Source organism: Eufriesea mexicana, unplaced genomic scaffold (assembly GCF_001483705.2).
Source record: "Eufriesea mexicana isolate 0111107269 unplaced genomic scaffold, ASM148370v2 scaffold294, whole genome shotgun sequence".
NCBI lineage: Eukaryota > Metazoa > Arthropoda > Insecta > Hymenoptera > Apidae > Eufriesea > Eufriesea mexicana.
Genome location: NW_016908489.1, coordinates 587311 through 659399, shown reverse-complemented (window position 1 = coordinate 659399; position 72089 = coordinate 587311). Strand labels below are relative to the sequence as shown.

At 52.6% G+C, this 72089-nt stretch overlaps 1 protein-coding gene across 1 annotated transcript; it reads left to right on the top strand.

The window, feature by feature from the left end:
- Positions 1-13021: 13021 nt before the first annotated feature.
- Lmpt (four and a half LIM domains protein limpet) lies at positions 13022-65320 on the top strand. The gene is given in 11 exon segments (XM_017911966.1): positions 13022-15470; positions 15473-15612; positions 18229-18314; positions 41453-41627; positions 42070-42303; positions 42378-42587; positions 54597-54797; positions 55738-55912; positions 62938-63107; positions 63221-63407; positions 63552-65320. Coding segments are annotated over 11 exon segments (4170 nt in total). The 5' UTR covers positions 13022-13036; the 3' UTR covers positions 63710-65320.
- Positions 65321-72089: the final 6769 nt, after the last annotated feature.

The following is a 72089-nucleotide window of genomic DNA, read 5'->3' as shown; positions in this document are numbered from 1 at the left end:
GAACAATTGCGAATTGCACCGCTAAATGCTTAACGGTACTGCTGTTAAATCCAATTAGAGGATTTAACTGTCTCCCCTCGATCGATCGTTGCATCTCTGAGATACGGGGGCTACTCCATTACTCGAGTGGAAGAAATTTCGAAGGGAATTTGGAGTATAGTTTACGGAGTATCGCTGCTTAAGGAAGGTGTCAAGTGCACACTCGCGTGGTAGGTCGATGCGGATCGAATGTGGGTTCCGTTTCGTCTATGGTGCAATGGGGTCTAGGCTAGTCGATGGACGATTGGCGTAGGATAAAGGAGCGCTCGAATCGGTCGCGTTTACGCGCATCGATAAACACGCGTGCGGGGTCGATTGCAAATCGCGTCCATCGACGGATCGGCCTGGTATTCGCGCATTCATTAATCAACCGGAGAACATGTGAACGACGCCTTAAAATCACCGGTGCTCGCGATACACCGCCCTTGAATCCGACAAGTATGTGGGCATCGCGTGCGTTACGACGCTAACCGATGCCCGCATCTATTCCCGGATTAAGCTCCTTTTTATGCCTGTCCGGACAGAGACACGGCCGAGCGCGGTTTTACGCTTCGCGTACGATCTTCTATTTTTATCGGCCGTCCTCGTAAAATTTCTATAATCCCTGACGCGAAGGATCCGATCCGCGAAAGCCCGGCGAAGACGATCCTCCAGCGGCGTTTAGGTTCGATTCCTACGGTATATCGTGTTCTATGGACTTTTTCGGAGCAGAAGTCGTGGAACAGAATTGTTGAGACAGTTTTCGATTCGATTAGATCGAGGAAATATTCGTAGGTGATTAAAACACGGGGTTTTAACGCCACGCAGCCATTACTCGCTTCTCTAGCCTCGACAGTGCCGTAGCTTCGCGAATCCGCGTCGCAAGTGTAACGAAGCTAACATATAACATCATTTCCAAGAATTTCTTGGATGTGGAGTAGCAAAATTGCTTGAAAATTTCTCGCAGAGATTGCACAATTATTGTTCAAAGAACGACCTCCTTTCGTGTTATATTATCTTGATACAAAATCCCAAAATTGACCAAAAATTTCTCGCAGAAGCTGCAAAGGTATTGTCCACAAAACGACCTCCTTTCGTGTTATATTTTCCTGATACAAAGTCGCAAAATTGGCCAAAAATTTCTCGCCGAGGCTGCAAAAGTGTTGTCCAAAGGACGACCTCCTCTCATGTCATGTATTCCTGATACAAAATCGCAAAAATGGCCAAAAATTTTTTGGAAACACTGGAAAAGTATTGTTCAAGGAACGACCTCCTTTCGTGTTATATTATCCTAATACAAAATCGCAAAATTTACCAAAAATTTTTCGTAGAGACTGCAAAGGCATTGTCCAAAGAACGACCGCCTTTCGTGTTATGTTATCCTGATAAAAAATCGCAAAATTGGCAGAAAGTTTCACGTCAATTCTGCGAAAATTTTCAGGCCGAGAATTCTTGGAATCTTATCAGCGTGAGAGCTCCTATAATGTTATATTCGCCTAATACGAGATCATTAATTAACACTTCAAATTGTAACTTCAAAATGTACCTGGTGTGCGAATAAAGTCTTTGATTAATTATGATAATTATAACAAAACATGGCATAAAAAAATGTATTTTATATTTTATGTATATACGTATTTATTCAATAGAATTTCTTATTCCTATTTTAAATTATATTTTCAAAACGTACAACAATAGAATAAGTTAATTGTATAGAAATTGTCTACTGCGTTGTTCAAGATGGTTGCATTCAGCACATAAATTTTTCTGTACAAGAAATAAATTAAGAAAAAAAGAAGATAACTTCTATTTCTTTATTCCTTCCTCCAATCATAACAAAGGTCAGAGTTACACCGCCATAACGATATATTCTTCTTCAGCCTTTTCATCTAAAATATCTTTTTCTATCATCGGTAACATAGCATTATATAAATAAAAGTAGGATTACTCTGTTCAAACAGCAAATCCAATATACCCTTAATACAATTCGTTATACCAGTTATATCGTGCTAATACCGCCAATAAGATGGACAAGGATAGAAGTAGAAGCGATATTCGATCGGCGCCATTTATGATTTTGAACCAAAAGCTCAAGAAAGTAACAGAAACATAGAATGTGCAAGGAGGTCGTCGAACACCTGGTCACGAGATAGACAAGGACGTTAAGCGGTTAGAGAAGGATAGAAACGACGCGGCAGTGAAAAATCACAAATTGCCAAGTTTCTACGATTATTTTATGAACTTTTATAGCTGCATAGTAAAGCTGGAACTTTGGCCAACATTCTCATGCAACTTTCGATAATAATTTTTGCCTAATTAGGTTATTATTAATAATTATTTGACGGCGTACGTGATTTGATAATAACAACCGGCACGATATCAGTTAAAATATTTAATTATGAACAAAACTAGAAGAAAAATATGTACAAAAATTATATGGGAATATTGCTAAGAATATTGTTTTTATAATGCGTGAATGTTATACATAAATTTGTTGCAAAAAAGATAGTTATTAATGACAAGCTAAAAGGAATTTCGACAAGAGTTTGAACACTTCGTGGAATAATTACTAATAATTAATTAATTAAGGCGAAATTTATATCTAAAATAATATTGGAAAGTTCTGTAAGGATGCCTCTTTACGATGCAATTATAAAAGTTTACAAATTAATCGCAAAAATTGAGTAATTTGATAGTTCTTCCTTCAAATCGGCCATGATGGTGACGCGTTACTCTCTATCCTTCTCTAAGGGCGGTACGACGCGTTGATTGGCGCTAAAGCAGCCAATCAGATAGAATTGCGATCAGCGTCATCTCTGACTTTTGACTCGAAGCTCGATTAAGTAACAAAAGCGTAAAATGCACAAAGCGGTCGCCAAAAGGTTCGCGTCTAAACTTATTTACGTAGCGCTATGTAACTCCAGATAGAAAAGAAATTTAAGATAAAAAGGGTGAAGAGGGATAAATCGTTTATTGAGTATTTATGACAAAAGTTAAATTAATGGCAAAAATTGAGTAATTTGATGATTTTCCTTTCAAGTCAATCGTATTGGTTAATCGTTATTCTCCATCCTCCTCTGAGGGTAGTGCGACGCGTTGATTGGCGTTAAGATAACCAATCAGATAGACCTGCGATCAGCGCCATCTGTGGTTTTTGACTTGAATCTTTTGACGACTTTCTTGCGCATTCTGATACTTGACCAAGCTTCCAATCAAAAGTCACAGATGGCGCTGATCGCAGGTTTATCTGATTGGCTATCTTAACGCCAATCAACGCGTCGCACTACCCTTAGAGGAGGATGGAGAATAACGATTAACCAATAGGATCGACTTGAAAGAAAAATCATCTAATTACTTAATTTTTGCCATAAATACTCAATGGACGATTTATCCCTCCTCACCTTTTTATCTTAAATTTCTTTTCTATCTGGAGTTACATAGCGCTGCGTAAATAAGTTTAGACGCGAACCTTTTGGCGACCTCTTTGTGCAATTTGCCCTTTTGTTATTTAATCAAGCTTCGAGTCAAAAGTCACAGATGGCGTTGATAGCGAGTCTATCTTATCGGCGCAGTATGCCCAAGAAGGTAGTTAAAAGGTTCGAGACAAAAATCAGAGATGACGCTGTTCGCAATTCTGTCTGATTGGCTGCTTTAGCGCCAATCAACGCGTCGTACCGCCCTTAGAGAAGGATAGAGTAACGCGTCACCATCATGGCCGATTTGAAGGAAGAACTATCAAATTACTCAATTTTTGCGATTAATTTGTAAACTTTTATAATTTCATCGTAAAGAGGCATCCTTACAGAACTTTCCAATATTATTTTAGATATAAATTTCTCCTTATTTAATTAATTATTAGTAATTATTCCACGAAGTGTTCGAACTCTTGTCGAAATTCCTTTTAGCTTGTCATTAATAACTATCTTTTTTGCAACAAATTTATGTATAACATTCACGCATTATAAAAACAATATTCTTAGCAATATTCCCATATAATTTTTGTACATATTTTTCTTCTAGTTTTGTTCATAATTAAATATTTTAACTGCTAATCGTGCCGGTCGTTGTTATCAAATCACGTACGCCGTCAAATAATTATTAATAACAACCTAATTAGGCACAAATTATTATCGAAAATTGCATGAGTATGTTGGCCAAAGTTCCAGCTTTACGATGCAGCTATAAAAGTTCATCAAATAATCGTAGAAACTTGGTAATTTGTGATTTTTCACTGCAGCGTCATTTTTATCCTTTTCTAACCGCAGGCTGTCCTTTTTTATCGCATGACCAGGTTCCGATGATCTCCTATGTGAGAGCTTACAGTGTACCCTACGTATTCCTATGGTTATCGTGAGGTTTCGATCTTGCGAGATTGTTGACTGATTTTTAGTCAGAAGATTCTAGTCTGGGAGTGAGTGGCGAAAGGTGACATTTTTTAATGATGGCCGAATCGATTGCGGGTTAAATCAGTCTGATCCTCAGGTGCATACGTGTCATGTGTGTAAATTGCGTGGGCGTAAGTCACGTGGTTCGAATTTTACAGCGTTTCGAAGACAGTCATAATTTCCATGAATTCCCTGGTCAAAATTTTTGCGAGAAATCTTTGATCAATTTCACGATTTTGTATCAGGAGAACATAACATGACAGGAGGTCTATCGCGGATCCTGTTCCAAGAAATGACATCATTTCCAAGAATTCTCCGGGCAATACTTTTGGAGCCTCTGCGAGAAATTTGTGGCGAATTTCACGATTTTGTATCAGGAGAACATAACATAACAGGAGGTCTATCACCGCGCCAGTTCCAAGAAATTACGTCATTTCCAAGAATTCTCGGACAATAACTTTTGCAGGCTTGCTGCAAACATCTGGCCGATTATGCGATTTTGTATTAGGAGAACATAACATGGCAGGAGCTCTAGTTCCAAGAAGTGACGTCATTTCTAAGAATTCTCGGTCAATACTTTTGCAACCTACACGGACAATACTTTTGCCGTTTTTGGTCAATACTTTTGCCACTTCGATGGACAATACTTTTGCCGTTTTTGGTCAATACTTTTGCCGTTTTTGGTCAATACTTTTGCCGCCTCGATGGACAATACTTTTGCCGTTTTTGGTCAATACTTTTGCCGCCTTTGGACAATACTTTCGCTGCTTTGGGGGACAATACTTTTGCGGTCTCGAAGAAAAATTTTTGGCTGATTTCGCGACTTTGTATCAGGAGAACATAATATGATAGGAGGTCGCTCGTCGAGACAGTTCCAAGAAATAGCGTCATTTCCAAGAATTCTCAGATAATACTTTTGTCGTCTCGAAGAAAAGTTTCTGGCCGATTTCACGACTTTGTATCAGGAGAACATAATATGATAGGAGGTCGCTCATCGAGACAGTTCCAAGAAATGGCGTCATTTCCAAGAATTCTCAGACAATACTTTTGTCGTCTCGAAGAAAAGTTTCTGGCCGATTTCACGATTTTGTATCAGGAGAACATAACATGATAGGAGGTTGTTCGCCGACCGATTCCAAGAAATGACGTCACTTTCTAAGAATTCTATAGAGACAAATTTCGTATCGTTCGTGTGAATATGTATACTATACACAGACTACTCATTGCAGGAGAGCTTAATGACTTTTGTTACTATACTTACCCTACTTACCTTACGTTGCCTACCTTACCTTACTTGCCTTATCTCATCAGAATTTACATACTACTGCAACAGATACTAATTATTAAAATATTTTATTCTTATTATTAACTGATATGTAAACTATAATTCACTTATATCTAATTAATGACTACTTTATAATTAATTTGTGACTAAGTTGAAATATTAGTTTTAAGCTAGCGATAAGTTATAACTAATTTATTGCTAGCTTAAAACTAATATTTCAACTTTACTTACCTTACTTACCTTACCTTACCTACCTTATTTCATCAGAATTCACATATTACTGCAACAGATACTAATTACTAATATATTTTAAACTTATATCTAATTAATGACTACTTTATAATTAATTTATGACTAAATTACAACTAACTTATCGCAAGCTTGTAACTAATATTTCAACTATCGTGCATAGCTCTTAGCTTGGTATCGTTTCCAAAATTAATTTTTTGGAAAACGATACCAATTACCAGGTCTCACCACGTGGAGGTGGCTACGCATCGAGACCCGGACATGCGCCCTAGTAGCGCAGCCTGCTGGCGATATCCGTACCAAAGGTAGCCTAATCTAACTTGGAGCGAACTAAATTAAAGTGACTCTACTGACACTTTATTTTATTTCGTGTCTTACAAAGGAAATTTCGATTCGGTATACTAAAATTCTACTGTCGCAACGCTAAGATATTTTCAAGTTCCCATAAAAGTAGGGAATAAACTATCAAACACCCGAGCAAATAGAAAATCGCGACGCGCCCGAACGAGTTCGCGATCATTCGAAAGACCGACTAGCCTACGAGACGTACTCTCGTGTACGAGACAACTTCGTGCCTCGGCACCCTCCCGACCGAACTTAGCCCACCCAGCCACCACAGACCCTGCCATGACTTACTCGTGAACGAGAGCGATCGACGAACCAGCGAAACACCCGAAATCAAGCCGAGGGTCCCTAGCGAGGCCCTGTAGCCGGTCACGCAGGCCCCTGCCACATGGGGGAGAAATTAATCATCCCATGGGGTCTGACCGTAGGCCCATATGCAGTGTCACAGCTACAGGGCCCATACCCCGGTCGTGCACGCGCTGGTGCCCAGGACGACTAGGGCCGACAGACCCTCGAATTGACCCAGGTGAGTGCCAGCCCGCCGACCACCCTAGAACCGACGCGTGACAAGGGTGGCAGTGGCGAGGGTGAGTGTCGGAACGAATCGTTTGGATGACTTACGAAACACGCAGTTATCAAGTATACGAGAGTACGTCGCGCAGGCTAGTCGGTACTTAAGAAAAATTGCGATTATCGCGAGAACAATTATGTTCTATTAGGTAAACGAGAGGGACAAGAGGAGTATAGAGAATTGATATATTTCGCTCCAAGTTAGGTGGCTTACCTTTGTACGGATAGCGCGCACATGATACTTAGTCTAGGCATCTATCTTATGGTTACTTATAATTACTTAGGTCTAAAGGCACGCATCCCGCGTCGTCTAACGTTGTCCTCCAAATGAAATCTGGAAAAACTTGAAAACCTAAAAAGAAAGTATATAAAACTGAAAAGAAAATATATAAACCTGAAATGAAACGGATTAGTAAAATTAAAGTACAATAAATGAAACCGAAAAGAGTATAAACCACAAAGAACAATCAAATGGAGTGAAGAACCCATCGATGAGACATAAACGACCCAACGATGAGACATAAGCAACCCAACGATGAGATAAAAGAATCAATGACAAAAGATTTGAATATCACACGAGATATTCGAAATTCCGAATAAAAATGAATAGTAACGAAAAGAAAATCTGAAAAGAAAAGAATAATTAAATTCTGAAAATAAAAAAAAATTAGAAGCTGAAAATAAAAATTGTTAGTAAATTATTTAAGGGGGTGGGAGTGAGTGGGGTAGCCATCCCCACTCACTTCGGACCCAACCCCATTCTCGTAAAATGAATAGTAACGAAAAGAAAATCTGAAAAGAAAAGAATAATTAAATTCTGAAAATAAAAATTGTTAGTAAATTATTTAAGGGGGTGGGAGTGAGTAGGGTAGCCATCCCCACTCACTTCGGACCCACCCCACTCCCGCACACGGAAAAATTTAGATGTTACACTCCCGATGCCAAACTGGCAAATGACTGCAGCAGCGGAGCGGCGTCCCTTATATAGCCGCCGATCGCCCGAGTCCCCCACCCCAATCGAAAATTTTCGAACTTTACGGATTGGATTAATTTTTATTTTTTCGCTGTAATAACCAATAATTTATTAGTTTTTTCACTTTTACTATAAATATACGTTGTGGACAATTTGTTATTAACAATATTACTTATTGTTATTAACAATCACTAATAATTTATAAGTTTTTTGCAAATTATTAGTACATTTTAACACAAATATGTTATAAATACAAGTAATAATTAATGATTTATTAATTTTTTTCGCTTTTATTATAAATTTACGTTGCGAACAATTTATTTTTAATAATAATTTTGATAGTTTATACATTTTTTTTTGTAAACTATAACTGCATTTTTGACTAAACTGAAGTATCACGCGAAAAGTAAAAGCGTTAAAAAATTCATTCTCACCTCAAAGGCTAGGTGAGAGTTTATTGTTTAACAACTTTATATCGAAAAGTCATTGGTACATATATATAAAAAAATCAAACTGCAAATTACAAGTGATTTGCAGAAATTTCTTGTAATTTTGCAATAAATATATTAAAGTACATGAAAACATATACATGTTGTGCATATAAGAAAATGAGACTCACTGGACGATGATTTTGGCGTGGATTACGCGCGACTACGGCCCTGATGGAGCTAGGCGCGCGAACAATGGCTGCGCGGCGAGAAAGTCCCGCTTGCGGGTTGCCGGTATATGTTTTACCTTCCTGTAAACATTGAAGATCATTCTAATATCGTTCCTCCATAGTTTCTTCCTCAAAAAAGCGTACATAACTCGCCATTGCGTAGCAAATTCGTGTCAGATAAAGAGGTTCTTCTAAAACCGCAAGAATATGCGTGGAAAGTGCGCTCGGAGGCTTACTTTTAAACTTTGACGACCAATTATAACCATTCAGAAGTACAATTAATCATAATAATGGACATTCGTATACTCGGAATACTCTCGTCTAACTTGTAACGCAACAACGAATCTTTTAACGTTCTTACCTTCCACGTAATACTTCCTTTTTGCCAAAAATCGCGCGTTGCTAGAAACCTAACCTAAAAGTTTCGCAAACGGAGGGTGATAGGGGAATTTCGATTACGGCTTCGGGTTCGGGGAAGGAAACTCTGCGAGAATGATTCAAGGGATATTACAGATTAGGGAAAAACCTGAGATTCGTTGGACGGCGTAATGGAAGAGCGAGCCGTCGATTCGACGGATACCCTCGGTCTCGCCATTTCGGGCGAAAAGGTCGATACGCGCGCGCGTAAGGCCCCGTTCACCGAGCGGTTAGACCTCTGCGTGCAAAACGGCGGGGGCGTCGTGACAGGACCTTGTCGCGGCCCACACGCAGGGCTGTAGCGGCTGTAGTTCCACGAAAACTCCTCGTCACGACAGATTTCCATTCGTCAGAGGAAACATCTAAACATCCTTCGATTCGTCTTCGGTCATCCTCTCTTTTCGGCGTCACGGTGCGTCGTTTCCTCGAACGCGAGTCAGCCGTGGCTGCACCTGGGCCTGTTCTCGAGCCTGCGCTCCTGCTCGCTCTCGTAGAGGCAAGGATGCTTAATTATCGATCTTCGACCGACTTTTTCAAAGGATCCTAGCGTGTAGGAGGAAGCAGGAGGCGTGGGTATACAGCCGTTTCCGTCGACCATCGAAGAAGATGCATAAAGAGGCGGCCTTGATTTCTCGTTCATGCGTACGGAAAGATCGTTCGTGAAATCGATCGCGCGCATAGCCTTTAGCCTAGATAACCAACTGCGATATGCTCCTCCTCTCTTGGTATCGAGCTTCTTTCCCTCGCTCTCTCTTCCTCTTGCTCTCTTTTTACCTGGCCTCGCGGTGCCGTCCGCACTTTTACCTCGGCTCGTCACGGTGAAACGGAACGACTCATGGAAATCGGTTCAACCAGATTTCTGGCGGCGATGGAAAAAAACGGAGCTGTATTCCGCGAACCTGGCGAAACTCGTCGGCTCAATTACAAGCGGACGTAGCTGCTGCAAAATGCAATTAATTACACGTGGCACGTGGAACTGCGTTAAACGATCCTCGCGTATTACCTAGAATCACCTCGGGCTTCTAAAAATCCTAAAAATCCTAAAAATCGCCCATGTCTTTTGTCCCCGGCCAGTGTAGGAAACAGGGCGCGACCTTCCGTTCGACCACCTGGCCCTCCGCGTTCGAGTAGGGTCCTGGAATTTTTCGAAACGAGACCCTGCTGTCAGCCGGTTTCGCAGCGACAGTTGCCGAAGCGGAGGAAGCGGAAACGAAATGGTTGTTCCGCTCCCTTTGTCGAAACACGACTACTATACTTACCTGGAAGTTGCCAATGCGTGAAATTTTAGCAAATCGGAATGGATGAGTATCTTCGACGGCTATCACGATCTGTCATAATTTACGCCACGACGCAATCACTATCGTACACTCTGCGATTACAAAGCCGAAAGAACGCGAAGAGACGAACGTTAATCCTGTTCCCGAAGCATGAGTGATTTCGCAGACTTTTCTCTCCGAAGGTCTACGTTCGAGTGCCTGCTCCTCGGCTCGACCGATCGTCAGGTCATCGATAGATATTAAAATTTCAGACATAAACACTCGGAGACTGTGCCTCTGTCGCCCGACTGTTTACATCTATTCGAAAGATCGCTCGAGGCCCAATAGGCTCGGGTGACAGCGCGTAGAGTCCCTGGCTGGGAGAATTTTCATCGATGCACGATCGAAGAACGATCTCGTGGCGCATGTAACTGTCCAGTTAGTCATAACCAGTAAGTCATAACCTAAAGGAGAGGAACGCGATCCGCTCGCCACGGGCGATTGTCGAGCGGCGTGGCGTAACAGTGACAGCCCACTTGGGGCAGCCGATACGCGATTAACGAGATATACGAAAGCTGTTTGCGCTTGCGCTGCAACCCGGTCGAAAATTATCTGTCTGTGTCAATTTACAACCGATCAGCCGCCCACGCGCGATAAATCCGGCCCCGTTGTGAATTATATCGCGGCCACGGTAATCGGCGGAGAATATGCCGCGATATCTCACCCCTCCGCGACTGGGCCTGGCATTGTCTCGAGCCTAACGAGACGGTTGCCTCGTTTAAGCGGAATTATCCTGTCTCATTAAGCAAGGATCGACGTATTTTTCGCTCGGGAGAGCACGGAACGAGCAGTCCCTGGAGCCGGCCGATGCGTTGCCACGAACAGACCAGTCCGTCAGCCCGTGGTTCGCGATAAACCCCGGCTCCACACCCGCGGGATCCCGCGTCCGAGAACTTATTAGACGCGCACGGACGATTTTATCGCGCGACCAGACTTATCCGCCACGCGGGAAGGCTCTGTCCGCTCGGACGATTCGTCGCTTTCGTTTCGTAACGACTGGCTGGGAAAAAACGTCGGTTCTTATCGTTTTTTTTTACCGGTTCTGTGCCATGAATCACACTGGTCAGGTTCGTTCCCCTGGTCCCGGCCGCGTGACAAAAGCGTCCGAGAGATTTCCAAAGAAGGACCCCGAGTCTTTTTCCCACTTTTTTCGCCACGGCATCCGCTCATCCTTGGTTTTCCTCCTGTTTCGACCACTCCGTCGCGTCGCGTATTTCTAAGGACTCGATGAGTCAAGTCCAGGTACACGTAACTCGTTTCGCGAGCCGCTTCGAGGACACTCGGCGACCAGCACTTTCAGCCGTTCCCAAAGGAAGCAGATAAGAGAAGACAGTGGCGCCTCGCCGGAGTCTCGTCGAATAGTTTTGCGATCGACGACGACGTTCTTCGTCGAACAGGACTCGAGGAGGACCTCGCGAGAGGGGCGTCTGTCATGGGAAATCGAACAGGCCGATTAGGAGCATCGATATTCCAAGGCAAATGATCGTAATCGGACAGACTCACCGAACGGAAGAGGAATCGGTCCGCTCGAGTGTCCGATAGAGGATAATCGTAGCGCTGGCACATTGTATAGCCGCTGTCATCGTTTCGCTGTAATTTGCCGCTTCCGATCGCAGCGCGTGGCGAAAGAAACCGGTGAAACTACGAAACGGCCTTGATCGATTCTCGGCTGCCTGCCGATCTCGAAGGGGACTCGTGCCCGGGCGGAAAAGACGCGGAGAGAAGGGTTCAAATGGGTGAAACGAAAAGGAAAAGCTGGAACCGTTGGCTCCGCAGACGATGGACGACGGCGAGTGCCAGAATCCCGGTGAACTCGAGCGAGGTCGAGCTCACGTGGTCGTATCGCGGCAGACGCAGAGGTGGAGGACGCAAAGAGGAGCCGGATTAACGGGAGAATCGAGTGGTCCGCCTCACCTCGAGCAGGACCGCAGGACGGAGGACAGCGAAGAAGAAGAAGAAGAAGAAGAAGAAGAAGAAGAAGAAGAAGGAGGAGGAGGAGGAGGAGGAGATGGTGGTGGTGGCGGCGGCGGCGGTGGTGGTGGTGGCGATGCAAAGGAGCGGACGCAGAGAGGAGAGGAGAGGGCAAGTGGTGGATGGCGAGCTCGAGGAAGGGGCAGGGGAAGGTGGTGGACAGGACGGGAAGGAGGCGACGAGGTGAGGGGAGGGAGAGAGGAGGAACACGCTCTCCTCCGGTGCACACTCTCGTGGTGACTCCGACCGGCAAAGTGCTCGCGTTCGTGAAAGTCCACAGACGACTTTCAGGGTCGTCTGCTCCGCTCGTTCGGCCGAAGCCGGCTTCGTCTCTCGCGAAGAAAAGAAGCCACCGAAAGGGATCCAAAGATACAGCGGTTGCCGCGAGGTGGAGGTGGCCGAAGGAGAAGAGTGCTCGGGATCCTCTCTCGATCATCGACGCGCGACGTTATCGTCGGATCGATGAGACAACGAGTCCGCGACGCGCGTTTTTCACTGCTCCTCGTCGTTTTCGCGCTGTGGAACGATCGAAAGAGTCGCATCGAGTTCCTTGACCGACTCCGCCGATGTCACTCGCTGCTGGATCCACGGTAGTCGTCGCACTGGGACCATCTCGCTCCGCGGACTGCGCCGTTGATATGTGATCGAGCTGTGATCTCTCCTCGCCGGACTGCTGGACGATATTCGCGATACGGATCGAAAGGATCCCGGGATTAAGTCATCGGACGGGAATAACGCGTGGCGAACTGGACTCGCGGAGAACCGTAACGGAACCTTGAAAAGTTTCCAACGCGACGCGAACCTGATCGGTGCTAGTGGATACATACGGTGGGATACGGTGCCGCGACGATGTCTCGTCTCCGTGGTTCGTCGTCGACGAAGGAAGGTTCGAAGGTAACCTCGTCGTACCCCAAGGAGCGCAGCCACGAGGAGCAAGAGGATCATTCGTCCAAGTCGTACAAGAACAGCTCGAACCGATACCATTTTGGCATGACGAGGCAACAGAACGACGAGGTGAGCAAGAACGGACGGGACTATAAGGAGCACGCGAACGTGGACGCGGACTTGTTGTATAAAAAGAGCAAGGAGCACTTTGGCGCCTGGGACATCAAGGACATCGTGCCGAGCGGCGGCAGTGTCGGATTAAGGAAACAGACGGATCGATTCGAGGGCCCTCGATTGACGAACGGCCGATCATCGAGGAACGATTCCGGCAGGCAAGATCGCTACGACGATCACGAGGACGCGTCGTCGCGGGACGATCGCGGCAGGACGGGATCCATCGATCGGGAACAGGCTGGAACGAATCGATCGAGGAAGAAGGAGAGCTGGGAAAGCCCGGACGGCTGGAAAGCAGCGTCCAAGTTGGGTCGAACCAAGAGCGACGGTAAGGACGAGGCTCAGAGAGGCGACGAGCGGGATCAGTTGCTGAAAGAGATCGAGAACCTGGCGATCGTCGATGGCAGATCCCCCGATCGAAGGATCAAAGCGATGATAGAACGATTCAAATCTCGGGAAGAGGATAAATCAAAGTCGAGGAAGGAACGCGTCTCGCTCAGCCCCGAGAAGGAGGAGTACAGGTCGAAAAGCGGAGGTCGAGGCGAAGTTCGAACGGATCATATCGCGGAAGCTAACGATCGGGACAGAGGCAGAGCCCAGAAGGACGATCGGGAAGACGAGCGGAGGTCTGCCAGGTCTAAGCTGCGAGAAGCCGAGAAATACGAGCAGGAAGAGACGAGCCGAAGTCGCTCCGTAGATCGGAGGACGGAGAAATCCAACGACGCTTTTACGGAGAAGAGAAACGACGCGTACGTTTCCGAGAGGAATCACAGACGACCCAGAGATGTGGAGGACGATGTTCCTCGACGGAAAGATAGCCCGAAGAGAAGGAGCTACGTCTACGACGGTAACCCGGAGGATTTCGACGTGCGAATACAGAGATACGAGCGGGCTCTTCTGGAGCCGAGAAGAGATGCCGAGTGCGTGAAACGAGTCCCGTTGAAAGATTCGGACGTGGACCACGATCGGCAGGTGACGAGGAAGAGTTCGTTCAAGTCGAGCGACGGGAAAAAGAGCCACTCCCGCGACAGAGAGTCCAGCCTGAGCAGAAAGACGTCGTTCAAGGAGCTAGAGAACGACTCGTACAGAAAGAATTGCTCGAAAAGTCAGGACGTCGAGAAAAGATACTTTGGCAGGGACCCGGAACACGTTCCGAGGAAGAGTTCGTCGTCGAAGGAGCAAAGCCTGGACGTAGGAAGGAAGAATTCCTTCAAGGAGCAGAGCTCGGATTACGGGAGAATTTCGTCCAAGACTCGCGAGGACGAGGAGGAGAGGAAACGTTCGTTCAAAGGACATACCGACGGAGTCAGTAGAATCACTTTCAAAGAACACGACGCCGATTCCGGCAGAATCCATTTGTACAAGGATCCAGAGCCGGACGTCGGCAGAGTGAGCTTCAAAGATCACTCGACCGACGTGGGACGTAAAAATTCGTTGAAAGAGAAAAGCGTGGAATTCGGCGGGATCTCGTACAAGGATCACGACGAAGCTTACAAACCCGGAGACAGCGAGCCGACCAAAGTGTCCTTTCGAAGCTTCGACGAGCCGAAAAGCAGACACTCGCCTAACGGGCGGTACGTGGAATTCGGCAGCGTGTGTTTCCAGAGCCAAGACGAGTCGGCTCGCGCGAGTCCCGCGAACGATCAGGACTACGATCCTCAGGAGAGGAGAAGCTCGTTGAAGGGACGAGACTCGTCGAAGAGGCGGACCTCTCCTCGGAGCAAGAATCACGAGGCTGCCGATAAAAGATCGGACAGACATTCCAGACCGTTGACACCGCCGAAACGAGACGAGCCGGAGTGTCGGGAGGATGGCAAGGACCGCGAGGAATTCGATAGCAAGTCCTGGCACGAGAGCAACCGGATTTTCGCGGCCAAGTATTTCCGAGAGAACAGCGCGTACCGCGCGAATCCCGAGGGCCGTTCGGAGATCGATCGCGATCCCTCGCCGGAAATGGGAATGCAGGAATTCCGCGATGGGAAAGAGCCGAGTGCGGGCGAGGGCAGCGAGATCGAGGACGCGAAAGCGAGCAGCGCGAAATCGGAAACGCACGGGTTCGGGAACGGTGACCAACATCCTCGGGCAGATCTAGAGAGCAGATACGCGTCGACTCGCGAGAGAAACGGGGCGACGATCATCAGGATTCGCACGAGTCCGGAGATGCCTGTCGAGAGGAGACGTCGACGTCTCAGGCCTGCACAGGACTCGTACGCGGGAAGACGGAGGTGGAGGAGGAGGAGGAGGAAGAGGATGAGGAGGAGGTGGTGGAGGATGATCATCGACGGAGAGGGTCTCGCGGAGACGGCTGTATACCAGGAAGAGGCGTTTCTACACCTTCGAGAAGAGTCTGGAATTACCGCGAAGGGGTATGGCATTTTCATGAGTCAATTGCGTTCGATCGGTCCTTTATGGTTCAGAAGCGAGAAGCGATATTCATAAATCGATGGAGAAGATGAAAGCGCGATTCTCGTAACGGTTCCGAGGATCCAGGCAAATCGGAGTGTGCTGCGTGTTCGTAATCGGCCCGCTCGGGCGAGGAATTTTGTTTTTCCGATTTTCACCGGGCGACACGCCGCTCTGCGTTGGATGGCCAATCGGTATATATATATATACACGTGTCGAGTGTGTGCCGATGCTGGATCGTTGGAAGGTGCGAACGTTTTCTTGCCGCGTTTCACGCCATTTGCTCGCCGCCGATCGGTCGTTAGTTGCGGTTTGCTCCTGCCACGCTTTTGTATCGCCATGTCGTTCGCGCCGATAACTACACGGTTACTATACACGCTATCCGCCTTATTCTCTAGCTGGTTGTACGTCAGTTATGTTTTTCGTCATGTCCTCTATACACGTACAGTTATACCGGAGCTGCTTGAATACGAGAAACGGACTCGGCGAACATGTATAAAATAAGCGAAAGTAATTACGAGAGCAATTACCGATTTGTCTTTATACGATTATCAGATACATATACGTATATACACACACACACATATATATATATATATACACATATAAATATGAGAGAGTAAATGTAGAAAGTTTTGATTAAATTTCTAGTTGACCAGTGAAACTTTTTGATTCCAATCCAACCCTAATGCGACTCGTTCTTCGTCCACGCGAGGCCGTTTCCGACTCGCGTAACTCTGCGTAGAGCGTTTGGGCCAGACGAGGTCGGCCGGGGTCCATCCTTTGGTTCGTCCGTCAGTGCACGCTAATCCTTTAATTAATCCACTCGTTACTCGGCCGGTTTGGTCTTTCTTCGAGCGCGGACACGGCTTGCCACGGGCTAAAGCGGCAACTTTCTCGAGCGGGGAACGTCTCGTTTTCCCCCGCGCGAATGGAAGTTGGTCAGAGCCGGAGTGGTCGAGCGGAATATTGGCCCGAGCGAAAATTACATCTGGGCGATTTTTTCGCGAGCGCGCCAGCGAGTTATCCGTCCAGCCAGTTAACCAGAGGGTTAACGGTCTGTCATTCAGTCGGCTTAACGCAAGTTTTCAATGTCCTTACGTAATTCCACCGTCTATTGGCTAACGCGTCATGGAAATGTCAGCGAACCGCCCACAAGCGGAATGGTCGCGCGGCGTGTAGGACACGTACGCGAGCCGCGCGGATCACATCTTTCCCCGTTCGCCACTGCCGCGTGAAAAATCCCGGGGCCTTTGTCCGTGTAATCGGCGATCGTCAATCATCGTCGTTAACGATGCGAGTCGATATAATCGCGGCGACCGGCGAGGACTCGCGTACCAAGCTGTTAACCGCGCTATAAACGGACGCGAGGAGTCAACGACTCGCGCGAAATAGCGACCACGAAGAATTTACGCGGTGACCGGGAATCTCGTTTCGCGCATTCCGCCAATCGCACTCGTCCAACCTTCCCGTGCGTAATTTGCCGCGCGAAAAACGCGTCGAAAACGCTCGTGACATCTGGATCCTCGAGCAAACCGAGTGCCCCCGAACCGTTCGCGTGGAATGAAATCGAACGGAATCGAATCTCGATCGAAATCGAAATGTCCGACAAGGCGCGCGCGCGAAAGAGAGAGAGAGAGAGAGAGAGAGAGAGAGAGAGAGACGGTTGCATAAATCAGAGGCGAGAAGGTGCGCGCAGTTTCCAGGTGATTTCCAGCTGGTAGCGCGAGCACGGAGTAAAAAACAGGTACCAGGTCCTTTCACTCGTGAGTCAGGACGAAAAATATGTTAATTAGACGACGCGCGTTCGCTCGGGGATCGTTATTCAAGATTGCTATATATAGACAGCTAGAGACACATCGGCTTACATATTTTCCGCGCCGCGTTTGCTCGTCTACTCGATATTTGGCGATGCCAGAGCCGCGACCTGTTTCGCGTGGGCAGACCGACCATATATGCCGGCCGGAAGGTTCTTGAACGCATCCAACGCGCCTCGAGCTTTCCATCCTCGCCGCTTCCCTTTATCTCCGCTTCGTAAACGCTCGCGACGACGCGTTTCGAAGCCGCTCCGCGCGTCCAAATGTCACCGAATGACTGTTCGAAGCCGCGCACACGTGGGAGAGCCCGATCGGCGTCGCTTAAAAGGCAAGCGTCTTCGATTTAGCGGGGTTTCAGGGTGGAAGGACGGATGGACGGAGCGCGTAGTTGAAAACTTTTCCCCGATTAACAGGTAGACACGCGGATTCGACCTTGTCCCGCTTCGCACGCAATTACGAGCGCGTCACGATCGCGCGAAACGATGACGCACTTTTGTTCGATGGCTCTTTCCTCCGCTTTTCGATGCACGATCGAGGGAACGTGGAGCGTGTTGGTCGGATCGAGGCGCCGATTCGCGAACGGCGGACTCATCGAACGGGGCCCTAGGCGATTGACATTTGCGAGGATCGTCCGAACCTTTCACCGTTTTGCAATTAACGCGACCCGATCCGCCGCGATGGCCACTCTTAGCCAGCTTTCGGCTCGCGCGTACAACGCAGAACGGTGGACTGAAAAATGCATTTTTCTCTGTTTGATCGCAGGGTGTCCTGATCACGGACGTCGAGGAGGGCCAGCCCTGTTTGCAGTGCGGGGACGCGTGTTTGGGATTCTCGCCGCACACGTGGAGGTAAGCGTCCGCAATGTTTCTAACGCGGCGAGAATATCTCTCTCGCGATTCCGAGCAAAGGCGATAATCGCGGTCTCCGCGGAAACGAGAAGACGAGGAGGAAACGAGCTTCCGCGAACCTCGATGGCATTTAAGCGAATCGGTCTCCTCTCCATCCGGCGGCGTACTCGTGACGCTGACACACTTCGGTGTCAAAGTCTTGGCTTTTCCCGCGTCTGTTGACGCTCGTCCGCGATCCGCTCGAATGATCGATGAATCCCGTCGCCTTTCAATTAGCCGCGCACCGTCTAATGCATTCCATCGATCGTCGAGTTCCTCTAATCGGGATATCGGGTTGCTTGTCCGGAATAATTATCCCGTTCCATTAGCCGGAGGACGCGAAACGCGTAACTCTCGCGCTCTCCGATTATCATCGATCCAGGGGAAAGTCGCTGGAAGTCGGTTTAAAGATGGAAAATCGAACTGGCCGAGCGATTAACGAGTCGTCGGATCGACAGGAAGCAGACGAGAAATCCGCGTGATCGATCGGCCAGACGGAACGGTGCCAGAGTCGTTGGCCAAAAGGCTCCGCGACGTATCCATTATCCCGAGCGTAACTGAGCAGCGGTGAAATTACCGGTTGGTAATTATCCCTGGTGATTTACGGGCCAGCAATGCGGTAATAACGAATTAATTGGCCGGCAGCAGGGCAGAGAACCGATGCTCCTGGCAGCATCGCGGTGCCCCGGAGAGAGAAAGGTGTAGGACACGGCGTCGTGCTCGACTGCGTTTAGAACCGCGCAGATGGATTCACAGTTATACCACCTATAGTCGCCCGAATCCGTCCATAACGGTCAGAGATTGCCTGGATTTATCGCCACCGGCTCTCCCCATTACCATTTCGTTCCCCTTCGCCTGGGATGCTCGCGGTGGTCCGCAGGGCCCGTGGCACGGGAGCAAAATCTCGCGCGGATGTAAGAGGAACGAGGAAGCGGACCGACGTGTCCCTGGTTTCTTTTCTCCCCTCGAGAAGGCGAATTTCTGCTCGTTAGCCGGGGAAAACAAGGCCGGACGTTCGCTAGGAACGCGGTTACGATTATTCCGGCACCAGTCATAGCTCGTTTCAAAAATAAATCGTTGACACGCGCGAACGAAGACGCTCGTCGTCGCGTCCGATTCGGCCGCGATAAATTTAGATAATTAATTCGCCTCCCTTCGAGCGTGTCGTTGCTCGATCTCTCGCGGTCTCGCCTCGTCTACGATTTCCATTCGCGAACGGAGAAACGTTGCGAAACGGATTTCTGTGCCGGACGACGCAGTTTCGACCTACATTTCCCTCGGTATTTCGTTCGCGGGTCGAGAGATAGCGGCGGATAGCGAGTTTGGAAAAGAGAGAAAAATAAGTAGAATTCGCCGAATCTCGGCGAAAGTGGCGTAACGCGACTATTTTCGGACGCGCGTGTCGGGAAAAGTTGCCGCGATGACGAGGGAGGAAAAGCGCGGCCGATCAAGGAGGACTGGACGCTTTTACTTGTTGCGTGTGTCCGCCGATTTATCAATCGGAAGGCGCGGCCGCGACGGTGTTACAGATCGGCGTTTCTAAGCTTACGAAACAACGGAGACGTCGTCCCGCTTTCACTTAAATCCAATAAAACGCGGCGACAGTCGGTTCCAGACGGCAGAGCCGTAACGGGGATCAGGCCGTGTCGTGCCTTTAATTTTACACGCTGCACTCCGCTCGTTACGAATTCATTTCCATCAAAGTTTACGCGCTCGACCGCGCCTCCGTTTACCGAGCCAGCGCGCGCGCGTATTTCCAGCGCCTACGCCCGTGGACGTCGATAATTTACGCAATAAAGGCGAGCGGATACGCGACGGATACGCGTCCACGAGTAGACGTATTTTCGACCGTCGTTGGCGAAACGAAATCGGCCACGCATAGGCGTCGATAACGCGCCGGTCGAGCGTTCGACTCTAATCGATTTACGAGCGCACGCCGCGGCACTCGACGCGAAATACGCTTCTGATTTACGCGCGAGCGGAACCGGGATAATCTAGCACGCGGCCGTTTATCTCTCTCTCTCTCTCTCTCTCTCTCTCCTTGATTCTCCTGCGGGAAACGCCGAGCACGTGCTCGTATTTATAGGTTTATCATGGCGAGCGGGAAGCTTGGAATCGGGGAACTCGCGATTCGTGGTCGACTTAATTCGCGGCCGAGTTGCGCGGAGACGATAAGCGTTACTGCTCGCTGGTTAAATTACGCTGACTTAGGCGGATTTTACGAGCGCATCGCTGCATCTAAACGATCCGTGGCACGGCGAGACCACGTGGCCGTACTTGTGGATCGACTATTTTGCAAACATCGGCGATGTAGCGTTACAGCGGAGCTAGGCTAACGTTGCTCAACCGTACGCCTGGTTAGACCTAGACCAGACCTTGCATACCTTAGATCCGGCGCAATCCGGGCTTACGATTAGCGCAGGCCACGCTCGATACGGTCTAGACTAGACTCGCGGAGCGTGGGCGGAGCAAAGCCCTCGAGTTGTGGAACGAGCGGATTAGCATAGATTCTAGCACTGCCTCGATGGATCGCGTTAATTCCTTACCGCGGCTCGCAGCCTCGCAGTCCTTAGAGATCAAGGTTCCCTCGTCTGCCGCTTTTTCCGCCTTAATTTTCACGCGCCTCGCCGTTTCCGTTCGCCGTTATTCTCCCGTCTTCCTCCCAATCGTCGCGATCCGCCGGAGACAAGCGCGGGAACGAAGGAGACGGTTGAAATTGACGCGTGAAAATCAAAGTTTCGCGTTTGGCAGGTTTACGCGCGCGGGCTGGAGGAAAGACGCGTCCACTGGCTCGCATTCCGTCGAGCCGCTTTATCGCGGTAAATTTGCCGAGTAGCTCTCTTCCGTGGAGCGGAGAATCGGGGAACGGTCCGGAGTAGAACCGGTAGCCGTGGCTGGCTGGTGTTCGATCGGGCAGCAATTGCTCGAAACTCGAGTCACGCAGGCTCCCGGCACACCGACGCCGATCCGCGTGTGCGTCCTCGCGCACCAGAAGCCGTGAGTCATTGGCGAGCTCGCTCGCTAGCTCGCTTGCATCGCGTCTCGCCTCTTTCTGGCAGCTCCAACACGCCGCGCGTGCACGTGCTTCGCCGACATGCGCCAGTGTAGGGCCGGCGAGCACCGCACGAGTTCGTTTTCGCCTTTTGACCGCGACCGTCGCGTTTCCTCGGCACCTGTCCAGTCCACGTCGCGTCCACCACGCTCCGTCGTCCGTCCGCGTCGCGACGCCCGACCGCGCGCGTCCTCTCGCGTCCTCTCGCGTCCTCTCGACGTCGTCGCATCGCCGTTGCGTAACCTATCCGGCCGAGTGCGAGTGCGTGGGACGATTAGAAGCTGCGAGAGGTCCGGGATCAGTGCGTGTACCTGTTGCGCGACTCGTTCGTTTGCTGCAACTCTGCTCGCACGACGCAGAGTAGTGCGTTCTCCCAGTGGTGATTCCAGTCCGTTTGATTTACCACCCTGTGTGCCGGTGCTCGCCTCGATGCACCGAGATCGTCGCGCGAGCGCGTGGGAGCTGCCTCTCGATACCTGTTCTCGCGACTGCTCCACCGGCGCATAGGTAAAATGGAATCGCAGCGACACCCATCGCGGCACCTCGTCGTATTAATTTCGATCGCGAACTAGCTTACGCGACCAGTGGCTTTCATCGATTCTGCACCGAGCACAGCTGGGGCACCTGTTGCTCCGGTTCACCGCGAAACTGTTGCGCGCCATGCCGAAAAGCTCCATCGCCAACTTGTTTTTCGGCAAATTCCGCGACGCGAGATTAATTAACGCGCGTCAGAGCTCTCTCGAGAAATCTACCCCTCGCGATAACTTCCGGCGGGAGTTTTGGACCTCCGAGAACGAACGATCGTTTTACCTCGATTCCCTGCGTTGTCGTAAACGTCGTCGAGGTTTGCTATCGTGGGTCCGCCAGGTCTGCTAAAATCGCGCGAGATGGAAGGACCGTGCGTCGTAAAAAGAGATTACGCGGAAAGTGGAGGATATCCCTCGGAATCGCCGTGTTTCTTTTACTCCGTGGACTCGGAGAGTCAGGTTTTCGCGGAGTTACGACAGTCCGTCACCTCGGTGAGCCTGCTTTTAATTGTTAATTTTAGACAGATTTTAGGATGCGTGTCCGTTGTTTCTGGCAGCGGGTCGTCTGAGAGCGGAATCGTTAACGATTCTCCCTAGGGTCGACGACAGACCCTACGCGCACGCGCGGTGTCGCAACCGGCGTAGCTTACACGCGTCTATTTTTATGTAATATTTTGAATTATCCCGACGGAGAGGAGGCGAGACTCGGAATACCGGCGGCCTACACGGCACAGGTTTGCTATGCAGGTCTAGTTATTTTCAGCTGGAAACACGGCGGGTGATTAAAATTCCCGTGTCAACTTCGTGCGGTGTAGCAACCGGTATTCTTCTCACGAACTTGGACGATCATCTCTCGAGTGGGACGAGCAAACGTCCGCGGTTTAGCGAAAAGTATCACGAGGACAGTCGGTGGACGAGCGGGGAATGTCGAAAGATCGACCGGGGGGAAAAGAATAATCGTTCGGCAAGGCGATTGTCCCGCGGAATCGCGGTGAGTCGCGTTCGGCCGCGGAGCCGCGTCTGGAATTGGCGTAACCGCGGCTTCTCCATTTGCATGCTGGAATATCGAATGACGAAACGCAGAAAGTCACCGGTGCTCGTTTCTTTTCGTCTCGCGAGATTTAAGACTGCCTATCGCGCGCCGATGCGGCCACTCGCGCGGCCCGAGCGTCTATTTTAAATCGGCCCACCTATCGCGTTTTTAAACGCTCTAAACGCTGATTTACAACCGGCACCCACCTCCCGCTGCCGTTCCCGCTTCCGAAAACACGATAAAAGCCTATTTTCGGTCCGCCCGATACGTCGTCCCTGGCCTTTTCAAAGTAGCTGACGGTTAAGTACCTGCTACCTCGAGGCCTCGGTTGCCGTTTCAGCCAGGATCTTCCCGGATGAACGCGTCGTCATCCGTCAACTCCGCGATTGACAGGGTAGAGGAGAAGATTCGACTTATTTTCGGAGGCTTGCACGATCGCGGAGTATTCCGCTGGTACCCGAGACCCGCCTCAGACGCAAGGTCGAGGAGAGCCGCGATTGAGCTTCAGGGATACGTTATCGACGGTTATTCCGTTGATTCCTCGCGATAAACGAATAAACAGTTTGGTTTACGAGAGGTAGCAAGGCTCGGTCTTTGAAGTCGACGCGTTTTCGCTTTGATCGCCGCGACGCTCGCCGAGAAACTCGCGGAAGGCGTTGATCGAGTCGCGCGACGTTCCTCCCGCGATTCCCGCGCGGTTTTGGGATTCCGCCAATCGAACAGCGCCCTCTGCGCTCGATCCTTCGATCGGAGATTCGGCTGTCATTGTGAACGCGATAATCGTCCGGACGATGATTACGCGCGACGACGCGCAGGTGCCACGCCGCGCGTGTGGGTCTCTGACGAGATGTCGGTCACCCACGCGTGCCTGCAGTGAGATCACCTTTATACTTCGACTTTCTTACTCACGGCTGCCTCGCAGTGTCGTCCGTTTGACCGAAAAGCAGCGGGTTTTGTCCGCTCCGAGTCGCTCGCCGGCCAAAAACGATCGTCTACGTATCCAGCCACGCATTCCTCTCTCTCTCTCTCTCTCTCTCTGACATCATCGCCCGAAGTTCCTGGAGTCGCAGCTGTGGACAGGATGCGCCCAGCTTTTCCGGATACCCGATAGGGCGTTTATTGAATCGTCCTTGCCGCAATGTCGCTCCGCGTCTGCCCGCTAATTTGCGCGAGTCTCTTCGCCCGTTCGCGCTACTGCTACGCGGGTCTCAAACCCACGAGCCTCGGGAATTACGTTATTCTCGGCGAACGAGAAGTTAATCGCGTCGATTACTCCAAGCCTCGACTATCCGCGAGCGATCGCGCCTACGACTTGACAGGGACCAGCAACCGAGACTTTTTCACGGGCAACGTGGAACATTCCGATCCTCGTTTCGGACACGCGAGGCTGACACGAAGGCAGGAGGATCGGTGACAATGACAAGCCCATGGCAACGGGTCCCGGTGACTTTAATGCCCGAATTGATTTACAGCGTTTGCTAGCCGAGACGAGACGGCCCCGGATAAAAGGGACCGAATCGCGCGAGGGAGCCATAATCGCTGTCATTTCTCGACGCCTTCGTGGCAGGATATATCGCAGCTTTTACGCGTTTACGCTCGTTAGAAAGCCGTCTCGGCGCGCGTAATTCGAGCGCTGCGAGGAAAGGGTAGCCAGTGACATTTCTGCTAAATATCGCGAGCACCCTAGCCTAGCTGTTTTACCGCGGCTCGTGGCGAATCACTTAGCGGGACGGCTATAAGCCGTTGGACAAACAGATCGCGACACGAAACGCTTTTCCCAAGGACCTTTCCGATCGCGTCGCGGTTTTCAGCCGGCGCGACGTCATCCACGCTGGCACGACGGGGTCGCGGTGTCACGAACGCGACGTCGAATCGCGCCGGGGCACGCCGGAGTTGGCACCGGATCCGCTGTCAAAGCGAAAAAACGCGTGTCACGTCGCGTCCGCGAATATTTATTTATGAGAATCCGCGACGCCGACGCGCGGAACGATCACGCGACATTCTATGTGTGTCAAAGCTCTATATTTAATATTCCGCGAGCCACCACCGGCCGGAGCTGCGGCACGCGGCCCGGCTATTTATTTGACTTAACCGCCTGTAAAGTACCGAGAAATTTATCCACTATAAACCGGCAATAACTCCGACGCTGGTAAACACTTCGATAATTCAACCGACTATCTCCGACTGCTTAAAACAAACCACTAAATCCCAAAGATCGATCGAGCAACCGGCCGCGTATCAAATGCAAAACGAGATCGGTGATAATCGTTAACCTGTCATCCGAGTGTTATACGATGGTAACAGTTTCCGACTCTCTCTCCGATTCCATCGCTCGAAAGTAACTATACTACTCTGATCGGAAAGTTCGTGGAATCATCTATTTTCTGTCATCTCGTTGACCCCTTGCCGTGACGGGCCCTCCCGTGAAACGAAGCGCCATGTCAAAGATGGAAACATTATGCGTGCGCAGTCTTTAGAATTCGGGGCTGTTACGGTAAACATTCAATAGCGAAGCAAACTCTACATTCCAGCGATGTGGGGGCGATCCCTTCCCCCAATGTTCTCTCTTTTGTCACGCGGTCTTTTGTCACCAGTCTTCTGAAGACGACTTTCGACCTGCGAGGCCCTGAACAGTTCGGTTCTAACCATTCGCCGCCTGTTAAATAAACATCTCCGCGGTTCTTTCACCGACTAATAACTCTTCCTTCCGTAATAACCCCTTTAACAGGGGTCAAGAGAACTCGATTTTCCCCTATATTCGACTTTTCTTTATTTCCAAAGATAAAATAAAAACTGTCGAGCTCGTTGACCCTTCCGCTGTGACAGGCCTCGCCGTGGAGTCCCTCCCGTGAAACGAAGCACTTTGCCAAATGTGGAAACATTATTAGTGCGCAGTCTTTGGCATTCGGGACCAAGAGAACTCGATTTTTCCCCATATTCGACTTTTCTTTCTCTCCAAAGATAAAATAAAAACTGTCAAACGAAGAGAACATTTGGACGATATTAAAATCGTAAAGCGGAAACGACGGCTGTCCTGCGCAACGTTTCGCATGCAAATTTCTATCACCATTCGGAAGAAAATCGAATAGCCGAATTTTGTTGATGTAATTCTACGAACTTTTCGAACGGAATAGTATGTTCGTCGAGTTCTCCGAGAAATATAATTAACTCGAAGGTGTGTCGTTCGGCTTGGAAACGTCATTTCCATTCGACTCGCGTCACCGAGCGACAATGTGGTATGGTAAACGAGGTGCAACGCGTGTCTAATGCACGAGTGTCTCTGTCAACGCGACACGGACCCAATTTTCGCTGGACATTTAGCGAAACTTGGTATTCTTACGAGCCAGTGCTCGCTCTGTTGTCCCAGGTACTACTGCAACGATGTTGGCAGATGTTAGATGTTAGCTTGTCACTGCCACTGTCAATGTCCAAACGAACCTGGTCCAACTCACGGAGAAATCAACCGAGCACGAGACTCTGTTGTCAGCCATAGGAGAACGTCCCGAGGAGGTATAGCGCGTTCGACAAAAGAAGGCACAGAGTGTTTACATCCTCACGGCTGTTTAACTCTAGCGACACTCCCATCGTCGCAGGCAGTGACCGCTATTGGCCGAGGATGATCGGTCAGCGAGTTAATCAGTCGTGAGGATGTAAACACCCCGTGCCTCCTTTTCTCGCACGCGCAATACTCTAAGGGACTATTGAATACGAACGCGTCATTCAATCATTGTTCTCCACGGCCTTTATGCCACTCGCTCTTTCGCACCCAGTGGCAAGCACCAAAGTGCAAGGCCAATACCCACTGGGTCCCAAGGGCACCGTCGTGGAGGTGAGGTGAGCCAACTCCTCCGAAATTTACCTCACCTATGGGACTATCGGTAACATCGGATTCATCGTGGTTTCTGACCGAACACCAAAGTCGGAACCCACGCCAAACTTCGCCCTCATTTTCGCCGGACAGAGCAACCGCTGGATATAGCTGCAGTTACTAATCACGAAAATTACGTTTCAATTAGCCAAAGCGAAGAAAACAGGCGTCTATTACGCCGACGATAAACCACGGAGCAAACACGGCCGTCGGAATCTGTAACCAGCTTAATCCGTTTTAATTTTTATTTCAACACGGCAGTTATCGCTGGTGCCACGACTTGCAAGTTTCAGAGAAAAACTGCTGGCAATTTTAACTGGATTACGAGAGGCTTAAATTTAGCGCGCAGTACTTAGCTCGGTGTTGTAGTCCTCCGATGAGAGATCTTCGCGAGACTATACCGATTACCGGGTCTCGCCGCGCGAAGGTGACTACTCCGCGTTGCAGGAAAGAAGTCATCTGAGAAACTTATAGGGACCGAATCCCAATCAGCCCAACCATTCTAACGTCATGGCGGAAGTAGAGTAAAAGGCTTCCCTTATCCGTAGAACCGATCCCTTCCCATTAGCCCGGTCATGGAACACCACGTGACAAAGAGAGCGAACAAAGCAACGAGACAAAGTGAGACAGACGCAGAAAATAGATGCAAGAGCGTAGACTCATCCCAAAGCGGAGTAGTGCTTCCAATTCATCGTAAGTTAACTCTGAGATAACGTTTCTTTCGCGGATATCTTACGCCTACGTTAACGTATCGCGTTGTCGAACTTGGAGATAGTGGTTTCGGGAGTGTCACAGAAGAGTGGGTATCACTAACGAGAGTATAGGCGGTGCAAGTGGAATACCCCTGTTGCCCCGCAACCGAACGAGATGACTTCTTTCCAGCAACGCAGAGTACGCATGGGACCCCTGGTCAGTAGGCCCAAGATCAACCATATCGCGTTTCTCTTCGAGTCGTTGCCAATGGGAATACCGAGTGCCGTTTTACCGTAGTCTTTCTCGTCTCTGGATTTCCCTACAATGAGTCTTTTATAAGTCTCGTATAAATCTTCGCTGCCTCTATCGAGGATCCGGTACGTCAGAGCGGGGACCAATATTCTCTTTACACAGAAACGCGATCGTTTCTTCGAATAGATCGCTGGCAAATATTTACACCCAGGATCTATGCAATATGCCCAGAAGGGACTATTGCGGGATCCAACACGGATCTCGCGTATTACGTGACCTAGCTATCAGCCTCCCGGATTAAAGACACGTTTGTCTATCTCTGATGGAGAAAGAGGAAACGGAGCTATAAATACTTCTCGCGATTACGCAACAAACGATTCGGTTTGCAAAAATGTCACGCTATTAACCCTCTGCACTCGAGCATTTTTTGGCTAAAGAATCGCAGGAGCTCGAAGATCTTCTGCCATAAAGCTGACGATATTTTTTGGAGCAGTAAATAAGAATTCGTATAATAATTACCGCATAGAATTATTTGATTTCGATATCTCGCACACGGTTACATTATCTTAAATTTGACATATTAACGAGTATCGATCTTGGAAATTTGATCAAACGGCGACCGAATGGCGCCCCTCGAGTGCGAAGGATTAATTAATATCGATCTTCGAAGTTTTATCGAATTCCAAAGGGTTCGAATTCGAGTGCAGACGGTCAATTGTTCGTTGCACCACGATAATAAATCGTCGTCGAATAATCCCGAAACTCTTTTCACCGCTGGAACGTGAGAATACGTGCGTGGTAAAAGATAGATCATTAGTCACGGGTTAAAAATAGCCGCGATAAAAAATCATATGCACCGCGATAAATGCTAGCACGTAGCGTAATATTAATAAGAAACGACGCGTTTCGTCTTGGACGAACCAGCTGAATTTCTCACCGTCCTAAATCGGCCGAGTCGCGGATGCAGCGGACCGGCAATTGCAGTTTCGCTAAACGCGACGTCCAGTGAGACGTTGAGTTACATCTGTGCCGCGATCGCGCAACAGGCGAGATGCAATCGTCGGCGAGTAAAGAGCGTTTACTCTCGCGCCGGGATGATATCTGCTCGGCGGATCGTAGCCGCGTTCTCCTACGACTAGCCGCGTACACGCGTAAGCGTAATCACGCGTCGTCGTCGTATGGGAATGCGCGACGCGTGGGCGAGGAAAGCACGCGAGGGATTAGAATTCCTGGCGAAAGCTTGTTCTCCTCGGTTTACACGGCTCTCCTGCGAGCGCGCGATCCGCTTTCCGCGCGGACCAACCGTGTGGGGAATTTCATTTTTGCCCCCGCCAGTCCGGCGAGCCCGAGTCTAATCCTCGTCGATGATCTCGTTAGTCGGGGATAAATTTGCGATTGGAAAAATCGAGCGAGATGCTCGGCTAATGCCGCGGTTGCGACAGCGCGCGTGAAGTAATACCCTCGGCAGACGCGGATAAATTATTCCGATGGAATAAATCGAAAGACAGCCGAGCGACGTGCCGCGTAGGCGTTCATTCGCTGTCCGATAATGTTCTCCACATACCGATTGCGACACTCGTCAGCGTCGATTGTTTTCCTCGCGACACTCTCCAAATCTATTCTCGTTATCGGGCCTATTGTCAGCCTCGCGGAACCGGGCGCGAGCTGATAAACACGCGTCAAGCACTTCTCCGGCGAAGTCTGGAATTGTTGAAAAATTCCGAAACAAAAATTCCCGGGCGTTGCCTCTCCCGCGCTCTATCTTGCTGGGAAAAACGCAGCGTCGTACTGTGTGGGTTGGAGAACGGGAGAAAGGGGACCACTGGAGTCCGAGAAGCCCTTGCCGAAAGCGGTCGTTCCAGCTGCGAGGAAGCGATGAACGGGAGCATTATACTCCGGGACAGCGATAAATCATGGAGCGCGTAAAGCCGAGCTGCTCCGCGCGATCAGCTGGCATTGACAGCGCACGAGCACGGGCGCGCAGGGAAGGGTGGAAGCTCGGGTGTAGAAGGCAGAAGAAGCTCGACGATTTCGATCCGCGTTAACGGCCGCGGCGGTTAGCGAGCAGTGCGTTTATCCCTGCCTTCTCCGCCGGACGTGCGTGCGCCTTGCGGTGCGTGAGTGCGCGTAATATCGCTCGTTTCGCTCCTCGGGCTCAGCCTCGCTCGTTCTCCAGGCCGATCGAGCCGCGCTAAATTTAGAGTATGATCGACCGGTTGTTCGCGCTATCGGAACAAATAACTCGGCGATAAAGCGATTGGCGCGGCTGGAGAACAGGCCGAGAGCTGTCAAATTTCCTCGTTTCGCTCGCCGCCGCCCCTCCGCTGCGAGATCCGCGCCGGGAACAACGAGTCCTCGTCTCGATCTTCGCAGTTTCTTTTCGTCGCGCTAGTCCGGCGGAGGATCGGTCGCGAGTCGCGTCGCGATTCCACGTGGCGAGCACGTGCGACGTCCTCGCGCGCCAGTATACACACGCGGGAGACGAGGATGGGCGCCAAGTGGGAGAGCTCGAGCTACGCTCGCGTCTTCGGGAAGGAGGACCCTCCTTGTCACGACGATCGGTGAGTCCAATCGGCCGCTTTCCCCGCGAATCCCGAGAGATTCGCAGGTTCCGCGAATGCCAACGGCGATTACGTGCACGCGAGACGCGCGGAGCAGTTCGTCGAAAAAGATGGAACGAGCGGCGTGTCCGCCTCGTGTCGCGTTCCGACTCGTAAATCCCTTGGCAGCCGGCCATCTCCGTAATGGAGCGAGTCTCCCTTCGCGGGTACCGCGAGGAATAAACGCGACAGGACGCCCGCGATCGACCACCGTCTCCAACCCCTTCTTCGATTTCCGTCCACCCCACGGGATCCAGTGTCTCGAGAGGTGGGCAAACCGGCTGTCGCGGAATTCCCGTGCCATCCGGCGTCGCGAAGCTCGATAATTCGATTAGAGGAGTCTCGGCTGTAGGGATTCCACGTGTCCGAGAAACCCGTCAGGTATCGCTGTTCCCGGGACGCGACTTCCCAATTAGAGACTTAGCGTTTTTCAGCCGGGCCTCGCGGTCGAGCAAAGCGATGGATCATCGTCTCGAAGTATGCGTATTACATCTGCCCTCGCGGTAAGCCGCTTACGCGCTCGTAGTCGAGGCTGAAAAACTCGCGGCTAAACTGGCAAGCCGGGTAGGCGAAAACCGGAAAAATTTTTCCCGCCGATGCAAACAGAAATAATGGCGAGATAAAGCGCTTTCGAGAATCCGATTGTATGCAAATGCGCGTTAAACGTCCTTTCAGCGTGGCCCGCTTCAAGGGACGACGGCGACGCTTCACCGGACCCGAAGATAACGAGGTTATTCGTCCGTGATAATCCTTATCGACGAGGACACACACCGCTGGCATCGCGGTTTCTCGCCTCGACTCAGTGCCGTCGCGAGTACTCCGCGAATCGCACGCTCGCGGGTGAAATTTCCCTCGCGGAAGGAAAGACACGAGCGTTTTTCTCTCGTCTCCCGATCGACGATCGATGACCGGGCGTAAATAGCCGGCGATAAGATCTTCGGACTCCGGATAGAATTTACGAGGGAGCGGGAGGAGGGGGCACGATTAGAGGCGAAGCTCGCGCGATTGCAGCTGCCAGACGCGCGCAGAGTCAAAGTCCGACTCAATGTCGAGCAACAAGGTTCTCCCGTTAATTGCCCAATAGCAGTCGTTTCGATTCGCGTACGTGCCGCGTTCGATCCCGATTAGAAGAGGCTTTCGTAGTTCCCGACACGACTATGGCTACCGTTTAATCGCGACTCGGTGATTCACGCGTCGAGACGCACTCGCGCACCGTCTGCTACGAGCCGGACGACGCGTTTCAACCTGGGTATTAACCTTTTGAACGTACCCCCGGCCAGCTGGACCGGGCGGAGAAGTCCGGGGATCGAGATCCAGCGGGATTTCGAGGGGATTACGCGCCGGTAGTGGAACGGAGCGCGAGCGTGTAACTGGGACGCGGACACGCTCGGGAGTACGGTACCTCGGCGACCTCCGATGCGCGGGGAGCGGTGTGGGAGAAAAACGGAGTTTCATCTGCGAACGTAGAAACGATCGGCAGCGATGACGCGAACCGACGCACGATTCGAAACAAAAGCGTTCGTAATGGAAACTATCGAGCGAAGGTCGCAATGGCCGCTGTCGAGGCTGTTCTCGAGCGGAACGCGACGAGCCGCGACGAGCTGGAGGACGACCGGCCAGTCGAAAGTCGCGCGCGGATCGACGTGCAAGTTCCTTTAAGCCCGAACCCGCTCGAGAGTTCACGCGTGGACGATGCTCGAGACGGGAGAGACGCTCGCACCGGTAGATTCCATAACCGCATTAAGTTAATTCGATTTGTCGACCAGGGGGATCCAATGAGACTTCGTTCAGCCGACTGGCCTCATTCGGCCGCGTTCGGTTTCAGTGTTGTCGCAGCCGAAGGTCGAGCCACCTCGTGATTCACCGAAAGCTTCTCACCGATTATACGCTCTTATCTCGACCCGTCGTTGCGTTTGTTTTCGGAAGGGACGATAAGCCGGCGACTGCACGAGGATCGGGGGCCGGTTTATTAGCCAGTGATACGCCCGTCTCTGCCGATCGATAGTCGTCGCTTCGTGTGCCGCGAGTGCTCCAACCATGGTCTGGGACGACGGCCTGTCCGTGAAGGAGCTCACGGAGATGCGGAAGAAAACGCCGCGATTCCCCTCGAGAGAACGGAATTTCGCGATGAGAAGACGAGGAATACAGAGAAACTTCCCTCTGGGCCTGGCCAGTGCATCCCCGCTCCCGGGCCCGCCGCCACCCGACGTCCAGGAGGAATGCGTTCGCTGCACCTACGATCGATCCTGCGACCATGACGTTTGCACGCTGTAAGGGCTCGGGATTTCCTCGAGAAATCTCTTTTAAACGCTAGATTACGTAACGTAGACGTGTCGCCGATATTCTCGGAAAGCCTCGCGAATTTCCACGTTTCTCGCAAAACGATCGAATTTCGTGATACCCTCGAGGAAGACCACGCGCGGGACCAAGGTATCGCGGCTGATTCTGCGGATCCGTCCCCCCGACTCGAAAACTTGGACAGCTACCCGGAAATTTCTACTCGCGATGCTCTTCGCGAGCTTCCAGGCAATACATAGAAGATTTCCTTTTGTCGGACGACTGCGAATCAGGCCGATGCTCGCGCGCGTGACACGAACGATTTAGTCGTTCGTGCGTCAATGTCGCTTAATCTTGGCGAGGCAATTTACGTTTCGTTGAGAACAGACGAGACGGAATTTAGCAATTTCCGTTTAAATTTACCGCGACTGGTAGCCGCGAGCTGCAGCTACAAATTCGACCGACGTTGCCTTTTTCATCCATCTGCGAACGCAAAATTTCGCAATCGCGGATTACGCGTATTTCGAGCCGGTGTTTCTCCGAAACGGCTCACCGTTGCGAGTTGCGCAACGCGAATTATTCACAGGCGACACTGCCAAATCATCCTCGAACCTGTCCAATATCGACGCGAGCATCGCTATATTTTTGCTATATTTTTCCTCGCGAGATGAAACGCGCGAGTGTTCGAGGAAACGATTATTCTCGCGGAAGCTGAGACAGAGCATCGCGTCAAAGGATCGGAGGTTTCTCGACACTTTCGACGAGGCTTCGCGTCTGGGAATTGCTCCGTTAGCGGGAAGTCTGCGCAGTTTCAGGATGTCGCGATCGAGATCGCAAATGGCGGTTTATTGTTTCAAAGTCGTTCGAGGCTTATTCACGGCGAACGTCCTAGAAACCGTGACTAGCCAAAATAAATGAGTACGTCAAATAAATCTCACTCACGTTCGTACCAGAATAAGTTTTCTACTCATTGCCAAGGTGATTCGTTCGGTTCCTATTCCGGGTAGCGTTCGATCTTCGATCGCCTTGGATCTCTCCGTTTCGCGATTTTTCTCCTCGCTCGCGAATCTTCTCCATGATTTCCCATTTCTTATCCTCCTTCTTCTTCTTCTTCTTCTTCTTCTTCTGCTTCGAGACTGGAAGAGAAAGTGAGAGAGAGAGAGAGAGAGAGAGGGGTATAGAAGAAGGTATAGGGAAAAGTGGAAGAGTGGACCCGAGGGACGGAAGCGATTGCCCATAGAGAGGCTTGCGAGGAGCGGGCGAAAATCCAAAAGGGGCGCGTGTGTTTACGACAGGCTGTCTTGCGCGTCCCGACGTCGGACGTCGTCGGGCAAGCATGCCAAAACCTTGTCGGCTTGTGTCATATTTTCGTGGCAAATGTACGCAGCCTCTCGGGGGAGGCTCGCCCGCTCAGATCGCGCTCTATTACCGGTCCTCCTCTTACGTAAGCGCGAGAAACGAAATACTGGCCGTGACAGATCCTCCAGTTTGCGCGGGAAATGCGGTATGAATTCTCGGCGCGTTCACCTCGCCGGTCCACGCGGCGCGTTAAATTTACACCTCGAGGAAGGAATCGTGGTCGACCGGTGGGAAATTCGGCGATCCGTGATCGCCATCGACGCCCAGTCGAGATCGCGCGAGAACGTCGGAGAAAATAGACGTCTGGCAAGAGAAATCCTTTCGCCGCCATAGACGCGGTGCGATTTAGGCGAATCTTTTACGACTGGAATCTTCGCGAAACGGAGGCAAGATTTCTCTTCCGCATCGCGGCGAGATTACGCCGCGTAAATAACAACGACGATAATTAAAGTCAGCCTCTCGCGAGGAACGGGGTAATTTTCCTCTGGCGTTCGAGCGCTGCAAACGACAGGGGTTGAACGATTCGTAAAACGCTGGTCCGACTCCGGTACGCGTATCCAGAGCGAAAGGGAAACCTCCACGCGACGTGGTCGATATTTTCCGCTCGTTTCCTCGTATCGGGCGCGAAACAGGCCGCGAGCGGCGATCGAAAGCGCTGACCGCGCGTGGAACAAGCGCGTTAACGAGCCGCGACCAAATGCCACGGCGTCGTCTTACACCGTGATTTACGCGTTTGTACGTTGCTTATCGAGCAATCGCGAGGAAACACCGGGCCGAGCGTTCGTTGCTTTCCGCGCTCGCGGAGCGTGTCGAATGGAGCGCGGCAAATTAGCCGTTTGCATCGGTACTCTGTCGCATAGGGGCGCGCACCGGTTCGTAGATCGGGCGTAGACGATGGCGACGCATGATGGACTTTGGCGGGTTACGCGCAGAGTTGCCGGTGGTCGGTCGGAGGACGAGCGGAGAGGACTGGTAGCGCGCGTAAATCGCGGATCAGCGAGCGGCGCGGCTCGTGCTTCTAATTCCACTCGGTTGCAATCGACGACACAAGGTGGGAGCTTGGTCTGTCTGAGCTTTCGACGACATCCGAGGGATCCGCGTCGCCCGCGCCTGCGCCACCGGGCCGCACTGTTTCACGGGCCACCCGGTATTAACTATAGGTACACACCTACCTACGTCCTCGTCGAATCTCATGGCGCCAGTTTGAAGTACGCTCCTTCTGCGAATGCACTCTGCTACGCGGCACGCGCCGCGCCGTGCGATTTCGAATCTCCCGCGTTCCCGCCACCGCCATCGCGCCTCCCTATCTTCCGTCTTATCGCCGTTGTTCCTATTTTCCCTCCGTCCTTCCCGCTCGCCGCAGAGCCTGCGGAATCGGTGCTGGCTGGAAGACAGTGCAAGACGATTTCGCCGACGATCTCGCCTACGATCTCGCGTTCGACGGAGGCCACGAGTGATGGTGCTGTTGGCGGTGTGTAATAACGGTGCAAGCGCGTAGCGTTCTGTGTACACACGTGCAAGTTGTTACGGTAGGCGATATATATTTTAGCGGAGACGCGGCGGCAGCAACGGAGGTCGGACGGTCTAGACTCGCTGGTAAACGGAAACGACGGGAAGTGCAAGCCGAGATTACCTACTCGTATTTTTATCGCGGTGCTGCTTCTCGTCCGAGGCCGAGATCGAGATGCCGATCGCGAACCGCGCGCCGGCTGCGTCGAGCTCTGCTCCCCCAGTCGATTTCGCTTTCGACGAGGACGCGAGACGCGCGCGAGTCACGATCGAGGGCTCGAAAAACACCGGGCTCGCTGGCGATCCACGATGATAGCCGATAGACGAAACACGCCAACGGGAAGACGAAACAACGCGAAACTGCGTGTTATCCCGCCTGCCGGGCTATTTCCAACGGCCAGCATCGCCGCCGCTTAATATAGCCAACATTTATCCAATTAACAGCCATTAACCGTCCAGCGTCCGATCGCGATAACGACCACACTCTTTTCGCTCAGAGTGCCGACGACGTCCTCGCGCGAGAGCTCGCGGGATCCGATCTTCTACGTGCCCGTCACACCTGTCGCCACCTTTACGCTTTCGTCCGCGTTGCTATATCCTTGCGAATTCTAGCGCGACTTCGCGAGAACCGTGCGATCGTTTCGCAATCGTATAGAGGCGAAGAACGAGATAAACTCGTTATCGGTGAGACGGTTTTATCGAGTGCCTCACGTGGTCGTAGGTAGAGACGAACGATTCCGGTGGACGCGGATCGAGCGATGATTCAGCCGCGTTTTTCCTCGCAAACGACCGACGGACGATCACCGACCGACCGAACGACCGACGAAAATACGCCTCGGTCTCGTTAACGCTTTCCGTTCTTGGCAAACGAATTCGTCAGGGCGCGATTCGACGACTGACTAACAGAACCGACCCCTGCCCTTTCCCGCCCCTGCCACGCTCGTGCGCGCTCGCCATGATTCACCTGTGACGGAATAGCCGGCTTCCAGGTAAAGCCATTTCAGAAATGGAAGAAAGATGCTCGTCGGGCCGTGATTATATCGAGCCATTAACGTCCGATACAGTATACCGTACGCGCGCGTCGAACGTTATTAGCTCCTTCCTCCTCGCTTACGTCAACCCGATCGCGCGCGCTGCAAGCTCGTACGCGGTTCCTCGCTGTCCGGCTGTCTAACGCGTTATTTATACGTCGGAGGTACAAAATGGGCGGCCAGCGATCCAATTCGTGTCGATATGTTGTTACAACCGAGTCTTCCTCGAGACGGTTCCGATCCGGGATAATTGATTAATCGCTCTCCCAACAGAGACCCCTGTCGCGGTGGCTGGCCTTCCCGGTGAGAAATCTGGAATCGAACGAGCACTCGACGTTTCCACGTACGTTTCCGAGGCGAAAAGCGTGGGATCAGCGACGAGTCTCCGCGAGGATTCCCATTCGGTCTCCTCGGAAAGCGAGTGGGTCGATAGCAGCGCGGTCCCTTTCGTCCTTCTTTCTTCCCTACGCTCGTCCCGTTATCTTACACGTTAGATTCGTGCGGATTATCTCGTCGCGACAGCGTATAGCACTCGGATTCTATTAGCTCGTCGCGGAGGGGCACGAGCGTCGAGCGGAAACGCCAACGCGTCCTCAAGGTTTCCTCCAATTATTATCGCAATCGTCATCGATACCTGGCGAAATGTCTAGGCGTGAAAAAGGGATTTCGAGGGCAGATAGATTCCGTCGAGCTCGCAGATACGTCGAAGATCGCGAAGAAGGCTGCGTGTGACTCGTTGTCAAGGATGAGCCAAAGTCGAATGGAAGAGTCCTCGATCGGAGGATTTCGCGAGCAATTCGCGGTCAAAGTCGATGGAGGAGTCCTCGATCGGACGATTTCTCGCGCGAGCGGCACGCGCGGCTAAGCCGGAGGATCATCTTCCCTATAAATAACCGCGCGACTTCGCGAACCGTGGCGATTTCCGCAATGAAAATAAATTCGGGCGCGCGCGCGGGTCTGTCGGTCGGCGTCTAGGCGTAATAATTTTTCCGACGACAGCCGGGCGTTCGTCGATGACGAAACGAATCGTCCTCCATTCGGATGGAATTATAAACTCGCGCGCGAGATTTCTCCGCGAGGGGTAGAGCAGAGAGAGAATGGACTGACGCGAGAGGAGCGTTCGATCATCCGCGCCGCTTTCGGTCGTTTCGCGATTGGTTTTTCTGCCCGGTGAAAGTACCCTGGCGCGTGATTTTCCAGAAATTCCAGAGAGATCATCGCGCGTGCAGACGCGTCGTTTCTCCATCACCGCTCGGCGGAACGGCGATCGTCGCGATGTCTCGGTGACTCATACTCGGGACGAAAGCCCGGTGCACCTGTGTGCGGCAATTACGCGAAGCAGCGGGAAAGCCTTCGCCTGTCTTTAATTAATCATCCTAGACACTGGGCAAACTAGGCGCAAGAGGTGTTGTAGCTGAGGCTAAAAAAGCTCAGAGTCCCGGAGAAGCTGGTACGATGAGGATCGAAGGTGGAGAACGAAACGATTCATCCTGAACGACAAACTTCAGAGGCGTCACACGACGCCGACGTTGCTCTCGAGCTCGGGTCCCAGGATGAGTCCGAAGGGACCGAGCCAGGAGGGCCAGAAGATGGAGGTGAGGGTGAGCTGCGTACCGACGCCTGGCGCCGAGCCTCAGGGGATCAGGGTGAAGATCCCGGAACCCGCCAAGAGACCCACGAGTCCACCGTTTCACGATCCCATGCGCGCCAGGTGTCCCTCCGTGCCAGAGAAGGACCTGTACAGGAAGACGGCGTCGTTGGACCGTCGGGACAGGTACCCGACGCTGTCCGGCGCCGAGATCAAGAGAGGATTGATCCCCGGCGGATATCGGAAGAATCGATTTCCCACCATCTCCGGCGCGGAATTGAAACGAAGCCTCGCCATCGGCAAGTGTCCTCTGAAGGATGGGCTGGATCTCAGCCTGGCACGCTGGCCCGGCATGAAGTGGGCCTGCGTCAGGGTGTTGCATCTGTACTGTAAGGTGTTCGACCAGTTCGAGCTGTTCGAGCTGATAGTTAGGTAATTGACCAGCAAAGTCGGTTTCTGGAAACGAGTTTGCTTCGACTGGATTACGCGGTAAACCTGTTCTATCGGGTTTGGATTTAGCCGGGGTTAGAACGTACCGAATTCAGGTTTTATCGCGACCGGATTCTGCTGAATTCAGCCTTTCGCGACAGCTCCGTTCTTATCCGGTTTATCGCCAGTTTTACTCCTCGTCTTACAGACAAACAGAGAGAGAGAGGGGGAGGGAGAGAGAGAGAGAGAGAGAGCTACGCGTTGGCGCCCTAAGGGATATCCCTTCGAACCAGGCTGTCGCGTCTAACGATGCTACGGTTAATGTTTGCTCCTCCCAGACACGTGCCATCGCGATTGATAGATCGTCCCCGTGCAAAGCCTGTCCCCGACACCTTGGTCGAACAATTCCGAGACGAGGTGTTTACGCGATAAGATCCCGTCCAATTAAAATTCTAGAGGTCCATTAGCGCCGGGGCGTAGCGCAAATATAATTAGCCGGGATTGGCAAGCGGTCGCTATCGGGCCCAATGGGCCGTCGTTGGTCCGTTTCACGGCAGAGAGCAGCTAGAAAGTCGCGCGTCGACGAGCGTTTCACGCAACGCGGTCTTTCGCTTTTGCAGATTTCACGCGTGCACCTTCCCCGGTGACTCGCGAGACGCCGTAGAAATGCAGGCTCCTTCGATCGGAGACGCGCGCAAATCGAATTAGCGTCGTTTAACGAGCCATGCCTCGCGCATCCCTTCGCGCCGCGACGTCAGCCGACGCTGGCAATTATAAACTCGCACCCGGCCGATTCCAGGGCAATTCTACCCGCCGACGTTTCTTCTCTCGCGACGCGGCGTCGCATTAATATAAGTCGAGGTCCCCTTCGAGCTTTACGTTTTTTCCCCACTCCAACAGCGCCGCTTACAAGCGTTACGCGTGTATACCACCCATCGTGGAATGTCGGGACAAATCGCTCGGTTTATATATCGTCCGCGGAATTAATCGCGCGGTATAGTCTCCGGTCGGCGCAAAGCACGCAAATAGCCACGCGTGTGGGACCTCGTAAATTACGGAAATTTTTACGACCACGGTACCCGTTCGATCCGTCCCAACTCCGCGCTTTGATCGCTCTCAGCGAGATTTAATTGCAACGTGACGCGATCGCTCAAATTCAGCCTAATTTTCCACGACTCGCGCGCGGGGGAAAGCGGATCCGTGACACGTTGTACCCCGAAACGAGATACACGGTACAAGTGTACCAAGTTTTACGTGCAAACTTTTCCCCGTTGACGCGTGTCCCGCAGAGTAATGGGACTCGCGATCGAATCGGTGTCAGCGGCCATTGGCACGCGCGAAGGGAAACGAGCGTATCGCTGGAGAACGAGTCGAAACGGCTCTAGGACAGCGGGCCATGAATTCGAATGAATTATGGTCCACATGCGAGTATTACGTTTCACGTTGGCCGAGTTAACGAGGCGTCAACGCTAATTTGCATCCACCCTCCGGTGCCAGGACGCGTCCACGAGACTCGTATAATATCTGGAGAGCGTGGCCGCGAAGCGGGTGGAGATTCGCGTCATCGCGCCCTTCTTAACGAGCACGCCGAAAGGCGAACTCTATATCGCTCAAAGGCTGCTCGCGAGTTACCGCTGGCAAACGAGCTGGCCGCTCTGACATTATGCTCGCGACATTACGGCAAGCGTTCCGCCCGCGTACCCGCGAGGATCGTCCCCGAAAGGTTCCGCGAGCTCGTCCCCGAGCTGAGAGAAGCGGCGCGACCTTTCGCCAGCTCTCGATCCAAGTCGTAGCAATCGCGGTCCACGTTCGCCCCAAGGATTTACGAACCTGTTCGAGGGTCCTCGATCCGCTCGACCAAAATAACGCCAAAATAATGCGAAAATAATGTCAAGCTGCGGTCGAGGTCCCCCCCCCCCCCTGGCCCCTGAAATCGCGCACCTATCCAGCTCGATTTCACGGTGGTACGTTATTAACGCGACCGCCATGACACTGTTAAACGTAACGAGCACGTTCCTCCGCGTCGATCCTCGCGCGTTCCGCTGGTCCCGGATTCTACGGAATTTACGAGCACGGATAAGGGATTTTCTTCGTTCGACTTACCCCGCACGAAAGCTATCGTGACGCGATCGAGGTGGAGGACAGGGAGGCAGCAAGGGTGGTAGAAAAGGGAGGCTCGTATTAGCACCGCGACGACCTTGCGGTTGACATGTCCGGAAGGGTGCGGTTGAGCGGCGATGAATGCCGGCAACGGGGCAAATGCATCCCCTTGATTACACGATCGACGTTCGATCGAGCCATTAGCGTGTGTCGCGTGGGTGCTGGCAGGAGTAGCAATCGCGAGCTTTTGCCACGTTCCTCCGATCTGAAACGCCAAGCGAAACTTTTCCACGAGCATGTAGGAGTACACGCGCTTCGGCAAGTGTCTGAAAAGGAGGAGTTGGAGAGTCGGCCAGGGGACGCGTTTCTTGGTCGCGAAATGGAAGATGGGGGATACGGGGATGGTGTAAAATGGGGACAGCGATGGGGAAATGGCGAACGAGGGGGGAAGAAGGCAGATGTTGAAGCGCTTGGCGTTGGAGCGCAATAAAACTCGATTAGAGGTTCTATCGAGGCATCGAGGCGTATCCGGAGTTAATGAAAGACCGGAGACAAATATTTAGCGTCCGTGGCATCCTCGGTTTAATAGACGCGTCCCCGGCCGAGGCATCGGTGTCCGGCCCACATCCGCTCGGTCGCGAAACTAAGGCAGTTTCCTAAACGGGAGAGGACATTAATCTTGCCTCTCAGGCTCTCGGCCACGAGAAATTCCGAGTATATCGTGAATGATGCATGATCGTGCAAAGTAACGAGTGTCTGAGAGATTCTTTCTCCTTTTCAGAAAGAACTGCACCAGTTGCAAGTGCCCCCGTGAGGCGCACAATGTGTGCCACGCGGAATGGGTGTCGGTGAAGTCTCGTTTGGGCCTGAAAGGCGAAGAATCTTCGTGGCCGGTCGCTTTCGACCCCAGGGAGAAGGGCCTCGCTTGGGCACCTCCTGGTCTACCAGCTCACAAGGTGGGTAATCGCGATCGTTTCCGTTTGCTGCTCGTTCTCCCACGCAGTAATCGCTTCCTGCTCTCGATCTTGTTCGAACCGCCGCCACGGTTCCATGGACGCGCGCAGCCGGGGAGATTCAACAAACAATCGTGACACGTGAAATTGGACGATCGTGGAGAGTTATCTGGTCGATTACGCCGGCGGATCGGACTCTCTCTAATAACGAGATACGATAATACGATGCTCGAGAACGTGGCATTACGCGGTTCACGGTTGAGTAGCCGGTTTGCCCGCCAGCGTTACTGGCCAGCTTCCAGTTTCCGCTCTTTTCCACGGCCCTGAGGCACAAATTAGAGGGAGCCGGTCTTTATCATCCTGGTCGCTTTTCGTCGCCGCGCACTGCCCACTCGCATTTCCGGCATCTCCACGCGCTACATCCGCTTGGTTTCTCTGCTTACAGGTCGAGGAGTACTTCTCCATGCTGCCGGTGATCTCCGTGCCCAGACTAGGCACGCATGGCGAGCGATACAGGGACCGGCAGTTGGCGATTCAGCTGCCTAAGCAGGACTTATCCGTAGCTTATTGTCGCCACTTGGATTCCGAGCACTGGAGCAGCGCCGATGACTTTATGGCCGCGAGGAACGAGATCGCGTTGGACATCGGCAGCGTGCAGGAAGTGGCCGAGAGAGACCTCGTAAGTTGGGACTCTCGTAATCGCGACGAAGGGTTCGATAAAGAACGAAGATGGAATACTCGAATCGATTCTAGAATTGCGGAGCCTGCCACACGCCCCTAAAGTACGGCAGCCTGGCCGTGTCGGCGACCAAATTGGGCCTTCTGTATCACCCTGCCTGTTTTCGGTGCACCGAGTGCAAGGAACTCCTCGTCGATCTCGCTTATTGCGTTCGCGACGACACCCTCTACTGCGAGAGGCATTACGCCGAACAATTGAAACCTAGGTGCGCCGCTTGCGACGAGGTGAGTCATTTTTCTCCTTAATTTCCGTTTATTTTATTTTCGCCTTTATACCCCGCTTTATTCGTTAATTTCGCCTATGGAAACGTTCGCGACGATTATTGGCAACGTTCGAGACGAGGAAGGTAAACGCCGAAATGATCTCCGCGAAATTCGATGGAAAGTAGTATCGGCCGTGCCTGGTCGGACGCGTTTACCGTGCGGTGCTAACAGGCAGTGATCGACCGTAGCTACTTTACCCGTGGTAGTCCGTCTTTATCTACAGAGATCTCCTTTATCGACGGTAGAGCTCGGTCAACTTCGATCGTCGGCATCGATGCTTCGAAGCGCGGTATCTCGACGCGGGCTTTCGATTCCAACGCGGGAAATGTCGAGTCCTTCGCGAGGGAAGATAAGAAAGGCGTATGTTTTATTTACTTTCGAAAAATCAGGAATGCGCGTGATAGTAAAACCGTTACGCGCTTGCGTGGATCCGGTCCCTACCAAAGACGGTCTCTTTTCCCATTTACGGCCGCGATCCGACGACGAAAGACGCTGTTTCGCGAAGGTGCTCCGCGCCGATTCGCCGAGCGTTTTTATTGCATCGGCGGCATTGCTTTCGCATTAAGAAAACCTGAAATCTCACCGGTGACCCAAATGCACAGTCAGCTGTCAAGGTGCGCATAAATCGTGGTTCGTGCCAAGCTCTGGCCGGTTTACTACGCGTAAGCATACGCGAGCATCGTTTTCGAGCTTACGAGCGATTTATCGCCGACATTGACGAGATCACCCGTGCAGATAAACTCTCGTCGAGTAAAATACGGCACGGTAAACGGGTTAATTATTTCTACGCCATTTTGGAACCATCGTTCCGCGATCTTCTCCCTTCTTCCATTTTCCCTGCTTTATTTCTTATTTCTCTCTCTCTCTCTCTCTCTCTCTTTTTCGACCGAGATCGATTTTTCGCCGAGCCATGGGGTCGATTTCGGCCGATCGCGGAGGATTCGGTTGCTCTTAAAATATCTGGAGCATAATGATATTAAGCGTCGCGCAATCGCGCGACGTTGTCTCGCGTGTCGCGCGGGAACTGGGCCGCTTTCGGCTTTATATAGCTGGACGGAAATAGGAATCGAGTAGGATAGAAGCCGAACATCGTACAAGCGTGTTGGTCACCGCTTGGTGGCCACTGCGCAATGCGAATTATGTTACAGAGCCGCGAATTGGCCAAAAGCGCGACCTTTTTATCTCGATCCACCGATGACTAATAACTTTACTCGCTGGTTTGAAAATACCTCCGAGCGTCACTCGATTCGACCATGCTCCGGCGTCGATCGTGCCTTTTCTCCTCTCCCAGCAACGAACGGGGATAATCGAACAACCCGTTGCCGTTTCTCCTCTCTTTTTCTTTCTCTCTTTCTCTCTCTCTCTCTCTCTCTCCCTTTCTCTTTACACGCTCGATCCGAATCGAAGGGATCGGGAATTTCTCGATCGGATCGAGAAAGGCGGTTGATCCGAGGAGCTGCGAAGCCTCAGCTGCCACGATCCGTTACCGTCTTTATCGTTCGCGTAACGCGTTCGAATTGGTTTTCATCCAACCGGAAACCCGCCGTTTAATCGTACCTGCGGCCGGTGGGTAATCTATTTTGATTTCTTGTCGAAGCTCCCACCACGATCGCGCGTGGTGTCCAGACACCGAGAACGGTTCCCGTCTTTTATTAGAGTCAGTCAATTGGAGGCGAACGAAAGAGGCCTAGCAAACCGCGAGAATAATCGAGCGACCGTTCTCCCCTGTTCGCCCGATAGCGCTCCACGAGCCGTCGATCCGCGCTAGTTCGATCCACGGATCCACGCGATCGAGGATCCAATTCCCCTAGAGCGGCGGCAGCGGCAGCATCGACGGTAACGACGGGCGAAAAAGGTGGTCTCGAGTTTCGGTAAGTGAAGCGTGCCACACTCAGCCACACACGAGCCACTGAGGACCACTCGACCCCGTCCAATGATCGACCATCGATATACTCTAATCGACAAGATACACACCGAGAGTACACGCATCCTGCTCCTGACCCTCGCGAGGACTCGCGCGAGTTTCGCAAGGGATTACGTGCTCGTAAATATTCCTGACGAAAGAAGCGCGCCCCGATGCTCGCGTCGATCATTTCGGTGGACGTTCTGAGCCGGCCACGCGATACAAACGGCCTTTATACAAAAGCCTGTGGCGTAAGAGTGACGCAACGCGCCGTTATAGCGGGTCGGCGTCGTAAAATTTTACCGCCTTGTCTATTTCGGTAGCGTGGTCGCGGTTCACGTGCCACTGCGCAAAAATCGCCTCTCGCGCCTCCGCTTGACCCGCGATCGCGCTCCTCGCGCGCATCTAGCTCGCGCTGGCTACCTTCCGATCGCTCGTCGTCGCCGAAAAACAAAACACGAGGTGCCACTCGGATTGTAGCACGATCCGTATCTCCGCGCCATTTCGCAATTCCGCTTCGGGATAATTTATCGTCGCTTCTCCCGCCGTGATTTATCGTCCACGCTTAAAAATCACGCTTCCTCGTCCGACCACATTTTCCGCCGATATTTCCCCCTATTCCCTCCGCCAGTAACAGCGACGACAGTCCGACGAGCGATCTCGAAAGCTCGACGAGTAGACTCGTCGAGTTATGGGAGGCAGAGAGCGGCCAACTCGATCGCTCGGGCTAGACGGTGTCGTGCAATCTCGAAAATAGCGCGGGGCTGTTGCAACGCGAAGATGAATGGCGCGAATTCGGGTCACCGGAGCCGCGACCCATCGCCGGAAATACTCGAAGCAGGGGCGAGCACCCCTCGGCGTTGGGCGAGCAAAGGGTGCGAGAGTCCGCGATCTTCCTGGGTCTTTGCTCTTGACCGTTTCTCTTAAGAGGCTGCTGGTTCCCTCGACTTTGGTCTCGAACGAGCATGCCCGTGCCGCGAGCGTCGGGAAATAAGCGCGAAACGGCTGGCTATTCTCGGTCAACGAGTCGTTATCGAAAAGGGTGCATGCACCGAGCCGTTTCGCGCAAACGCGCCGACGCCTGCGCCGTCGACGCTCGACATATCGATACACTCTGCAATTTCTCTACGATTCCGCGAATCTTGGCGCGGAAGCATCGATCGAGCGGTTAATGGTCGATCGGAGGCGTCTTGGTCACGAAAGCCCGGTGAGCCGTCGAGGAAGCCGCATGGAGAAGAGGTCGACGAAGAGGATTCCACGCACCTGGCACCAGGTGGAACGAACGGAAGGTCGCGGTAGGAACAGTGGGAACGGCTGCAAAGTTTTCAGCGGTCTAATTCGGTCGGCTCGCGAGGCGGCTTCGCAGAGATCCGGTGGCACGCTTTTCTCCGACCGTGGCACACGCGTTCGATCATCGACCGAAATAACATTGGCATTGTTCCGTTTCCCTCCAGAGGAACCGGCTTTCGTGGCAATCGGGTCGACTAATTCCGACCCTTCGACCGTGCAATGTCGCGCCTTCTACGGCTGCACGCTCCCATCCACCCGATCCGCTTCGCCTCCTCGCTCGTCGATCCCCGGCTCCCGAGGAGCCTCGAGGATCCTCGGGCACAGCGAGCAGCCTACGATTTCTAGCCATCGGTACCGGTGCAACGGGTCAAGGTCTAACCGCGACTCTTTGCCAAGCGAGCGTTTGCAGACGAGAAATTAATTCTACGATTCGTGGGGGGGGGGGGGGGGGGGAAGAAGTTTCCAACTATCGGCAAACTATGAGGGATATTCGAGAAAGTTTTGGGCAACTGCGAGGTCTTCGCAGCCAGACGTAGCGGATAGATGCGTTTATTTCCAGCATCGAATACAAATATCGCGAGATATCTCTTATTTCCCGTTCACCCTGTGGTTCGTCTCTTGGACGGTTAAGCACCATCGAGAGCGCGCCGCGCGAGATTGCCCGCTTCGTGGAAACCTGCTCGTCGAAGGCCGGAAATACATCGACGATAAATACGAAACGAAGCGGAGGGCAAAGATCTCGATCGCTCGGGCCGTTCCTTTTTTAGCTCCGGAAATAAAGATTCCCGTAACCCAAACACGAAGCTTCTTCCTCTCGCGAGATCTCGCGAGGAGAACCTCGTTGCTCGTATTTACGCGATAGCTCAAGCCGAAGTCGATCGTAAATCGACCCGGTGGATCGGATCCGATAAATCGCTGGTACCGGCGCCGTCGCGACGCCACTGTTTACTCGCGTCGCCGCGTCGCGCGATTGGAAATCTTATCTGCCGTGCTCTCGAGATTTTTCTCCTCTCGGCTATCAGTCCGAACGAAGGAAAACGACGGTGGCGAAACGATGGAGTCGCGTCGCGGCACGATGGTCCAACGAATATAGATCACGGAGAGTTCGATAAGCCGGACGCGGGTAGTTTCGATATCCGTTTGGAAGCGCGCCAGAGAGACGTACCGCGCGCAAAAGGCGTATCGAAGATCGGCTCGTCTCGTTGATTCGTAACCGGTGATGTAACCGAAATAAAATCGGCCGAGTAACGCGAGAAATTCGGCCGCGCATCTCGGCCACGTAAACACGCCGGAATTTCCACGTCGAGGCCTCGTCGCGTCCGAATGAACGGCGAGGTGGTGAATGGGGTTGGGTTAATTGATCGACGCGACGGCCGAAAGGTCGCGGCGGAATCGAACTTGAACCCGGGCAACTTTCTCCCCGGGAAAGTTTCGCGGCGAAAGACGGGCGGCGCGACAGGCTAGCGGACGGGGGGATGAAAGGACGCGCGGATCGCGTCAACGCCGCGATTATCCGGCTGAGAGACGCTCGCGGGCACGAGCGGATCGTGTGCCAAACCACGGATCGTTCGTTCCTCGAGAAGCGATCGCGACAACGGCTGCCAAACTCGATGGCATCGTAACGACGTAGAAATATCGAAACGCCCCCGCGCCAATCTTTTCGGCCGCGACGGGACACGAGGTCCGACGATGGTTAACGATTGGGCGATTAGAGCTCGGCATCGATCGCGATTAATCGACCGGGCGAGAATCGCGCGAACCCCGCGATTGCCAATTCGGCTACCGTTAATTGTCCCGAGCGAGTGATCGATCGCGACGCAAACGCGGCAATAAGGACAGAGATTCGCGTCCAGGGACATTCGAGCTAACTTTAGCCTTAGCCGCGGTCCGCAGCTCGAGAGTCGAACGTGTTACGTCGACATAACGAGCCGAACGGCCACCAGTTTGCCCCGGTCCGAACGGTTTGCCCGCGGAAAATAAAACAGTTCTCTGGCCGCCATCCGGCCGCATGGATAAGCCGATAATCTCGTGATCACCGCCTCCGCGAGTTAGAGCCGCCCGGTCGGGGTTCCGCGTCGCCTTTCGGCCTGCTAGAGCGGCTACGCCACCGTGGGGACATTAGTGGGTGCGCGTGGGTGTTGGGTGCCCCCCCTAGGAAGTCGTGTTAACTTCTCGTCTCGTCTCGGCTCGTCTCACCGCCACTCTCTCCTCTCTCTATCTTCCCCGAGAGTGACGTCACACCGTCGGAGGAATACCCTGGTGACACCAAGAGCTTGGCCTGTCCTCGAGGACGCCTCATGGATCTGCCGCGTAGACCTCCGAGAATCCCTTCGCTGTACGAGCTCGAGGACTTCCGGTATATGTTTCCGAGGGGACTGTTGCTGTAAATCACCCTGGAGCGGTCCCTCCTATGCTCACGAAGAGTGACGAGCTCGCGGAAAAGGATGATAGGATGAAGCACGGGCAACGGTACGGGTGTCCAACGTGTCGACGTGTCGAGTTCGTGACGCAACGTAGGCTAGGCTCAGAGTGATTCGCGTAGGAAAGTATCGGTACCTCCATGGTACCTGTAATTCGATAGAAGGCCTTATCTCACCGTTTTCCTCCGAAAAATCCGAATCCGCGAACGCCCTTCGAGATGGGTCTCATGCTCTCTGTACTGATCGGATGCGTCGGCGTGCTGGAGCTGCTCTCCTGTCTTCGTCACGTCGCCGACGGCGTGGTGATCAGGTTCCGTCAACCGGCCACACCGTGTCTCTCTTACCACGAGCCGTTGAACGACAACGCGAGCACCCACGACTCCATCTGCAGCTTCAGCCACTCCAGCGACGCGAATCTGCCCCGTGGCGCCAAGCGCAAGCTAGAGAACCTGCACGAGTACAGCCTGAGGATCAGGACAGAGCTGCGTTCCCTGGACAAGAACTTCGACTACAACTCGCTGTCGGAATACGGTACCAGGGACTATCTGTTGTCCTCCAGGGTGAGTCCGGACTCCAGGTTCAGTCCGGACTTTGATTACCTGGTGCAGGCCAGCGATGCCCGAGAAGAGCAGACGGGGGAAGTCGACGAGGATTACGTCGATGACGCGGAACGATTAGAGAGAGAGACGCATGAGGAGGACGGGACAGAGAGCCGACGAATCGAAAGCAGTTGGCTAGATCGACCCCTGTCGGTGATCACGCCGGAACCGGAAAAATACGTCAGAATACCGACGCCGATCCCTCTGAACGTGGAGGAGGATGACACGTTCAGCTCCGGGGGAGCCTCGAGCGACGTCGGGACGTCGTTCGACAACGATTCTGGAAACGAGGCGCCCACCATGAGATCCCTCGACTCGATCCCGATGATCAAGCGATACAAGAGTCCCTCGGACGGTGGATCCTCGATAGACGAGTCCGACTACAACGAACGAAGAAAGTATCCCAGGAAATCTTCCCGAAAGTCTCGCTCCAAGTCCCCGGAGTCGCTGAAATCTCGCGAACCAGTCGAAACCCTGTCCGCGGAACGAGGCAGAGGATCCGAGAACTCGCGAGAAACCGCGCGATCGATTCGTTCGGAGAAGCTCCTACTGGAAGGTACGGAGGCAGAGGGCGAATCGACGAAAGCACAGAGTCAGAGGAAGAACATAAAGTCTTCGAGCACGATATCGAGAAAGCCCACGTGGCTAAAGTCGAAGAACGCGGAGGTGAGCAAATCTGCCGAGAATCTGTCGGCGAGGAGATCGAAAAGGCACCGGGAACCGGAGAGACGGAAATCGGATATCTCGGTTCAAACGGCGGGCAGCTACCTGAGAGACGAATGGACCAACACCTCGCCTACGGAGAGTCTCGCGACGTTGTCCAGGTCGGATAGCCGGAGGAGCGTGTCCGTCCAGGTGCAGACCAGCTTCGAGGAGGAACTACCGAGAAGCGTGGAAGCTCCGAAGGAACTGGAGGACAGCTTGGTTCTGGGCCTATCCGAGAGCAGGAGAGATCACACGTCTCGGGATCGTTTTGGCAGAAGGTCCTTTAAGAATAGAAGATTCGGATCCGGTTCCAGGGACAAGGCCGACGTGGACGGCGCTCGAGATGACTACGAGATGACTAACGCGATCACCTCTGTCGAGAGGTCCAAGGATGAGGCGCGATTGCTGAAAATATCCAGCTTCGAGGAGGCGGACGCAGAGGATTATCAGAGAATCCGGAACATCCTAACGGACTCGGACTCGAAGGAGTCCGCCAACGAGAAGGGGAGGAGGAAGGGATCTAGGTCCATGTCTTCGTTCGATGACGAGTACTGGGATGCGGAGGATGTGAGTGCGGGAACTCGGCCGATTCAGTACTCGATTCCGGATCCCGATCGAAACAAAGCTTTTTGGGTAATGATGCAAATCAATGAGAAGCTCCTCCCGTCTCTCTCCGTATATACGACACTCGTTAGTCACACCCAATTTACTTTTTACTACTCACTCTCACCCACTCACCCAACTCTTCTCTCTCTTTAGAGAAACAAACGAAATATACTCTGCTGCTAACTACTACTTACTCTAGTATCGAGGAAACCCATTACCCACCCCTGTATTTACATACTCGACTTACGCGTGCTCTACCCACTCCATTATCGATGTTTGGGAGATATAAGGAGAGCGATTACTAGTGTAAATCCCGTAGAACGTATTATATTTTTTATACACCCGTAAATGGCGTCGTAGGAATTTTAATTTCGCAAGAAATTCAGAAATATAGATCCCTTAGAAACCCGACCGTGTCGTAGAATTCAAAGAAAAATCGAGAAAATTAATTTTCACTCCCAGAGTGGGATTCGAACCCCGGACGACTCCGTGGGAATCCAAGGCGTGAGTCGTCGCGCCGTCGAAGACTCGTATCTCCCAGAAATTTTTTACCCCTTTATCGAACATCCTCGCGCCTCACGTATCACAGTACAGATCTGACTTTTTCCGAACTCTACAGATTAATCGCTCGTCGACGACGATCTCGACGACGATCGTCGCCGTGAAATATATCCCGTCTACCGAGAGTGTCTCTAACACGATCAGCATGCGTGTGAATGGTACAAATGATCCCCTGTGAAGCAATCAACGACAACGTACTTACAAATCACGCAGACTCGTGTCACCGCGGCGAATTCCTAGCCGTCGTTTGTCAGGTATCCGTCCTGGAATAACGGCGACTAGATCGTAAACCGTGGCGAATGGCTGTTGGCCACGAGACAACGCGGTCGGTACACGAAATTTGCTCGACTGGTATGAAATTTATTCCGATGCGGGATCGAAAAACGCATCCCGACTAAGAGCGGAGTGCCGCGAGTGATAGGAAATTTACGCGGTCGCTTGCGCAACGTCTCGCGATCCTCGAGGCGAGTCGAGGCCAATGGCGAGTGGGCTATTGTTGTGCCCGAAATCGTTGGGAAACGCTCGGAATGTTTCGCTGTAGAGGGGAAAAAATCGTAGCGGAACGGGGCGAGAAAACGAGATCCCGATATTCTCACGAAACACTCGCGGTTCGCTGGCGCGTTCATTGGTGCCGTGTGCCTCGCGTGGGGTCTCCCAAAATATCAATCTCATGCCCGTCTGCAAATAATATACATATATATCGCGGCTGCGTCTCGCCGTTTGCACGAGACACTTTCCTAGGATCTTCCTTTAACAGGCATTACGCGGTCGATCCATCGCTCGGCGAGCAAACTCGAGCGACCAAGTCGTTCCTCAAACACATCCCGAGTGCTCCGAGACCGCTCCATTTCCACGAGCATCGCGGCTAAAAGCGCCGCGATCAAAAGCGGATGACGAATATCGGTCATCGATCTTCGACCCGATTTTTCAGCGGCGTTATATTTTTAATCGGCCGTCTTCCGGACCCCTCGGCTGATATTATGTTACCACCCGTCGCGATTCTCGATCCGCGTGGGCGATCACGTCCTCCTGTCACGGACGGTTTTCATTTTCCAGCTATTTATAAAGCGACGCGGCGTTCCTGAAATATCTCTGCACGATGGAAAGGCGATTTGCCGTGAAATCGCGATTGTACGAAATCGAGAGCGCCGCCTAAATCCTCCACGGCCATGTCGCCGCCGTCGCGATTTCCAAAGCGGACCAGAATACGCGAGTGACTCGTCGAGTTTAATAATCGCCGCTGAAAGAGGGATCAGCCGCGCCGAGAACGCGTCCGCGTGGGTGGGCCAAACGTATTGGTGATGTGCGAAACATTCCGACCCAATTGCACCGCGGATTTCTCTATTTTTCCCGCGAGTTCTATTCTTCGCGCCGATTCATCCCGCTTCGACCAGCAACCACCTGTTCTCACGCGCGATCGCCCCGTGTCGTTCCAAAGTCCCGTGTCTCGCTCGATGGAGCACGATCGGGTCGATACGACGGGAATGGTTCGACACCAACCCCGGACGAATCGTCGAATCCGGAATTTCCCGCCGTTGCTTCGGACTCGGCTTTACTGCCGCGCTTCGATATCGGCGCTCCAGAACCGCGTGTTCCGCTCGTAACGCGAGAACGCGAAGCTTTTGGTAAAACGCCCGGATTCGACGGTCGTAAAGAAACGACCGGATTCCTGCGTTATTTATCACCCTTTCAAACGACGGAATCTTGACGCGGCGCTGAGAGAGATTCGTCGGTGTACGACTCGCACGATCATAGATGGAAAGCGATCCAAAGCGGAGGGATGATCAGCGATCGTTTCCCTGGAATTCTCAAACAAAGTCGTCTCAGTTTCTCTGCTCCTCGTCGAAGCGAGACAGATAGAACGAGAGAGAAAGAGAGAAGGGAGAAACGGCGCTGAAGGGTCCAGAAATATCCTCATCGAGAGAAGATGATGAAAAAGAAGATGGAGGAGAGAAAAGGGAAAAGGGAAAAGGAAAAAGGAAGGATTTCGAGGAATCGGGTCGCCGTGGCGGCGAACCTGTAACCTGTCGTGGTCGACCGCTAACGAGTCGAATGGCGGCGAGAAAAGAGGCGGACAGGGGAGTCAAAGAGAGAAAGAGGGGTGTCGTAGAAAAGTTGCACCCGGCACACTGCATCGAGAATCTCGAGGAGGAGAAGGAGGAGGAGGAGGAGGAAGCGGTGGATGAAGGGGAAGAGAAGAGAGCGAAGGAACGAGCGAGGAAGAGAAGGGTGGGCGAGGATGGTGGCGGACGTGCGCGGCGAGTTTCTGGAGTCGTCGGGACGCCGAAAATAGCGTCCCGATATGATGACGCCCGGAGCGCGCCGATCCTAGATTTCAGTCAGTTCGCAAGCTTGAAAGCTGCTGGGTACACACGGAACACTCCGAGCACGCTCCGGTTTCGCATTTCCAAAGAACTCCAAGGGTTCTCTCTTCGTATCGCGCCTTCGCCTCCTGGACCACTCATCCGATTCCCGCTTCCTCTTTGCTCGTTTCCTCGTGGCATCCCAGAGAGAGAGAGACAGAGTATCTCGCGACATCGCGACCGTAACGAGATCGTAAACGCGCGGCACGAGCTTGAACGAGCAACACGATGGCGGACGTAGAGAGTGTAGTGTACACGACCACCGAGCGCAAGATTCGCAAGAAGAAGACGACGACGAAGCGCAGGGAGAGCCACGATCAGAACGCCGAGGTCACGATCACCGAGGTCGACAGCACGCAGAACCACCACGCCATCGAAGAGTATGTGCTGGCTGCAGATCTAGCTCGGATCGGTCCCAACCATTGCCCAAACTCGACCCTTTTTCTCTCGCGAGCTTTCCGTTTGCCATCGGCAACCCCCTCGCGCGAGATCCTGGTCGTCACCCGTGGCTGCGCGATTTTCCCACCCGACCCGATCCTCGTCGATCACCCGGTTACGGGGATGGACGACGACCACGACAACCGCGACAACGACGACGAGAAATGAAGGAGCGCGTGGATCTACGCGGACAAGCATCCGCTGGAGACGAGCGGAATCGATGCTTCCCGTTTCGAGCGATGCGAAAACAAGCAGTTTTGGCTGCGAGATTTATTTGCTTTCGCGGCCGACCTACTTTCCCTCGATAAGAAAATTCGCTGGCTACGTCCATCGCGTAGGTTCGATCCCCTCGATCATTCCTCCTCGTCGTTTTCGACCCCGAAATCTGCCACGCGATCGCCGTACCGACTCTCCGGCGATCTCGCGTAGCCCAGGGTGCCTGGCCACCTTCTCGCCCCAAGGGGACGCGCTCTCCTCTCGCAGGAGCTTCCAGACGCCCACGTCCACTCTCGATCCTCTGGATCGGGAGCGTCGCGCGATCCTCGCGATACATCGAACGCATTTACTTTACGCCACGATTATATGCTCTCGTACAAAACATACTCAGCCAGCACATACAACAGCACTCAACCAAGGTACATATAACCAGAGAATCTATCGCGACATCGCTCACACGCCAGACACTGCAGCACCTAGCAACCAAAGAGAGAGATTGCGAGGAACTTTGCGTGTTTGGACGGTGGAGATTTCGTGAAACGAGAAAAAGTAACGAGAGAAAAGATAAAGGATGAGAGAGGATCTATGCATCCGAGTTCGTAACACCGTCCAGCTATCGGAGATCTATCGAACAGAGAAATCTTCGCGCACGATTCGACTCGAACGATCCCGGGATTGTACGAGCAGGGGTCGTCGAGTACGTCGGGTTGCCAAAAATCGTCGTCGGCGAACCGAGTCGGCCGACCCGGCCGTCCCGGCCGATTTTCTTCCTTTTTCTCGCGAATTCGTGGGATCGGGTCTAACGAGCGTTCCGAGAGCAAGCCGGCAGGAACAATAGTCTCTAAACTGGCCGCGTTTTTGCTTTCCAGTTGATTTTCAGTGGAGAGTACGCGAGGGCGATGAACAAGGACTGGCACAGTGGCCACTTCTGCTGCTGGCAGTGCGACGAGTCTTTGACCGGGCAACGCTACGTGCTCAGGGATGAGCATCCTTACTGCATCAAGTGCTACGAGAGCGTTTTCGCGAATGGCTGCGAGGAGTGCAACAAGATCATCGGTATCGACTCCAAGGTACGTATCATCGACGGCCCTTCCGGCGAGGAACGACCCGGCGATCGATCCACTCGCTCGTATCGAGAAACGCGTCCGATGGAAATGGATGTTCCGCTCGTGACCACCATCCGTGGGCTTGGATACGATCCAACCGAGCGGAAAACGAATCCAGTTTTCCCCTAAATTTAGATCCGCGGCACACGGCACTCGATCGTCGCCGCGTTGATCGATCGTTCGGCTCTTTCCACGCGGACAAGATCCAGAGACCTTCTTCGCGGCTTGGCGGGGTGGCTCCGTTCGCGGACAGAGTCGGCCGATTGTCGCGGAAAAATTGGTAATTACCGGTTCGCGCGCGATCGCGGGACGAGGTGGCGATACGCGAACGGGCATGGGCGTTGACTTACTCATTCCTAGAAATAGAAACGATGATGCAGGTGCCTGCGCTATCGCAGCCGAGAGCTTATTTCCGTTTCTCGCTGCTTCGTCGTTGATATTCCTCCTACTTGACCAGTCGCGGAACACGCGGAACCAGCGATTTTTCTGTCGGTTTTTCGCGACGAACCGATGTCGCGCGGAGGAAAACGATCCTTTCTACGCGGCGAGCCGAAGATCCAAGGATCCGCGCGCCTTTTCCTCCTCCGAATGACACACCGACGACTTAGAGGTCGACGAGATCGGCGTCGTAATCGCTCCCGAAATGGAAAGTCCGCGTCTCGACACCGAAGCGCACCTACGATCCGATCGGCCAACGTTTACGACTCGATCCCTTTCCTCGGGTCGTCGGCGGATCTGGAACGACTCGAGATTACCATAAACTCGCGAGGATCTCGTTACGCAACGACCACCGTCCTCTTTCTCTCGTCAACGTCCACCTCGCCACCGCGATCCCCCTTTCGTCTGCCGCGATCGCTGCGCTCCCGTTTCGACCGGACGATAATTCGCGACGAATCGTTTGCAGGATTTGTCGTACAAGGATAAGCACTGGCACGAGGCCTGCTTCCTCTGCAACAGGTGCAGAGTGTCCTTGGTGGACAAACAGTTCGGTAGCAAGGTGGACAAGATCTACTGCGGCAACTGCTACGACGCCCAGTTCGCCAGCCGCTGCGATGGATGCGGCGAGATCTTCCGTGCTGGTACGTAACTCGAAACCCCTTTCTCCATCGCGAAAATAGCGAGGCGCCTCTTTCGCGCGTATACGCGACTCGCGAGCGGAAAGTCTCGGGGCCGGCGATAAAAATACGATCGCCGTTGTCCCGAAATACCCGCGCACCTCGCGTACCGATGTACGCCGCGGCGAAAGACCGGGTCTAGACGATCGAAACCACCTGTTTCCTACCAGCTATCACCCCCGAACGGCAATGAATCACGATCCCGCGCCTCGCACGGCCACTATAGATCCCGCGTTCGGCGTTTCTTATTAAGGCAACCGAGTCAAGGCTCGCCACGCGCGTTCGGGCCAATTATCGCGAGGTAATTCGAAGGGAAAGGAACGACTCCGACTCCTACGTCCTCTAATTCTCCATTAGAGAGCCGTTTCCACCTGTGCCACGCTGCAGGATACGTCGATACGCGAAAACGCTTCGACCCTCTCGATACCGGACGCCGATCGCGAGCAGTGCGAATTCTTCGTTGCTCCCGAGCGTCGCTAAAGCAGCGGAGATCAGCGCATGGATTCGATAGACGTCGCGCGGACAGGGTGGTGGGACCAGAGGATCCGAGCCGAATCGCGAAGGCAGCGCGGCGTCTCGCGAGGCTGGAACGGAGCGGAGCGGAGCGAGGCGGGAAAGTGGGTCGAAAAAGGTTGCGGAGCAATTACCAATGGCGACCTTTTTCGCGATCTCGGCGCGACTCGCCGCTTTGTCGCCCGGCAACCTTCGCCGATCGCAGACGGCGTGGTGGAGCGCACCGCGACCTATATCTCGCGTGATTCACGCGCGCCTCCGCGGCCGTGCTCCGGACCACTTTCGGGGCTAATTGGGACGAGCGCGCGCGGAGCGGCGTTAACGAGCCGCTGATTCTTGAAGAACTTTGCGCGAGCCGTCTCTTTCTCTGGTCCGGGAAAAGGTGGCTCGGTGCTCGAGGGCAGCTACTTCCGCCGAAAGATTACGGGGCCGGTAATTCGGTCAAGTACGCTCCGAGACGGGCGAGACGCGGGTACGGCTCGCGTGGCGAGCGAAATTCGGCGAGCGCGAGACTCGAGGAGGTTGTAAACGAAAAGCAGGAGAAAGCTAGGAGCTTAGAAGGGATGGTCGATTTCGTGGACGAGGTTCGTGCCTCTGACGGACTGGTTTCGACTTACGTGACGCGCGTGGGAGTCTCGTTAAATCTTAAGGAGAGGCGGAGAGCTACGGGATCGGCGAGGAATCGTCCGTGAAAATGACTCGGTACCAGCGCGTGTCCGTATACGGGTCGACCTTTCGAACCGCGGTATCGATTCACGGAATCTAACGCGGTGCATCGCCTGCATGCACCCTGCGCGATCCATCGATCCTTCGACCTCGCGTTTCCGACGAGTAATCCAGCGCCGAACGCGAGATGAACCGCGATAGGGATACCGCTGTTTGTTTAGCCGTTAGAAGGAAACTTGGGGCAAGAATCGAAGATCGCTGGATCGATCGAACGAAGACACGGAGAAAAATACGAGAAGTAGGTTAACAGGCGTAGCGATAATCGTCGGGGAATTAAGAGCGACGTCGCTTATCGGGGAACGTGTCGCGCGGCGTAATTCTTTCGAGTGAATCACGAACCATTAGCTCCCGACGCGAAAAATGCATCGCCATTCTCGTCTCTCAGACTTTTACTCCGCGACCACGATAGAAATCGCGAAAAAAGAGGATTCCACGAACGCCTCGCGGCTAATTACTCGCGGCGCCATTGTCAAACGTTGCCTCTTCCCCTTTATGGACGGAGCGACGAGGGAGACGCGTAAAGCCGGTGACTACCGTAGACAGAGCTACACCGACGTGGTCTGTAAGCTCCATAGAGGAGCCGACGATGCCGATGGAATCGTGGTTACTCGCAAAAGCCACCATCCATGGTGTCGCGACCACGAACGAAAGATGGGAGAAAATCGTTGAGACGAAAAGGGGACGAAGAGGAGACGAGAAGGAGCGTTTGGAGGAACGAAGTAGAGGCTGGGCCGAAGCGAACGCGGCGCTTAAATATATAAATATTCGCGGATGCGTTCCAGGATGGCGGAGAGTGGGTCTGGTGGAGCGGAAAGGCGAACTTATCAGCGGAGTAGAAGACACGTTGCGCGTGCTCGCGGTGTGCACGGTGAGTCCAGCGAGCGGGCTGGCTTCGGTGGCTTCAGTGGCTCGCAAGACTCCGGGCCAATCGCACGATCGGCCGATTTCTTCTTCCTCGTCGTCTCTGCTAACCGTAGAAGCCGTGCTCGAGTCGTGACCGCGCGTCATTCGGCTCACCTTCGATCCCCGTAGGTTGCCCCTGCTTTTCTCACTCCTCCATCCGCTCTCGAGTCGGATCGCACGGGAAAAATACCAATTCGCACCGTCCAATATTCCTCTCTACCGCTTTGCTCGAGGTGTACAAACGCGTTCGTCCAGTCTCTTTCTATTTCTCCTATTTTCACCTCGCTCTCCTCTAGCGGTGGAGGCTCGCGATTAGCTGCTTCGCGATCTCGAGTGAGAAACCCAAGGGTGACCGCCGCGTGTCCCGTCGCGCGGAATCGAAATTTCAGTGATCGTTCTATCGTGGAAGTTGAAAGACTCGTGTGAGAGAAGAGAAAAGCATCGGAAATGGCGACGGACGCGTTGAGCGAGCGATTGTCGAGCAAGCTCCACCTGCAGACGAAGACGGTGGGCGAGGATAGGATAAGGAGGGCAAAGGAGAAGGACGAGGACATCGCGATATTCAGCATGTTCCCGATGGAGGGTGACGCGAAGTTCAGGTGCTGCCTCGGCAAGGACTGTCTGCTGGGGGACCCGAAAAAGGCGGACCCAGGTGACCGAGAGACTGCTCGACGGTTCGATCGAGTGCCTGTCGCGGTTCAGATAGCCTCGATCGAATCGAAAACTCGTGGGAAGCGTTCTATTCGACATTCCGGATCGATCTTGGAGGACGTTGCAAAACCAGCCGGTGCTGGCGGGGGCGTCGGATAAGGTCCCGTTCTCAAAGTTTTCCTAAGGTCGGCATCGGCACGCCGATCCGTGGGTCGACGTCGCGCAACCGGCTGGCTGCGAACTGGCCGATCGAGCGGCCGATCGAAACGCGAGCACGACCACGACCACGAGACTCGATCGGCCCTAACGAACGCGCTTAACGAACGCGTTAATTACCCGTGACTCGACGAAAATACCACCTCTAGCGAGAAATAGTCGCGTCGTAAATCTGACTTTCGAGGTTCTCCAGGACGGTTGTCGGCCGATAACGAAACGTCGAAAGAGAGGAGCGCGTAAACGCGTTCGCGATGGCAGCGCGTGTTTAAAGAAGAGATAATCGCGCGGGGTCGGGACGGGGCGGAGAAGAAACGGGTTTGCGCGTTAATCGTATGCGCTCGGGCTTCGCGGCGAACATAGCCGTAAGCGTGATCGATTGCGTCGCGAGATTAATAAAGCGTCCGATACTTCCGGCTACGAACCCGACACGTGCTCCTAGGAACACGTTTGTGCCTCCTGACCACTCGAGTTTTCTCCTATTCCTCGTCGGACCTCTCCAACTGTCTCGCCTGGGCGCGGATAATTCGCAATGCAAATCCCGTCTAACGAAACCGGCCATCGCGATGCGTGCGGCAATATTTGTCGCTGGCCGGTTACGAAACAGCCTGGAATCCACTGCCGCGCGATTAAATAATGATGTCACCCGCAGTTTATTCGAGCCTCCTGCGCAAGCTCGCCGAAAGCTCCCGCGAGATCCGTCCGGGTTCTCCGATTTCTATCGCGGAACGATCGCGATCGATAGGCTCGAGTGACGAGATGTGGAGCGATAGGTCGGCGAGATTGCGAGCGAAAAATCGCGAATAACAAATCCTATTAATACGGGTGATATCATTCGCGCGATGCCTGGCTGCCGGTCGTGGATGCACCGATATCTATCGCGGTGGGAATCGATCGACAAACAGCTTCCTTATCGCTTATCGGTGCAATCTCCTGCGAAAGCGAGCGATCGTTCCGGGAAAAGCGTGATTTTCGAGATTTTCCGTTGCGATTCAAAGTTAATCGTGGAGCGACATACAACGACGCCGAATTTCGCGTCCATCTCGCGAGACCGTCATACCCGTAAACGCCAGGAGCGCCAGAGTAGATCGAGAAAGTCGAGGCCCGGTGAATTTATATTTAGTCTTGACGTGGCCGAGGATCGCGGCTTCCGTCGGATTACCAGAACCTCGTCGATTCGAGAGCTCGTAAAATTCGGAACGTTTAACGATCTTTGATTAGCGACCGTCGCGATCTCTGACCCAGGTCCATCAGTTATTATCGCGTTTCCAGAAATACGAGCATACCTCATCCGAGTGACGCTCCACTCGAACTTCGCTCCATCTTTCCTGGAATCCGCTCGAATCTGCCGCGCGAAAGAGAATTTTGGCAGAAAGGTTCGGGCCGGGGCTGACGAATCGATCCGAAATCGCGATGGCCGATCGGAGCGGCGAGGCACACGATGGTCGGGGCTAAGGCGATGCGCATAACACGAGATTACCACACCGCCGGCCTTGGACCATCAGACTTTATACATATACGGAGGTATTGCTCGGACGCAGTGACGTCACGGACCTCCTCCTGACTCACGTTGGACCGAAGGAATAGCGCATGGAAAGTCCGCGATTGCTTTTTTCGAGATCGAGGGCCACCGGTATCTAGGCTATCTATATCGGGAGCCAACCGAAAAACACACGTGTCGCGTATCCACACCCGTTCCCCGTGGAACCTTTCACGAGACCGGCAATTAGGGTCTGTGGTCGAGAGACTCGGAGATCGGGTTCCGGGAGTTTCCATCCACGGGTTCCGTTTTGAATACAATGGCGTCTGTCTCGGATGATCGGGTGCCTCCCATGCGACCCGGTCGCCATTGTATTCCGCGCTATCGCGGAAGAACTGTTGCCGGTGCTTCCTGGTGTCGAAGAATCGGGATAAACTCGGACCCCGTGTCCGATAGATCGGCTCGATCTCGGCCGGAGAGCGCGCGAAGAGGTACGGGCTAATTCGCGATGATCGATCGGGAACTATCGTTCGTTTATCATCGTCGTTGACGGATCGATTAAGCGCGGATTACGCTGCCGGCAACAGATGGTCGTACCAAGCCCGATATGCCTCGACGATTCTTTCCACGCTCCGCCGCTTATCTTCGCCTTTGTCGCCGAGGCTTACCTCGGCAAACGTTCGCGAGGTCGGTGGAAATCTCGAGGACGCCTAACGGGAGATAGAGAATGGGGGAATCGAGGGAAAATCGAAGGGAAAAGTTACGATCGAGGGAAAAAAAAAAAATAAGAAGGGAGACGAAGAAATGGTGGGCGTTGAGAGATGCTCGAATCGATGACTCACCGGTCATCTCGGTCCGTGGTTAGCGTTATTTAACCGGTCGGACCTCTTCTAGGTCCTATTAGATCACCTTTCGGAATAGCGAGTCATCGTTAAGTCGAGTTGCCCTTGGCGCGGCGCAGAGAAAGAGGAAGGAGTTAATGAGCGAGAGAAATGTCGGAACGCCCACGGAGGGAAGATTCCGCGGTGCTCGTAAAGACTCCAGTCTCGGTCGTCCAAGTGCCTCGATCGGCAAACGGCTCTCGATTCTTAGGTATCGGAGCAGGACGCGAAGGGCAGGCGTGGCTGTAAACTTCGACCCTGGTCAGCGATATCGGCAGACCAAAGATCGTGACACGTCGCTCTAAACTACGTCGAAACTACGTCGAAACTACGTCGAAACAGTAAACAGAAGCGATCGAGAAATGATCGCTTATTTTTCCTACTTTTCCTACTTTTCGAAGTCGTCGCAAACGCTTCGCGATTACTTCGCTGGCTGTTCCAGGTTTCGACGTGAAATCTACGCGTCTAAATATGGCAAAAGGCTGTTACATAATCGCGAGTTGTCCGAGACGTCGTTAAAAAGTTACGACGGAATAGCGAAGTACCAAGGAGACAATAGCGACACGAATAATAGAGTGTTTACGTTTAATCCGTTTATGTAAGCTGCGTTTACCGTTCGACATCGTCGAAAGTATGGCGATTTTAACGCGCCTACTTAATTGACACTTCGTTTCGGAATGTTTACCGTTCCCGAGCACAGCGAACGCGTGACAGATAGTGACGGAAAATAGAATTTACACGCGACTTTTGTTTCTCAAACGCTTCTGCGTTTCGATACTTTATTACCGGTGTTACTACCGGCGAAAATTGCTCTCGCGACCTTTAACGATACGTAAGCAGACTAAACGTCGACTCTCGAAGGAACCCGGTTGCACCAACGACCCAGAACCCGCGGGAGTAACGCGAGTCACTCGAAATAGATCGAATCTTCCGTGTTCGAAAAGTTCTCAAGGTCCCCCGGATTTCAAAAGTCTCGCAGGACTACGACGAGCCGGTTGTAAGCCAGCCAACGGAGGCGACTGCGATCGACCAGAGTCGCGGAATGAGTGCAGCGAGCCGTCCTATGTAGGTTATTAGCAGCCGTGACTAGAAAGTCGCGAAGGAAACTCTAAAACCGCATTGCGGGAGATGACACCTATCTTCGCCGGCGATCTTCCGGTTTTGCGCGACTTTTTGCACCTGTCGCTGAACTTTCTAACCCAGCTCGCGCGCGTAGACGAACAGTCGTGTGGAAAGTCGGTCGAGGCGGCCCCCGGCACGATAAAACCGAGTTCCCGTGGAAACGAAGATGGCACTCGAAGCGAATACTCGGCTGGAATCGCCTTGTCTGCGAGGAACAGTGGCTTCCTCGCGTTCGAGCTGCCGGAAAATTCATCCCCTGCGAATTGCTCGAGCGGAACGAGCACGCGAGCTCGACGGGCGTGCCGCACGCGATCCTCCCAGGCCCCCGAAATGCGCCCCTTGCATACGGCAACCGCGCGAACCGAACGTCTAGACGCCGCTGAAATATTCCACCCCGAACGACGGGCGTCGCGTGTAATCGTCTCGCGGGAACGAGTCGTTTAAGAAAGGATCGAGAATAGCTGAGAGGTCTGATTTTGGTTCGTCTTTGAACGTTTCAGGTACGAAGAAAATGGAGTACAAGACCAGGCAGTGGCACGAGAAGTGCTTCTGCTGCGTGGTCTGCAAGAACCCGATTGGAACCAAGAGCTTCATCCCGCGCGAGCAGGAGATTTATTGCGCCACGTGCTACGAGGACAAGTTCGCCACGCGATGCGTCAAGTGCAACAAGGTAGGAAGACGTGTCAACGAAGGATTCCCTCTTTTCGGGGATCACCTGTGATGTTTAGTCGTTTAACTTAACTTCGCTCGAGCGGAGAGGTACAAGGGTGTCTATCGTTTCAGATTATCAACAGCGGCGGCGTGACGTACAAGAACGAGCCGTGGCACAGAGACTGCTTCACCTGCAGCAACTGCAAGACTTGCCTGGCTGGCCAGCGATTCACGTCGCGCGACGAGAAGCCCTACTGCAGCGAGTGTTTCGGAGAACTGTTTGCTAAGAGATGCACCGCCTGCTCCAAGCCGATCACCGGTACCTTTCCGCCATTTTTTAATTTCTTGCTCGATCGGGGGAGAGATCGGCGAACGAGTCGAGAAATCTCGCGAGCCTGTCTCCCTCTATCTGGAGTAACTATTACGAAAAGGAGATCACGAACTGGTTTCGCGCGTGTTCCAGGCATCGGCGGTACTCGCTTCATCTCTTTCGAGGACAGGCATTGGCATAACGACTGTTTCATCTGCGCGGGATGCAAGGTCTCGTTGGTAGGTCGTGGCTTCATCACCGACGAGGAAGACATCATCTGCCCCGACTGCGCCAAGTCGAAGGTGATGTAAAGGGGTAGTGCAACAGCGGGCGAAGAAGAACGAAGGAGAAGAAGGGGAGAGGGAAAAGGAGCAAGGGAAGGAGAATTAACGGGGGACTACGGTGTCCAGTTTGTACACGGAAATAGCAATATCCTCGCGAACGCTTTCCTTTGGAAACGACTAGGAGCCTCCACTTCGAGATAAAAAGGAGAAAAGAAAGAGAGAAAGCAGAAAGAGAAAGGAAATCGATCAACTTTAAAGCGAGCAACGGAGGATAATCGGAGATCCTACAGCTCTAGGTCGCGGGGAATACAACGATGAAAGCTACCGCGTTTCTTATCCCGTCGATTATATTTTCGGAAAGAAGAAAAATATATATGTATATATAATATATATAAAACATATTATATAGTATATATATATATTTTATACGTATACGTGTGCATAGTCTGGAAACGCGGTACTTTTTAACGAAAAGCCGAGAACCATCTCGGTAATGTCTGACCGGGATGGTGGTGAAAATTTTTCTCGAAGCGGAGAACGCGAGCAGACACGGGGGTACTTCCTAGCTTCGTAGTGTTTAGCGGCCATTTTAGTCACTCGCGATTCCGATTCCGATTTCTCCCGCGCGTGGCGCTACCGTCGTTGGAACGGCCGATAGCAGGGTTACAGGGGCATGGCGAGAAATATCGCGGAAGAGAAACGCGTCGGAGAAAGGGATGGACGATGCCTTGAAAAGTCCAAGAATCAAAACGCCTTAACGTATAGTTATACTGTCGTCGAGTTACTGAACCGTGTTGATTAGAAATCGAACGAAGCTACGTACTGTCGTGGCGTTATCAACGTTGTTCTATTCTTTTCTCGCTTAGTACGACAAAGAACCGGGCGACGAGGATCAACGCGAGGAATTAAGAGCAAAGGGACGAGAAAAAAACAAAAACAAAAAAAAAAAAAAAAAAAAAGTAGAAAAAAAAAAGATAGGAAGAAGAGATGGATCCTATATATTCTTACGGAACTAAATTTGATATACCTACGAGAATGTTATTTTTATTTAACTTAAACTCACACGTACACACACGAACACGAGCGCGCGCGAACAGTCACACACGTACACACCAACGCGAAGCCCAACACGCGCGAAAACTGCACCCTTTTCTCTCTCTCCCTCTCTCTCGCTCTATCTCTATCTATATCTCTGCGATACTGTACAGTAACACTCGTGCAAAATTCGAGTTTAACGAACGACTAATTCAAACGACGGGGCTCGGGTGCACAGTTGCTGGAGAAATGAAAAATCTTTCACGTTCCCACGGCGCACGCGATAATTCGGGGATTTCAATTTTGTATCCACCCCGACGATCACGCACCAAAATTCTGTACCTCCCCTACACGTTTCCCGGGACAACTAGAACTTTCCACGCGAGCCCGCAAGTAGCGACATATACTCGCGAGTACGCGAACGGAAATGAAGGAGTAACGAAATGCGATCGAGCCTCTTTTCGCGAGCGAAACGATCCTCCTATCTCGCGTACTCGCGGTACACGTCCGCCAGCATTTTTGCATTAACCACGCCGATGTGGACAAGATGATGAAACGCGAATATTGAAGAAAAAAAAAAAAAAGAAAAAAAGGGAAAAAAAATAAAAGTACAAGAAAGAGAAAGAAAAATAATCACGCGCATCTATACACGCATGTCGGACGAGTGTGCGACGCGCACACGCGGAAAATACACTAATTGTGGCCTTATCCGCACGAGTACATAGAATATAAAAAAAAAAAAAAAAAAAAAAAAAAAAAAAAAAAAAAAAAATACACTAACGTCTTGCGAGAAATAATTAATTGTCGATACGGTACTTGATAGAGATGTGTTACCGTCGAGAAGAGAAAGAACAAACGCGCGAGAGAACGGGCAAAGATGCGGTAGCGTACCTCTATAAAATAAAAGAAAGAAAATGGAAGAGCGACAAAAGGATATCGTGACGACCAATAAAAAGTACACGTGCTATATAATATATGTTCTTACCGATCACTCACATACTAATCGCCTTAATTAGTAAACGATAAAGAGCAGAGATTATTCTATATTCAGCGTATCGTATACACTGTTATACTGTGAAATTGATAAATAAATAAATGTAATTATTTACAAAGACTCCTTGATTTATCGTCCATCGAGAAGAAGATACCAAGCGAATGTTCACGGAAATCTCGATCGCGAGCGCGAATAGAAATGAACGAGGATAAGGAAGGGAACTGTAACGGGTACTAGGCAATATGCATACACACGTCCAGTTGCATACCGCCAGGTGCACCTAGTTCCACGCTCTCGCCGCTAGATGGTTATACCGCTCCTGCGTCCAGAAACCCCGCTGAATCTTTGAATTCGATTGAAAAAATACACACGCGCCAGAGTTTCTCCCAACAACTCGCATCGTTTATTTACAGGAATATCAGGGTAACAATAACAACAGGAGTAAAAGTATCGCGTTTCTCCATTTTCCTATTCTCCATCGGACGCGACGAAACCTACGCCTATACGATACTTTCCTGCCGACACTTCTCACAATCTCGATCACGTTTCCACGCAGCAACAAGGTCTCGTACTGGAAGATTATTCGAAAAGTTCACCGATCTTTCTCCCGATTCATAAATATCCAACGCCATCCGTGAGAACGTTAAAAGCCAGGTGAAACGATTTTCCTGTCAGTGTCAGAGGGCGTGTAATAATTGTCGAAAGTATACCGGCGAATGAACGAGGCCATTAGGAGAATGATCGCCCTGTCCCCGGTGCGATATTAAAAAGGCGAATTTACGATCTCGAGGATTTGTATGCAATTTGTATCTGCTCGCGACCACGAGGCGCGTAAAACGCGTGACGATTCCGCGATTCCAGTTCGGAAATTCCACGGGACCCGGTAGCATCGGTTCGCGACGAGCGAGCGCGGTCGCTTAATTAAAACTCATGTAAATCGGGTAACCGCGGCGCGCTACGCCAATTAACTTTGCATCGCGAAGGAAGCAGAAGGAGAAGAATAAAGCGGACCAGCGAGGCGAATGGGTGTTTGGTAAAAACCGCGGACGTAACAAATCGGAGCAAGACGCGTCTTCTGCCGACGCGAATCGCTTTACATAATACGGAACCGCGTGCCGAAACGACGCCCGTTCGATTACCAGCGATTCGGTGCGCTTTTCTCCCGGCTCGGTAAACAGTCCTGCCTCCTTCTTTTCGTTTCTCCCGCTTTCGGGGCAGAAATTTCGGAAGAGACGGGACCGAGCGGAAACGACCGGAAGCTACGAGGGTAGCTCCTTTCGAGGAGTATCTTCGCTTCAACGAGGAGGAATTAATTAGACGGCTACGTTATGGAAGATTTCGGTGTCTAATTAAAACCGTCTGGTTGGAGGGAGAAGAAAATGGGAAATTTAATAAACCTTTCGCCCCGCAGCAACCCGCCCGGACAATGCGTCGCGAGGGTGGAGCAACGGCCCGGCACAATTTTCCGCTTCCTTTTCTCCAGGTGTTCCGGAGAAAAAGTGACACGGTTCCTTTTGTCTCCGCGACACAGTCTACTCGTCGGAATATAGAACTCTACCCGATCTCTCCGACTTTTCCAATTTCTTTCTACGCGAAAACCCGCTCGCGAGTTCGAAAATTCGATGAGAGGAGCAGCGTTGTTCGATCGGATCGCGGGAAGATCTTTGTTCGACGGTCGGTGTAGAGCTTTCTCGACCTTTGTCGAACGATCGTATCCCTGGATACGAAGAGGCAGAATCCGCAGTGATCGATTTCAGGAAGCCACGAATTCGATCCGTAAAGAAAATGACGAGCTTCCGTTGCACGTACACGCGTGCTGTCGGCAGACGGCGAGCCGAGGTGAAGCGAGGTCGATGGAAAGTGGCATAATCGCGGATGTGGATCGGCTCAAGGAGAGCAGAAGAGGAGATCCTTTACCTTACTTATGTAACGAGCGGTCGCTGTGTGTCTCGTGTCTTCGACCGCGTCCCGAACACACAGAGACCCTCTCTCGACCGTGTTCCTTCCTCCCTACTCCATCCACCGGCTTTCCCCTATCCTCTCCACGCGTCCCTCGGCCTCGCTCTTGTGACCGGTGTCCCTGAAAATCCCCTCGGTCTTATTGGGTCGACGCCGCTAGTCACCCCCTTTCTCCTTCGGACCCATTTTTAGAATCGCCTCTAGCCGAGTCGCGAGTCCTCGAGCTTCCTAGAATCACAGATAATGCATCTTCATAGTCGGCCACGGGACTAGCGACTGGTATAATAATTTTTCTCCAAACACCAGCGAAACATTCGTGTGACCGACGTGTCTCGAACGTGGCTTCTCCTCGGCTCACTCGGTGGATCTCTCGAAAGATCCAGAAGAGCCTCCTCGCCCTACTCTCTGCTCACGAGCCCGACGAAACGTTCAAAATTCTCGCTACTTTTCGACTCGAACCAGCCGAGAGGACGGTCAGACGAGAAGACGGGCATATTCGTTTAACGAGCGATCGTAAAGATGGAAAGCACGAAGACGCAAGGACGTTATTCTAGCCGTGATCTCGACACCGAAAACGGCGCCCGTTGTTGTCGGAGGTCATTCGTCGGTTCAACGATCGGGTCGTTTACCTGTCTCTACTCGCCGAATACTTTGGCCATTGACATTTCCCATTTCCCCGCGCGTTATCCACCATCGCTAGATATTCGCAGTCCGATGAAATTTAGTTGGGACGGGGAATTCTTTTTTAGGCCAAGCCCTGCTCTCTTTCGGAACCGCGAGAGTGGCTGGAAGAGAAGGAGTGGCGATCCGGGTCGAGAGGGAGACGCGGTTGCCAACGGCAGGAAGAAGCTTGATAACTTTTCCGCGAGCGACCGCCTGGAAGAGCGACGGTCGGATGCCGAGGCTGGCGCATCGCAACGGGACCCTCGGAGTTCGACCTTCCGAATCCTGCGAAAGGGATCGCGACGCGTCTCTCCGGCACGATCCTTGGGCGTCCGTTAGCCTGGCAACCTCGACGAAGGGCATACGGAATCCGATTCGCGAGTAACTCGCGCCACTGGCGTCCTGCTGGTCGGAAGAAGGGGATGAGAATGCCGAAGAAGGAGAAAAGCAGAAGCTGCTGGAGGGGGTCTGCCGGGAGTGGAGGTGGCGAGGACGAGCAACGCGCGGCACGACAGAGCCAGAAGGCAACGGAGACAAGGCGAGGGCGGACGAGGATGGTGACGACGTGCTGCTGGTGGTGGCGCAGACCTGGTGGAGGTGGCAGGAAGAAGGACGAAGGAGACGAGGAAGGAGAAGCGAAGGGAGACGACCGGAGGCGAGTGGAACGAAGACGCAAGTTCATATCCAAGGAGATGTGGGACGATGGCCCGGAGTAACCTCCATCAAGGATGGACTTCCATCCACCGACCGCCGGGACGTACTATACGTTCGTACCTTTCCACGCCGGTTATGCGAGGCTGGATAATCGGCGTGCAGCGAACGGCACCGATCCCGATCGCCTGGACATCGGGATTAAGCGAAACGCTCTTCGGATTTTCCGTTCGCGAGCTTTCTTTCGCGCCCGTCTCGTTTCGCTACGCCTGATCGAACGAACGCGCGAGAAACGATCGAGCCGAGTATCGAGTTAGGCTCGGGTAGCATGTTGCTCCTCGACGGATGGATTTTGGAAAACGATGGACTGCGGTGGCGATAGCGTGCAACGCGGATCCGTGATGGGAATATAGAGCGGAACAGGGCAGAAATATTCGTAATCCTCGCTCGGGATTAATTTCTATTTTCAAGACAGTTTGGTAAGGAGCCCAAGATTATTGGACCTGAAAACGGTCGTCGATTGTCGCGCGAACGGAGACTCGAGATGTACCGGTATTCTCCGCTGTTCACGTGTCGATTGTAATTTGTTTATCGACTGGAGAAGCTCGCGTCGCGAGGTGAACGGCCCTGGGGAAAAAGAAGTATCGTTGTTTTCTTTCAACGGCCGCCCGGAGCGGATAACGACGCGAACGAGCGGCCGGCCGTTCAGTCGAAATGTGGAACAGGAATCGTAGAAAACGAGGGAAATTCTCGCTTAATCTTTAGACCACCGATCCGTGCTGGCTCGCTCCAAATTTCCTAGACGCGACCGAAAGTACGATGTACTACCTCGTTAGCGAGCTACCCGCTTCGTCCGAGTCCTCGCGTCCGATGCTCGCTTCGATTCGGCCGATCGCGTGCTCTCGCGTCACATCGAATTCGGAGAGCGAACGATCGAAAGGAAAGTGCTTTGACACGCGACCGACGAAAAGCCACGACTCGTAATCCTTCGTGGAAGCGTACGTCATCGAGACGGGACCCCTAACTTTCGCTAATCGCGCGACGAGAACGCTCCGAAACGCGCTCCCGTCGTTCCCACGGACTGCCGCGTGTCCTTCGAGTAGAGGAACGGATCTCGATTCGCCACGGTATTCGCTTATTCGTAAAAACGAGAATGGCGTCGAACGTCGAAAGGATCGAGAGTGGACGCGACGCGACGACGAGCGACGATTCTCTGGGCGAGAATCTCGCGCCGGAGCGGAATCATCGTCGCATCGGAGCAAAACGGGAAAAAGGAAAAAGGAGTAAACGGAAGAAAAAAAGAAAAAAGAAAAAAGAGGAAAAAGCGAGGCGTCCCAGTAGCGGAGAGTCGTGGAAGGCTGTGGAAGGGAACGGTGACGAGTCGAAACAATTCCGTGGCATTCCGCGAGATGGTCAGGCCGACGAACCCCAGCGTGCGCGTCCGCGCGAGCAGAAACGAACGCATACGCGTGAAAGTAATGGCGGTAGGCCGGTGTGCGTGTGCGTTGTGCACGACTTATGTGCCTGCACCGCGTCACATGACTTCGCCTTAACCCAGTGCCAGTGGCAGTTGCCCATGGAACGAGCGCTTTTTGGGTCTAGGTCTATCGAGGGCGTTCACCCCGCTTACGTTGTTAACACACTTACCATACCGCTCGACAAGGCAGCCAGGCCTCGCCGCCACCACCGCCGCCGCCACCAGCCTCGCGGCTCGCTTCCACCTTGCCACCAGACGAAGAGAGTAACGTCTGCCTACGCCACTATGACCTCCGGCCACGTGGTCAAGAGGCTTCACTTTTAATCGCGCTCCGCTCGGACCGACTCCGTTCCGGCTGGCTCGCTCGTCGTACACACCATCTGAAAAAGAACAGACACGCGAGTGCTCGTAAGTCTCGAGATGCTCGTCGCGGCGATGGATTTTGGCGAAGGTTTCGCGGGCTCCGCCGATCTCGACGGGACGAACGCGACCCAGCCGCGAGACCAGCCGAGTCGGCGAAACGCTGTCGATAATTTCGCGAGAGGTCGTTGTCCGAGGACAGTGACGGGATCGGGACGTTCATCCCGTTGGCATTGTCATCGCGGCACAGCGTCCATCTTCTCAGGGCAGACGAGAAAAATCCGTCTACCTACGCCCCTTGGAAATCCGTCGCCTCCAGTGTTCGCTAAACAATGGGGTAGCGACGTCGCTCGGGAAATTATGCCAGGTTATATCCTCCGACACCGCGGTCGGATCTGCTAGAAATCGAAGATATTCGAGGACGAAAAAGGAAGCTTCGAGTGGCACGCGTTCGTCCAGCTCGAAGGCTGATCGATACTGGTTCTATTCGAATTGCCGCGATGGGGGAGCTAAGTAGGGTTCCTGTGGACGGTCGGCGTGTGTAGCGACAAGAGTCGAATGGACGCTCGGCTTCGTCGGTTCCATTGAACCCAACGGTCCACTCGAACGTTTCACCTTCGCTTCGAGCGGTCGCTTAACAGTACATCTTTCGGATGTAAATTTCCTCGGCGATGGCTCGAGTGACGAAATTCACTCTCTCGCGTGCGGGTCCCTATACGCGCTCGCCATACCACGGTACTTTCGTTGCCGTCGAATGGAAAAGTTGCCTAAACGCAACCGGGACAAAACGACTGGCCGTTACCGTTAGTCCTCGCGGTGATCGCCTCTTACTCGCCGCTCGTTCGAACGCGGCCGCACCTCGGCGACAGGACAGAGGGTGAAAGCCCTACGAGAACGTTCGACATGAATGGACGAGGCTGCTCCGGAAACCGTTATCGTTATCGCTCGCGACCAACGGAAGCTGCAGGACGAATCGACGATGGCCTCTTCCGTTTCGGGAGCATCGATCGATCGAGAGAGGCCGATCGACGTCGATCGACCTGCCGTTTCTCGAAAGGAGGTCGTGCGCTGCGTCTCCGCTGCCGCGAAACGCGTCTGCGCGCGATAACGCTGGGGAAAAACAGGCTTAACCTTGAGACGACCTTGACGGTTGGCGCGAAAAAGCGATTTCGATGGAACGACTTTTCCCGGGAGACGGATCGGTAACGCGGTGTGCTCGGGTGGAGCACGGAATTGCGGGAAAACGGGCAACGGCACGAGTAAAATCT